Source organism: Silene latifolia, chromosome 3, assembly GCF_048544455.1.
Source record: "Silene latifolia isolate original U9 population chromosome 3, ASM4854445v1, whole genome shotgun sequence".
Lineage (NCBI taxonomy): Eukaryota > Viridiplantae > Streptophyta > Magnoliopsida > Caryophyllales > Caryophyllaceae > Silene > Silene latifolia.
In genome coordinates, this window is record NC_133528.1 from 137945667 (window position 1) to 138017755 (window position 72089).

General features: G+C 36.5%; 3 protein-coding genes across 3 annotated transcripts; 2 read left to right on the forward strand and 1 right to left on the reverse strand.

Annotated features, from left to right (window-relative positions):
• The first annotated feature begins 20133 nt into the window (after positions 1-20133).
• Positions 20134-28378, forward strand: LOC141648142 (sister chromatid cohesion protein PDS5 homolog D-like). Its single transcript, XM_074456626.1, has 12 exons — positions 20134-20639; positions 21884-22087; positions 22195-22376; positions 23257-23383; positions 23532-23723; positions 24813-25187; positions 25279-25368; positions 25633-25718; positions 26559-26610; positions 27402-27488; positions 27562-27605; positions 27883-28378. Exons 1-12 carry the CDS (start codon positions 20532-20534, stop codon positions 28088-28090), a joined length of 1755 nt encoding a protein of 584 aa, XP_074312727.1. The 5' UTR covers positions 20134-20531; the 3' UTR covers positions 28091-28378.
• A 2771-nt stretch (positions 28379-31149) lies between these two features.
• On the forward strand, positions 31150-40602 carry LOC141648143 (cinnamoyl-CoA reductase 1). Its single transcript, XM_074456627.1, has 5 exons — positions 31150-31473; positions 32243-32397; positions 34099-34284; positions 35743-36095; positions 40229-40602. Exons 1-5 carry the CDS (start codon positions 31329-31331, stop codon positions 40410-40412), a joined length of 1023 nt encoding a protein of 340 aa, XP_074312728.1. The 5' UTR covers positions 31150-31328; the 3' UTR covers positions 40413-40602.
• Positions 40603-69573: 28971 nt separating this feature from the next.
• LOC141648144 (CBL-interacting serine/threonine-protein kinase 25-like) lies at positions 69574-71470 on the reverse strand. The gene has a single exon (XM_074456628.1). It carries the CDS (start codon positions 71111-71113, stop codon positions 69761-69763), a length of 1353 nt encoding a protein of 450 aa, XP_074312729.1. The 5' UTR covers positions 71114-71470; the 3' UTR covers positions 69574-69760.
• Positions 71471-72089: the final 619 nt, after the last annotated feature.

Consider the following 72089-nt stretch of genomic DNA (forward strand, 5'->3'; position numbering starts at 1 on the left):
AAATCTGATAATCGTAAAATAATTTGACACTTGTTATTTGGGGGCTGAAATCTACTAAGCTAACTCGTGAAGAGACCTTTGTCCCGTGATAGAAAAACCGGGAGAAAAAGAAAAGTGACCTGGTACGACCTCTTGAACGGTTGAACTTGAAGTGTACAATATACGACTTTTGCAATTAAAGGGTCCCGAAAAAAAAAAGTTCGTAAATCACACATACGGTTTCTCGGATAAGACCACACAAATTAAAAGAAGCAACAGAGGACATTTGAGATTTCCGGTATGCGATATACGAGCATAAGACGAAAATCGTATAATCGTGAAAAGCAGATTGATACTTCTTATTTTGGACTGAATCTAATAAAGGTAACTTTTGAAATGACCCAGGACCCATGTTAGGAAAATTGGGATAAAAATAAAAGTGACCTGGTTAGGATTTGTGGACTTAGTCTCCCTTGGTCTCCCTTGGAAGTAGGAACTACTCTTTAAGGCTCTAACCAGGGTATCTCAGTGAAGCCTGACCTGACATCTCTCTCCTGAGTGATGCCTGCTTGGTACAAGGATTTGGCTAGCGCTGCCCCTGTTACGTATTGCTAGGTTGATCATTATCTGAACAGGCAAGATTTATCCTGGCTCAGCAGAGATGTTTTTTTTAATTTATGAAGATGTGTTCTTCATCTTTTGAATGTGTTTCAAAAGGTTACATAGGCATGTTTTTTACTTGTTTTCTTGCTATGTGCTTTGTCACATATGTTGTATATTGGATGGGATTGATGGCTAAAAGATGAATTTATTTATTTATTTATTTTGTTAAAAGATGAATAGCATGTGCCTGTTTCTCTCAACTTGTCTGATAAAAGTAGACATGTCGATTTTTTTTCTTTTAATCAGTGTCACATGTTCTTCAGTTACATTACTTTACTTTTGTACTCCATATAAGTATATATGTTTACACTACTATTTTCGTATAGAAGCGTGTGCATATTTTATACAAATTAGTTTTGTGTATCTTATCTTTTCTACGAATATGTTTCGTAAAAGATATATAAAAATGTAAATTGGTTTTACATATCATTGTTAATGTCTAAGTGACATCGTATACAATGTTAATTTTTTTAGCTTAATTTTATTTATACGAATTTGTTTCGTAATAATTTCTTGAGAAAAAAATAAGTTTATAGAATTTTATTGTTTATGTCATTTTGTGATGGCTACTAGCATAACGAAATTTTCTAACATGTGATATGGATAATAAAAAATTTGGGGTAATTTATTTTTTTCGAGCGTGCCTAATGTCCATTATGTCAATATATACTTGTAGATGGCTAAAAATATGATTGGTGACTAGTCCACGGCCAAAAATTTATATGGTACGAACTATGATATATGGCGTAGGAAGATTCAGTATCCTCTTAATGCACACGAGGTACTTGAAACCTTGACAACTACTGTGGCTAAGCCTCAGGAAACTAAAAAACTAAGAAAACTGAGGATTTGGCTAAGTATAATGAAAACTTGAAAGCCCATGATGAGTGGTTCGAAAGGGATCGTTCTGCATGCTTTACTATGCTGTTTTGCATGCACAATGATTTAATTGATGAGTTTGAAATGTGTCTTACGTCCAAGGAGATGTGGGACAAGCTTAAGATTTCGTTTGGTCAAACTTTGGCAATGAGGCTTCATGCCTTGAACCTGAAGTGGATGGATTATTCGATTGATCCTAAACACAATGTGACCGAACACTTATGTGTCCTGAGTGACGTGATACATCATCTGAAAGTTGTTGGGCGAGATGTGCCCGATGAGGAACAAGTAGTGAATGTGCTTCGCTCTCTTCCCTCTGATACTAAGGAGTGGAAAAATTTTAAGCTCCTCGTGTCTCACAATGAAAATATCAAGACATTTACTGAACTTGCTAAACATGTGGAGATGGAGGTGGAGCGTCAAAAGGCGGTCAAACCACCTACTCTTGTTGTTGCACTTGTTGTTCGTAATAAGTTTGTGAATAACAAGGGTAAGAAGGGTAAGAAAGGGAGACGCCCATATAATTCTAATACTCCTGGACCACAAGGTGGAAACCAAAAGCAAGAAAAGGCTGAAGAGCCTAAAGAGGTTAATTTAGCATGTGAAGTGCTATAATTGTGAGAAGAAAGGTCACTTTGTTCATAAGTGTCCCCGGCCAAAGAAGGTACTTTCTCCTCTAATGATCATGATTTTCTTGTATGTTCTCGTGCATTAGTTGCTAATTCTCTTACTAATTGGATTGTAGATACGGGGGCGATCAAGCACATAGTTCGTGATCGTTATGGGTTTATGGACTATCATCGATTTTCCATGGGTTCCCAAACCGTCATGCTTGGTAACGATAGTGAAGAATATGTCCTTGGAACTGGTACCTATCAAATAAAGCTTCGTGGAGGCAATATGCTACTTCTACTTGATGCCCTTTATGCGCCCGGGGTGCGATGTTGCTTAGTTTCAGTAATTAGTTTATTGAAATTAGGATTTGTATATATGGTATTCTAGTAAACCATATAAAAACTAATATTAAAATTAAAAGAAGGCGTTAATATGGTATTCAAGTAAACCAGTTTAACTTGTTATAATTTGGTATTCAGGTAAACTAATTTAACTTAACAAGTTGTTTAACATGTTTAATATAAAATAATTTAATACTCTTCCAATTCTATTAGATTCTAAACATTTGTGGATAAACGCAAGGTATATTTTAATCATCAAATGTATATAATCCAAATGGAATGAAGGGAGTATAAGTTAACTTCAACTTTTTGAACTGAACATATAGGATCTAAACTCAACTTATATATAGGTTATCGGGTTGAGTATAATTCATATCTCATTGGGTCGGGTTCGGGTTTGAGTTACCGATCATTGGGTCGTATCGGGTGATGCGTGCATTTTATATAGTCTTTGTAAGCCTTATTTGCACGCATTTCTGTGTAATTTACGTAGTATTATGCTACAAATGTCCCCCGAATAGTCTACTTTGGTTTGTTTGGCTTTTATGGCAGGAATGTACCAAAGAAGGCGGAATCATGCCTTTTATTGTCCCTTAGCTTGCATTTATGGAGATGGAATAATTAGAGCAGAATTACAACTGCCTCGGGAAGCATGAAGTGGTCTTGGAAGCTAAATCAACTAAGCAAGGAGCTGGTTCAGTAGTGATTGACTCGATCGAAAGCTTTTGTTAGCCAATCTGTTCGATCGAGTAAATATGGATGGTGAGAAGACCTCGATCTAGACCTTGTTGTTCTTGATCGAGAGGTGTTATTTTGGGGGTCGTCGATCGAGTATATTAAGTACTCGATCGAGAGGTTTTGCTGGAAGGGTGTTCGATTGAGAAGATTAAAAGTACTCGATCGAGCATTTCTCTATCTGATGCGATATTTTCTCGTGTAATCTTATTTGCTTTATATCTTAGTCTCGTTTTTAGGTTAAATAAGTATCTCGCCTATATAAGGAGAGAGGTAATTAGGTTTAAGGGGGATCATTATCTCATACTTTACTTTTAATTACTCAGTAGACATTTTCTCTTATGACGTTGCTTTGCTCTTTACATTCCGGATTCGAACTTTTGTAATTCTCTTTCTCTCTTTTATTCAAGCATTATTTCTCTTTTGCGTACTTTTATTATCGTTTTTTAATTTCTATTTTTATTAGTATTGTTATTGGGTTTATGTTTTTTTTCCTTAATCATCTTTATATCATGTTTTCTATTGCTTATTCTATCATTGTTAGTTTCATCATAAATATGCGTAGCTAAATCCTTTATTGCTAGGATTAGAGGAGCCGTGATAGTAAAGCAATTATGTTATAATTAGATTAGGAGGTTTACATGTGAGAATTGATTCATAGCAATTTAATTGTAATCGTTTAGTTGAGTGCACGCTTCTAAACTAGTTAACCCGGTTAAATTCAGACCTAGATCGGAAGATTGGAATGAACAGACCTGTTATAAACAATAGACTACTCTAATGAGGGAGGAAGCTAAGTTAGTAGTATTTTAGGGCGGATAGCGGACCGGAAGGACCTTTCCTCTATCCTTCTCACATCAGACCGACTGACCTTATCTTTAGCAGAATTGTGTGATATCATGGTGAACCGACATCCTGGCATTTCTCTCTCTATTTGATCACATCTTTGTTTTATTTTGCTATTTTTTATTGTTCTCTCTCTGCTTTACTTTCAGCTCAGTAGTTTAGAAATCAAATCAAAACACCCCAATTTGTTACCGTGACAGACTAGAATAACAAGTAGATATAATAGCCTCCCTGTGGATACGATACCCGACTTACCTCTGCTATATTAGTTAGAGCCGGTTGGTTTATTTTTGATAGGGTTGCGACAACCGTGTCATCGGGTGTCGAGTCCCAACCGAATCGGGTTGGGTCGTTTTCAGGCAGGTCGTGTCAAGTTTGCGGGCTGTATGTATCGGGTTTGAAATTTTCGTAACTGAACTTATAGGATTTGAATTTTTTGTAACTAAGCTTATAAGATCAGAACTGAACTTATAGGTGTTTAAGTTTTCTGAACTTATAGAATCTGAACTGATTTGAACTTCCAGGATCTTAAATGAATTAAACTTATAAGGTCTGAACTTTTTTCACTGAACTTAAGATTGTGTTAGAGGGTAAACGACTCTAAAGGTGATAAGACATAAGATGGAACATAAAAATGGGAGAGATATTTCATTTGATATGATCTTCTTTTGTGTTTGTATGAAAAAAATAACCGATTGATGAGTTAAATAAATCGTCAAAATGAATGTACAAGGCTACAACTCTACAAGCATACAACTCTAACTAGCGCTAATATAGTTGAAGCTATTGGATTTATTTTATGCGATAAGCTAGTAAACAATGGCCTAACATATACTCCCTCCGATCCAGACCAACGATAATACTTGCAAAAAACGAACGATCCACACCAAATGTAACATTCCTTATATGGCCCACAATATTACCAAGTTGTCCTTATTACCATTTGATATTTACACAAAATGTCATTACATACCCAACCTACAAACACACAATTAAACCCACAATTACATGGCTCACCTATTTTTTCGCTCCTTACCCTTACTTTTTCCACCTTTTCTTAAATACTCCATTTTTTCCTACGTTACCTTTAGTGTGGATCGGAGGGAGTAAAAAAATTTCATATGCTAACGACACTTTGTTTTTGCAAAAGTTGATCCGGGACGGTACTACTGGCCAGGTGATACCCGAGTTGATATTAAATGTTACTCATTTACCCAATAACATTGATTGCATCTTATCCTTTTGTGAGGGAGTTATGATACTTAAGAATGCACAAATCAAAATGATTCGTTTTTCGCCGCTAAATGAGCAAATTATCTAAACTTTCTTGGAAATATATCATCTCTAATTTGTTACGCAAATATATCAAACACAAGTTATGTATATATACGCTTATACGTTATATATGGTGTCCCTAACTCCCTCAAGTAAATCGAGGAAAAAAATGAAATATTCAATATGTTTGAAGTATTGTTTGATAGATCATCTTATCATACTTGAAAATTGTAAGTGTCATTTAGCTATATAACTTTTTAATTTCGTTTATATCTTTACGACTTTTATTTTACATGTTTATTCATTTATGTTGACATTGTTTATGTTGTTTGTGTAAATGTGATTTAATAATCCGATCCATATTCATCTCATTTCAAGTTTCTCAAAGATTATTAAACTTGGATATTTACTCTTAAATGTTGTTTAGGAGTTCATGTATTTTTTTTCATTTTGCAAAACCTAATTGTTTCATTTGCCTTAATTATACGCTCATCGATGAAAAATATATCAATTAATTTTGCAGTGGTCTTAACTGCACGCACTTAAGATCCATGGTTATAAAAATCAAATAAAACCAATCCACCTTAAATTTTAGATATTTAAAGCTAATATATAATGTTTATGTAGGACTTCGGTTACGTTGATGTCTATTATACAATCTTCCACAAACAAGACCCTATATCTTTTCAAGGAGATAAAACTTTTCAAACCTAATAACCTATAGCTTTGTAGATGACAATTAAAATCAGCCGTAATGTTATAAGAATAATCATTACTAACACGATATCAAAACCCTATGAATAACAAAAAAATCTTGAATTTCTCATATTGGTTGATAAGGGGACAATGATAAGTCGCATCAAGATAATATGCAATTATAACTCTTATATTCTTTCTCATACAGTTTGCCTCACACTTTTACTCAATTAATTTACGACATATGTTTGAAAATTATGAAAAGTTTGTTTACATTTTCCATCAATAAAAGTTAGAAATTAATGAATAAAATATAATGTATATCGGTGTATAGATTAATATAATCTATCGCAAACACTTTTATCTTTACAACTATATACTGAATTGAAATGTTTAGGTTACACATTGTCTGTATAAGATGGCTTAGTTGGTTATAGGTTTCACATTCAAATCCTCATGTTATTAATTTGACATAAAATTTTGTCTTGCTAAGTCAAAGTCTTCACTCTTTTGACATTGAGAGTTGGCCTACATGAATGCGTGGTTTTTAACCAATAATATATGTTTTAAGGATTAGCTAATGCACATTCAGGAGATATGAGTTTTGAATTTTCTGTTATTAAAAACCAAAAAAAATGTAGGCATCCTGACCTTTAATTAATTACTTATCGACACATTCCATTTTATATACAAACTTGTTTTAACAAAGGTAAAAAAAAAAAGGTGTAACTACATATGCCTCTTATATTCATTGTTATATCATGTATAGAGTAACATTACAATTCAAATAACAAAAACTAGTGCTACTAATAGGAGATAGCGTTTTCAAAAATATAACATATAAGTGGGAGAATAGTAGATCGGGCACAAGATTCCTAAATCATATCATATAAATGGTTAATAGTTCCAAGAGACCATCTAGACAACTGGACGATTAGAGGGACAAGAACAAGACGTATGTACGCCATATGGACATAGAAATGATAGGGGTAATGCAAGTCAACACAATCTTTTTTTATTGGATAAAGCTCTGCTACACCTTCATAATTGAACATGACAACCAAGCAACCAAGAAACTAAAAAGCCCAACTAATATATAAACATGAACAAAGAATAACCGTCAACTAAACTCCTAGCCATAGCGACCAAAAAAAATTGTTCTATTGTGTAACCAAGATAAATCAGGAGACAAGTCACCTTCATCATTCCAAAAGGTTCATTAATCTTATCAAGTAAGCAGACAACAACAAGTAGGGGTGAGCAAAAAAACTCATTCCGATTTAAAACACCTAAACCGAACCGAAATCCGAATTTAGGTACCCAGAAATTTGGGTTTTTCCCCAGTTCAAGGTACCAAAGTGGTTTTATGGGTGTAAAATCGGGCCGGATTCGGGTCTTAAAAATGAAAAGTGGATAACCGGTTGTAATTCAGTTTTTATAAAGTAATAGAAAAAAAAGGTAATCTGTCTTAACTTCAAATAATTAAACATTCCTATTATATCTCCAACCTTACTAGTATATCTTTCTTCATCTTCATCCTAACAAAAAAGCCTACCAGCCACTATTTTCAACCACCATCACCAAACATTACACATCACCGCCATTTTCAACCATCAACAACAGCGCACCATCACCTCCAATCACTACCAACTCGACTCCGTCACCATACCAACATATACGACCCCCAAACCCAAAATCCGAGGGTGCGATCACCTTCATCTCCAAGACCATCATTTTTTTTCTTCCATCACCTCCCACCCATGTCTGATAAAACCTCATAGTTAAATGTCTTTGACGAGGCCCTTACGGAAAGATCACATTTGGAAAGTGGTGAGAAGTATTCCATTAATTAATTGGAGATTATGTTTTACTATTTGCTAATTGGTATTTGAAGAATAGAAAATATATTTAGAAAGGTTTGGACTGAGAGGGTAGGGGAATGAAAAAGTGAAGGCAGTATTGAAGTAAGTCAAATGTTGAACATGCAATAAAATTTTAAAACCGGTTTAAATTAAACAACCGGTTCCACTTAATCGGTTTTCGATTTTGGTTTCAAAAGTGCTCAAAAATCGGGTACCCGGTTTAAATCTGGGTCCGATTTGGTTTGAAAAAATATGGTTTGTACCCGATTTTGCTCAACCCTAAAAACAAGTTGAATGCTTATTTAAGACATATATTTTATTCCAATTTTTTTGTTTGAAATTTTAACATTTGGATAAGATTATTGATGAGTCTTGACATAGTCCTAACTTTACACAACAAGAAATCACGACAAGGGCGACTAAAGAAGGCGACTGTTTTCAGTCGCCCTTATAAATTTAGCGACTAAGAACAATCGCCCGCATTTGGTAGCAAGGTTTAGTCGCATTTGGTGACGGGTCATAGTCGCCAAATTTGGCGACTGTATTTTTTAAAGCGGGCGACGGATAACAGCCGCCAAATTGGCGACTGATATTCCACTTTAGTCGCCAAATTGGCGACTGATATCAGTCGCCATTTTGGTGATCGTTTTCAGTCGTCATTTTGACGACTATTTTCAGTCACCAATCTGTCGCCATGTTGAGTTTCATATCAGAAGGTTGGCGATTGATATCTGTCTCCAATTTATCATTTTTAGTTTCCAATTTTACATGTTTTTTAGCCTAAAAATCGTTTTTGACCTAGCCAAATACGTAAAAACCTGCAAAAAAAACCAACAACACTAGCAGATAACACAAGGGAAGCCAAACACGTCCAAATTTTATACATAAAATCAAGTATCATACACACAAGTACGAGTTTTGGTGCTTAACATCATTCGACAATAATGTTTTCTCTAATAACCTAACTACATAACCGGGAAACTTGCTCCAGCTCCACTACCACCTCCATAATTAGGATCTCTAGAATCCTTTTCTTATGAGCGCCACCCACTGTTGCAATTGGCAAAATAAGAGTTCATCATTTCCATTTCCTCTTTCATCCTCCTTATTTCAACATCTCTCTCGGCGTCCCGCTTATCTTTGGTGGCTAGTTGAGATTGGAGTTGACTTATGATACCCGTGACATAAATTTGTTGTTGGTAGGAGGGTCCTCTTCTTGTTAGAGGATCGTAGTAAAGCTCTTTTGCAATCTCGGTTCCGTACACATCTCCTCTTTGGAACCCCTCAACAAGATCAAACCATAACTCGTTGCCGAAAATGTCTGGGTTGTTCTTCTTTCGGACAAGGAATCGATCCTACAAAATTGATAAAACGTTAATTATTAGAGGCTACTTGTCTAAAAATTGATAAAACATATAGTTAATAAATTAAGAAATTATTTTGACACTTACATAACGTTATTATCGGGTATAACATCCTAAACCAACGTAGCAATACTATCAACGACTTTAAATGGCATATGAAACTCACATTTTAAAGTAAATATCCTGGATGCAACTTGTAGCAATGTCATTATACTCCCCTTATATAAGGTTTTTTCGGAACCACTTAGCATGTCAAAAAAGGCTTTTTCTTTTGGGTTTGGTATTTGTTTATCAATCATTGGTACATGGACGTCATTAATGAAAGCATTAGACTCAAAGGCATCAAGTACCATATCTCTATATGGGTTCTCATTTTGTTGGATTTGAGGCTGTTCGGGATCGGGAGAATATTTTTCTCCATGGGAGATCCAATTTTAGTAGTTTGGAAAAAAGTCATTTGTAATAAGATGCTCTTCTACTTCAATGTCAAGTAAATATTTTAAGTTTTTACATTTAGTACAAGGACACCTAAGTTTATGTTGTTCCAAATCATATGAATCTTGACATCTCCACGAACTCCCTTTACAAATCTAGCGATAGGACGTTTCTTCTTATCTAATCTTTATTCGTACATCCATCTACGTCCAAATCTCTTCATTTTAATCTAGACAAAGTATAGCAAACTAATTTTAAATAATGTTTCAACAAAAAATTCAAACTTTAAAATTGTAATAACTTATCACATTATAGTACTTCAACAATAGTTATCTCATCCTCTATATTATATTAACTTTAAGATTTCAATTGGGTCCTTATCACTCCAACCTAAACCCATCAATGTACGTTTCAAGTCACTAGCAAACACACATTTGTGATTTATTAATGAGAAAAAAAAATGGCAACAATTCCCCTTAGTTCTCTAAATACACAATGTGGAATAAATTTATATTCCACATATGTATTCAGAGAACATTAAGGGAATTGCCACCAAACTCTTTTCTCATTTATAAAATCACAAGTATGTTTTTACTACCTAAGTGACTTGAAACGTACAAAGACAGTCCCAAAATGGGGACTATTCAAGAATTGCTTCTAATGAGTAATTCTTGAACGAGTACTAGGTCATTATTAAACAAGTTGTCAAAAATGTAAATAAAATTTTGAAAAATGCAATTTATATGTCATGCTAATTCTAACTTAATTTAGTCAATTATAAGGCAAATTCGTGTTATAACTAAAGTATGAAAAAAATTGACAATACTAACATTATTCTAATCAATAACTAACTAAGCTCTATTCCAAGATCATAATCAATAACATTGCTAAAACTACACTAACATTAACAATAACTTACTACATTCAACAATACTAACACTATACTACCTTCAATATTACTAAAATTAAGTTACTACCTTCAATAATACTAATATTATCAAGATAACTTTCAATTACATCCCCTAATCATATGACATTACCAATTTAACAAAAACCCCAATTACTAACCCTAACTACAATTAATTAATAAAAATGCTAATTAAATTACAACTACATACTTAGTAGGCATCACTAATGTTTAAATTACAACTACATAATTAATAGGCATTACAAATTAAACAAAAAAAATTAAGGAATGAAATAATGAAATCAATTTGAGTCAAAAACAAACCTTTAGAAAAAAAGAAGAATAGTGAAGAAAACTCCAGTGGTGGTGGTGAGTGGTGGTGGTGGTGGCATCGGGTGTGTGTGTTGCGTTTTTTTTTTTGGGAGGAATGCAAATGACGGGTGAAATGAAGGAAGGAGATGAAAAAATTCATAATAAGAGAATTGGCGACCGTCATCAGTCGCTATTTTGGCGACCGTTTTCAGTCGCCAATTTGGCGACTGTTTTCCGTCGCCAATTTGGATATTATTGCGTCGCCCTTGAATTTCATACGGATTTTGGGATAAGATTTCATAGTCGCCAAATTGGCGACTGTTTTCGGTTGCCCGCTTTTTTTTTCTATCGCCAAATTTCGCCTAGTTTAGACGCCTTTAACAAATATTCTTGTAGTGTTAGTTTTGGAAATCCAAGACTCAACTTAAAACTTTACATGAGTATTAACCCTACTTCCAAGCGAAATCATCTAATGAGTGGATCTCATGTGTTTTATTTATTGTGTTCTTTTTTCTTTTCAACCCTACATTTTCTGAAGTGAAAAAGTAGAGTATGAGGCGGGTTTGAATAATAATGTATAAAGTCTGAGTTGAGTCTGAAGACCTAGAAATAAATAAAAAGTAAAAGTTATTGAAAAGTTGATGTGGTAGAGACTTAAGACTATGAAGAGTCTTGCTAATAATCTTACCTTTACAAGTATACCTGGCCAAACTGACCCACACTCAAACAAATGATCCGATTTTGACCGGCAACCCAAATTGACTAACCAACCAGACTTGAATGTTGTCACAAAATGATCATTCTCTTTAAATAACTTGATAACAACACGCTTGAAAAATACCCTAAACTCGAAATGACCTGACATGACCCGATCTGACATAAATTTTTGCAAACCCGAAATGACTTGACCCGAATTAACTCGACCATCACCTGTCATGGCTGACGATTTTGCCAACTATGATTAGAAATGTCATCATTGAATATTATGCATACATGTGTGCCTTTTTAACTAATTTACTATGTTTAAGTTTTTACGAGATATATGTAAAATTTTGTTTGTTGAACATGTATATACATACTTTATTTATGAAATTTTGCATGTTTCTCGGATTTGAATCCTGCACCATATGCCAAGATTATCTAACCAAAATAGTTGACTTGAGACCAAATTAATAGCTCAATAATTTAACATTATTTTGTAAAGTACGTTAGAGATTATATTTTGAATAAAAACATAAATAAAGAAAATAAAACTAAAGAAACTAAATATAAAATATGTCAAACTCCTTTAGTTCAATGAGTAGAGACTCAGTAGATCATGTTACATTTTTAGAACGCCTTAAAAAAAGAATTGAAGGTGAGTTTGGATAATAAAGCCATAAGGGTTTGACTTATTGTAAACCTTTTGAGTGTAGAGGAATTAAGTATAAACACTTTTATAAAAGTGCGAAAATGAATGGAAAATACCAATAGAAACGCCAAAGATGAGTACAAGTTTGGAACAAGATATCTGCTTACTTTTACGGGTCATAATTCATAACTTGAATTCATAAAAAAAAGAGATATTATGTTCGCACCTTTAAAGCAAAAAAGAACATAACTAGTACGAGAATGCGAAATTTCTTTCTTTCTTAAAAACCCCAAATCAAACGAGACCTTACTAATTTTCTTTGTTAAATATTTCCTTCATCTAGACCAAGTTATTTATTTTTCAAATTCCTCTTCACATATATCTGGCCATAACTAGTGTGTGAATAGAGCGAATAGATTCTAAAAAAAAATTGTTTATACTAATTTTGTGGAGCGAATGGAGGGAATATATTTGTGACCCTAATTGATTTTGTATACTATCTGCATTTTTTTGCATGTGAATTAACAAACTATATTGATCTATTGTATACACTGGCTCTAATTTATGAGAATTGAAAATTTTAAGAATTAACTGATTGAGAATTTATTTATTTTAGCTTCTAAGCAGGGCCGTCCCTGACATTTTGGGGGCCCTGTGCGATTTGAAAAAATAAAACCTAAAAATATATACACTTATGTTATTATATAAATATAAATTAATAATTTTTTACAAAAATTAAAAAAAGCTAAAAAGTCCAACAAGTATATATGATAAATTAAATTTTCTGTCCTTAAATATCATTGATAGCTTCATTGCTCTCTTGGTTAAGAGTACAATTTGTCATGGCTGAGGACGGGCGGGATCGATTCTTGTGAATAAGTTTAATTTGATTTTTAAAATGAAAAATAAAACGTGAAAATGATTCAGAGGGGAGTCGAACACAGGAAGTTCAAAGTGCAAGGAAAGACTTCTACCGCCGAGGCAACGACTATCTTCTGTAACATTAGGTGGACATAGTAATTTGGGGACCCTGTGCGGCTGCACAGGTTGAACACCCCTTGGGCCAGCCCTGCATCTAAGCTGATTTGGAATAGAATTTCATATAATTGAGAATTTTCACTTTTCAAATGAGTTACAATATCTCTATCAAAACTAATTGTTTTAACTAATTCACATGAATTTGTGTGTTATATATTATCTCACATTTCACTAATTCATGGGGAGGTGAAACTTCTTACAAATTTTTATAAAAGGGGTTTTTAACGTGGTACTCTCGTATTTTTTTTAAAAAAATTTATGTGGTACTTAATTTCTAAAAACATTGTTGATATCCCTAACCTTAGTAAATAATTCTTAAAATATCAAAAAAACTAAAAATAAGGTTTTAAACAATTAAATTTTGTAATGAAATTATGTTTACTCCTGGTAAACACATATGTTAGTGTTTGACAAATTATTACCAAAAAACAATAGAAATGCATAAACTAAAATATTTAGTAAAGATAAATTAGAGAATTTAAGGTATTTGAATAAGATTTGTTAAGTTTAGAAGTATCAATGATGTTCTTGAAAAACAATAAATACCATAAAAAAAACGTCCAGAAACCCTTAAAAATTGAGATATTTGATTGACACATATTTGTAAAGATAGAAAGTGACTATTCTCATAAAATATAGAAAGCTGCTTATTACATACTTTGTATTTGTCAACTATAAACTTTTCTTATTTATGATATTTACACATTTCTTTTTAGTGATTAATGCGGTAATGCATATGTGTCATGTGAATGAATGGGACATGAGACGAGACATGAAAATGGACCGAGGAGCCAAACTCTTATTTAAGTGAGTGACCTTATTTTGTGTAAATTGTTTATTTCATATGAATATGCATTTCTTTCATCAACTTAAAGCTCGTTTTATAAGTGAAAACTATGATAGAATCTCCAAACATCAAATGAATACATCAGAAGACGAAATGGATGAGTTGTTGTGCGCCTAAATAAAACTGGGGGATGATGCATTTTAATATTAGGTGGATTGTCCATAAAAATGGCTTGAGGGTTAATATCTCTAAGATGATCATCATTTGTAGTTTCTGCAATCCAAATTGTCAGAAAATCGCAAGGATATAGTTCTTATTTAGGATGATTTCAACTCACCCCTTTTAATTTATTCCGTTTTTCCTATTAGTTATTTATGGATAAAAGTATACTAGAGCGAAAAATAGAAATTGATTTCCAAACAAAACGGGTCAAGTTTCATTTCAAACCACTACTCAAATCTAATTTTGTTACGTTTTTCTTTAAAGAATAGAAAACGTTAGCTTTTGATAGGTAGAAAAATCTTTGTTTAAAAAATTAGGGAAATGAATATGGCAAGAGGTAAAATATCGGTGTGACTCACTTTATGAGAGTATTAATTATTGATTTATCGAACTTAAAGATAAAATAAACGACACATATATTTTTTTTGAGTGATGTTGCGACCTCCCGAAAATTATCCCTCTATATTTACTATGGCCAATGGATACAAAATACGAAGTGTCCAAATTGATAAAAGTTCTCTCTTTTTCTCTAGATTTCTCTATCACCTAGCAAGTTATAAATTAGTATGAATAAATGAATAAAAATAAGGTTGACTTAAAGTTTTAAAAATGAGAAGTGAAATTTGATGTTGTTTATAAATCTGGGATGAGATTTTCTCTCATTTTTTTTCTTGTTTTCTCCATTTATTATCTACCAATATATCAGATTTTATCTTTTAGAAAAAATATATGAGACTTTATCCGGATAAAGATAGAGCACGAGTTATACAACCAAATATATCCTTTAAACCATAATTTGAAATCTAGATCTTCAATATTTTTTTCTCAAATAAAATCTTGATCACTCTACGTTTGAAGATAAAAAAATAGAGAGTGTTCCTTAAACCTTAGTCGCTTAAAATGTTAAGAATATAGAAATTATTACATACAATTTTTTATTCTCTTTTGGTTATTTTGTTTACCTATTTTTTTCATATCTATTCAGTTATTAAAGAAACTAGTGTAGATCCCCGTGCTACAGCACGGTATTTTTTAGTTTTGTTTTAGAAAGAGACATTCTCATTAAATTAATTGCATAAATTAACTGTACATTTAATGTTATAATGTACTAATATATAATCTTAGTAAGAGGTAGAAAAAGAAAGTTTATTACCATCAAAAGACACTTTAAGTTAAGTTATTTTTTGTCTTAAACCATTTTTACTTTACTATAAAATATCTCTATAATGCTATATCATTGCATGAAACTAATTTATGACATTAAATTACAATTAATTGGTGTAAAAATGTAAAATCTAATTAAAACGCATATAAACCTTATAACAAAAACATGTAAAAACAGTATAGCACGCACTTAAAAAGACGATTTACGAATAATTAGACTAATATTTTTTTTATTTTTAATTACATGTCCTTTAAAATATACACCATATTTAGAGTGTAACTGATGAGGATAATATAAGAAACATATTTACGTAATTTTAGGTTGCAAGTGATGTCAATAATTATATTAAGGATTGCATAAGAAGCAGGTTTGCGTAATTTTAAAGTGAAACTGATGAAGAATAATATCTATGGAAATGAAAATGATTGCATAATAAATTATGGATTTTAATGAAAAAGTCATAAATATGAATTTTAATTAAAAAGATTAGAGTTTAATTATAAGAATATGTTAATTGAAAAGATCATAATGTAATGAATTTTTTTTTACTTGTTACCTTATTTAGTTAGATGCCTTTTTGAGGGAAAACTAAGAGAATTTTTATTCTCTTAGTAGTAGGGGGGATTATTCTAATAATAATTTTATGTGAAAACTGACAATCATTTATACAAAAATAAAAAAAAATTGGTGCACTTGTGATTCAGAAGGAATAGCAAAAAATATGATATTCTCCATTCTCCTTGGTCCGTTTTGTGAAAAATACAAAGATATGTGGTTCTGGATTAGGGATGGATTGACATGGATTTTACCTATTCAAGTATTTGATTGACTGGTTTTGAAATTTAATTAAATATTTCATGAACGCCAAATTTTTAACTCCGATCTACTAGAATCTCATATCTTACTCGGAGCATATTTGACCTAACTTGTTGAAAATGAGTTTTTGTTTTTCAAGCTTAATTTTCTAAAAGTGTTTTTCAAAAGTAGAAGCATCAAATTGTTGTTTCTATTTTTATAGGCAAAATGATGATATTTTTGCTTTTGATTTTTTTTTTTTAGTTTTTAAATAATGATATATTTGGCCAAAAAATGTTTTTAAGGGGCTTGAGAAATTGAAAATTCTGGTGAGATTTTGACCGGAAAAATAGAAAGGGCTTGATTTCACTTATAACAAAGTTAAGGGGTTCGTTAAGTCCAACGCAAAGTTAAGGGGGTTAATCTCACATCATAGCAAACTTAAGGGGGTCGTTTACCAATTTCTCACTTTTAAAAGTCAAGCCAAACACACACTCACTCTTCTTGCTTGATAATGAAACCAAACAAGTTTAGAAAGGTATGAGTTGAAATCCATACCTATTTGGTATGACATTTCAATCCATTCCATTCCATCTTCTTGAGTCAAACGACTTGTTGTAATGTAAAGAAACAATCAAGGGAGAGACAAATAATCATTATATATGATGATAAGATGATTAAAAGGATGATAAAACAATCATCAAGGACAACAACTAAGGTGAGATTATCAGTAAGACCCTCCCAAGTCTTAAGACTCTGTCACATTAGCTTTCCACTAACTTTTATTATTTTTTTATTGTTCAGACTCGCCTCAAACTCACTTCAGACTTTATACATTATCCGTCAGACTCACCTCAGACTCTACTTTTTCACTTTACTTCTTTTTTTACAAAAAAAGAAATGACACATGAGAGCCACTCATTGGATAGTTTTCTTTCAAGGTGGGGTCAAGACTCACCCAATGTCTTAAGTTGAGTCTTAGATTTCCAAGACTCAACTTAAGACTTTGTTAAGACTTTGGTAGATTATTGGTAGTCTTGGGTGAGTCTGATCTTAAGATTTACCAAAGTCTTGTCTCAAGACTACCAATAATCTTATCCTAAATCTACAAGAGTGTTTCTACGTGATATCCTTATATTTTTTTCGTATTCTTCGAGGTACCCATCGTTTTTAAAAGTATCTTTGGTACCCAATAATCATCATATATGATGCTAAGATGATTAAAAGGATGATAAAATAATCATCAAGGAGAAAACTAAATCTATAAGGGTTTTTCTACGTGACACCCTTGTATTTTTTCGTATTCTATGAGGTACCTATCACTTTTAAAAGTATCTTTGGTACCCGTAAACTTTATAAACAGTTTCTTAAAATACCCAAATTACTAACTTGAGTTTTCGAACAACAAAATTTTGTAAAAAAAAAAATATTTATGATTGAGTATGCGGTATTTATGCTAATGTATGACAAATTATTACTAAAAAAATTTAAAAAGTGCATAATATAATTTTTTTTTAAAAAGAGAATTAGTGCATTTTGGGTATTTTGAGAGATTTAAGTTCAGGGGTGCCAGTAATGTATTTAAAAATTGAGGGATACCACGTAAAATTCGAAAAAAAATGAGGGTACCATGTAGAATACCCCAAATTAATCCCTATAAAAAAGTTCCCGGCACAATGTGTAGAGTAAGGATTATCTGCACCATTTTCGTGTCTCATCTCATGTCCCATTACTTCTTCTTGCACATAATCCTTGATCATAGAGAATATTGTGTAAATCAGAAGATAACAAGTGATGGGGCATAAGATGAAACACGAAAGTGGGATAGAGGATATGCTCTCACACAAAACACAAAAATGTGTTTGGTTGGATTGTTTTAGAAAGAAACTAGACTAGACATCTACTATTCCATAGATTCTAACTCCACCACAACCCATTGGAAAACTTTATCGACTAAAGCAAATAACTCACCCTCAATCGTGGATTCAAACTTTGATTATGTTAACTGTTCTAAGTATTTTTGCCAAAATACACAAACTGGCCAAATAAAAAATTATTCAAAGTAAAAAAAAATATTAAAAACTTAACAACCATAATATTGCTCTTACAAACAAAAGCACCAATTCGATACTTCCAAGTTCCAACGTTTGAAAAACACTTTTAAAAAAGGGTTATTTCATAACAATAATTCATCCTATTCGTGGTCTGCAATAATCACTCCAACTTAACAATAATCCCAATTAAATCCAACTTAAGCACCATACCTTCTAATAACGAACCAACTGATACGTTTTTAAGTTTATGTTGGAATATTTGATAGTTTTTGGACAACCTAGCTGATATATGTGATGTTTATGTGTAATATTTTCAAGTGACGAATCAAGTACTTGGTTTATTTGATACACATAAACATAAAAAAAATATATCAGATGGTTCGTTATTAGAAGGTATGATGCTTAGGTTGGATTTAATTGAGTATTGATAAGAATATAGGATGTAGTATTATTGCATGCCACCAATATGATGGATTATTATTATGAAATAATCCTTTTAAAAAATCATTTCTTTTAAAAAATTAAGCTAAACATGTTTATTCTACAAATTTATACCCTTAAAATATAAAGGGTTTTTCTAACCTATGCCCACTGGGCATAGGTTAAGAAAGCCAAAAATAGAAAAAATTTAATAATGTCTTTATGAGAAATTGTAATTAGAGCTGGCAAACAATGACACGACACGAAAACACGACACGAACCCCACACGAAATTAACGGGTTTGGGTTGAGGTTTAACGACCCATTTATGTAAGTGAGTTGACACGAACACGACACGATATTTAATTGGGTTGGGTTTGGGTTAAGCTCTCTAAACACGAACTCGACACGAATGACCTGTTTGCTAATTTAATCCTAATTTTTCTTAATCCTCCATCACACAAATATACTTAAACTTTCCAAATTGGGACATGACACGAAAACGGGACACGAACCTGACACGAAATTAACGGGTTAGGGTTGAGGCTTGATGACCCATTTATCTAAGTGGGTCGACACGAACACGACACGATATTTAATTGGGTCGGGTCTGGGTTGGAGGGTTTGTGACCCGTTTACATGTGACACGAACACGAACCCGACACGACTTGATCTGTTTGCCAGGTCTAATTGTAATATACAATTACTTTTACTTTTTTTCCAAGGAAAACATTTAAATCTTTCTATTTTTGCTTTCTTAACCTATGCCCACCGGACATAGGATAGAAAACCCGAAATATAAATTACCCTTAAAGTTTATTTTTAAAAAATCGTTGAACCGAAATTAATCAAGTATGAGTTTGAAACAGGGGCGTCTTAAAACAAATGGAGGCCCGGTATACCGAGAAAAAATGAGGCACCAAATATGAATGTACAAGGGTACTATACTTCGATTTTTGTATTGAATTTAATCAATAAGGCTTATAAATTTGGTGTTCAAAATCGGAGGTCCGGTTCCTCCGCCCGTAATTGCACAGGGTGTTTCACGCCCCTGGTTTGAAAATCTCATACCCTTAAAGTATTCAAAAATTCTCATTGAAGACGGACACTATCCGTCACAAGCTGAAGACGGAGAGTGTCCCTCTCACAAAAAGCAAGTGACATTATTAATGGGTGCTCCATTTCCTACTCACTTGCCCTCCTACTTGCTTTATTGTGAGAGGAGGAGTATCGGTCTTCAGCTTGTGACGGATATAGTACGTCACAAGCAAGACGCTTTGGAAAGTATTATACAACACAAATCACTCTAAATAATCTTATGCACTTGCATAAATACAAATACTTGTATGAAACGGTTTTATTTGAAGTCCGAGTCAGTCTTACTAAAACCCTCCCACATCCCAATTAATTTCCCCTGTAGCTGTAGTGCTGCTAAAAACCGCCAACAATGAAACCATTAAAACTTTGATTTAAGAAGTATATCCTTATGATTTCCTGACATTTTAGTTTGTAGAAAACTTACATTCATGGTTAAAAATCTCGATCCTTAATCCCCCCTTTTTGCAGGAAATCCGTTTCTTCCAATTTCAAAATGCACCACCACCCACCTCTTTTTTCTGTATAAAACCCACCCATTTCATCTTCTGCTGTATTAATTTCTGGGGTTTTGGGATTATTTTCATAGTTTTCTGCCCATTTTCCAGCTTATAAATTAAGGGTTTCTTCCCAATTTTCTTTTTTCAGTAGTTCAGATTGTTTTTCTAGGGATTTTTCAGTGTTTGCAGGATAAAAATGGCTGCTGCATTGTCTGACAATCAACTGGTTGAGCAACTTTCTGAGTTTGGAATCAGGCTTTCACGGCGCCCTTCCTCTGCTCCTGAACTTCTCAATTTGCTTGATGTAAGTCCCAATCTTTCAATTTTCATTTTTTTCAATTTTTTTGTGTTCTTTCTGTGTGCTTCTGTTGGATTTTCATTGTTCTGTTACTTTTGTATCTGGGTTTTTAATGTTATATATGTTAGGATTGAAAGTTGCTGTCTTTTTTAGTTGTAATTGTTACTTTGTGCACTTCAATTCTGTGGCTTTTGATGGTGTTTGTGAATAGTTAGGGAATTTTGCTAGTTGTTTTGGATTTGTTATGTAAACCTGTAACTGTTACCGAATGCTTGAATCCCTTGGGTATTTCTGTGATTCGAGATTATGATGGAATAAACCAAAATGATCTATTAAGGTGGTTTCCCTTTGTTTACTGAATTCACAGTCATTCACTGAAATCCTCGACGTAATTTTATTGTGTCATCGGAGAGATCCTTTCTGTGTTGTTAACATGGTGATAAGATTGTTGTTGAATCCCTTTTGTATTTGATAGTACTGAAAGTTGTTCTATTTATTGGTTGTAATTGTTAAGTTGTTAATTTGCACAATTCAATACTGTGCCTTTTGATGGTGGTTGTGAATAGTTCAGGCATTTTGCTAGTGTGTTTGTTACTGTTGCTGAATCCTTGGGTACTTCTCTGGTTATAGTCTTCTAGATTACGGTGGAATAAAAAAAATGGTTTATTGACGTGGCTGCCCTTCTTTATTTTACCCATGTAGCAATCATTCGTTGAATTTCAAGACAATTTTTGTTACATGTCATCAGGAAACATCCTCTCTTTGTTGTTAGCATGTTTTAAGGCTTCACACATCCGACCCCCTTACTTTCCATTTTTCGCAACAGATGTTCTTTTGAAATGAGGCCGACAACCATTGCCCCTATCTGTGGCTATAGACTATCTGTGTTACGCTTCTTATGTGAAATATTGGACTGTGGGCGCTTCACTTGGTTAGAACTAGTAGTACCAGGCGGATTCGGTCTTGTAACTGATGTTCAGTGCAAGATATTAAGAGTGAATGAAATAGGCAATTGTGAAGGATTATTAAAATTTGAAATTGATCCTTGTTAATTGTGTCTGTTATATCTGATGTCATTTTATTGCAGTGAAGGTCTTGTGATTGTTTGATCTTTGACTGACCGACTTTCCAACTTCACCGCTTTATATGTCCTTCCATGAATTTTAGTGTGACATTCATCGAGATTTCTCTCTTTTTTTAGCCTTTTGTTAGAGATAAAAACTTAAATTATATTTTAATATATCTTCTAGGAGCTAGAGTTACTCTTCTCAAAGATGAAGCAATCACCACGTCCGCTAGTGCGACAGGCACTTCTGATCCCTACGGCGGTTCTGATGGAAGAAGAGCTTTTCAAGCATTCAGACACGAATGTTAGGATTACTGTCGCCTCTTGTCTTAATGAGGCCACAAGGATTTGTGCACCTGATGCACCATTCGAAGACGACAAGATGAGGGTAGAGATAACCATTTTATCACCATGAGTTCTATTGCTATTCTATCTTTTATTAGGTGAAGTTTATCATATATGATTTTTTGACCCATTTGCGTCATTTTATTTCAGGATATTTTTGAGCTGATAGTCTCTTCGTTTGAATATTTATCATGTGAACCTGGTCGCTGCTATTCTAAGGCAGTTGTAATCCTCCAAAGTGTTGCACGGTTGCGGTCCTGTGTGATGATGCTGGACCTTGATTGCGATTCACTAGTTGTAAAAATGTTCGAACTGTTTCAGAAGAACGCCAGGTAAATGTCTTAGATTTTTGTTTTGTTTATTTGCTTGGCAAGATGATATGGTCTGTTGTTGCTTCCCGATGAGTCCTCCACTTTTCCTTTATGTGACCTATTCCTAGGCATTGCCGAAGAGCGTTATCATTTTTAGTTTGATTGAGGCTGTTAAGTAAATCAAATTTCGAGCAAGTTCAATCCAAGGGCAAGGAAGTGAGCAACTTAAATATTGATCCGATTTTCTATTTATTTTAAATAAATTACGAGAATTTAGTGTAAATAAAATATTTTTTATAGGTACCGCTTACTGAAAGAATAACATATACTATTGTATATCAAAAAATTAAAAAACCTAGAAAAAAAGTTGATTAGATTTTTTGGTTGAAATGTTAACCTGCCCATGTCTTACTTATGCCAATTTCATCGGCTTGCTTGACTATTTGCATTTTTTGTGCTTCTTGCTTCTCGAGTTCTTGGCTGGTTGAATAATTGTACTTCTTAGTTTCTGTAAACTTCTCTTTGGTGACTTTCAGTGCAAAAGTGCTCCAGTATAGGAGTCTTTTCACGATGATATTTATGCAGAACTGCAGAAGGTGCTACCATTTCCTTGGGGCATTGCGTTAGGCAGCACCCATTGAGCTAGGTTGTATTTTTAAAACTGGACATTGCCGTGGGTTACATTGTATTGGCTTTAGGTCAAATAAACATTGGCACTGATCTTGCATATCAGAAATGTTTCTGTTGTATGAATGTGTATGATTCATGCTTGTGCGATGTACATCATGTTTTAATGAAGGGATTCACGAATTTTCTGAACGTCCTTAATTTATGTTGATTGTTCAATTTGATTTTATTTAGTTATTGACGTATCTTCTTCTTTTAATTTGTCACCCTCAAGCCCCAAACACCCTCAGGCTGTTATCGCATCGATGGTAAAGATTATGAGTGTCATGATACAAGAAACTGACTCCTTGTCTCCGGGACTTCTTAAGGTTCTGCTAGACAGCATCAAAATAGAAAACCAGGTAGGTCTGTTCCACTTCATTGTCGTCATTCTTATTTACTTGCTCATTTATATTTGTTCATATACACTTATCCATCATCCTTTGGTACCATGAAGGCATAAACTAAGGGCTTTTCATATTCTAATCATCACGATTATGTGTCATTTAGGGTGTTTCACCTGTATCTTGGGAGATGGGTGTCAAAGTTCTTGAAGGGTGCGCTGACAAACTTAAACCAGATATCATGGAAACAGTTTCATCAATGGGTTATTCCCTAGACGATTATGCTCCCATTCTTTCGTCAATTTGCAAGCCTGTTGTAGACACTGTTACAGGTGTTGCTGATGATTCATCTATCCTGGTATGCTGTTTACTTGTTTTTAGAATTTGAATTCATAATTAAGCTTATGTAAGTGGAATATGATAAAGGTCTTTTATATGTGTTGTAAGGACTTGATAAGCTTACAAACCACTTTTTTAGATGGGTAATGAGCCATGGTTTTGTATAGTGTGTTCGATCTGTTGTGGCCATTTTGGACATATGTAATGCCAGTTTAACCCGAAATTTTCGTATTGCTCTATATAGTGTACTACTTATCAGTTAACATTTCAATGGTGTAAGTTGTACTTTTCTCTACGTTTTTTTCTTCACTAATGGGCTAGTAACATTTATGATTTATCACATTAACTTAACAACAAGCCACATTCTAAATTGTTCACTTAGGCTCTGTTTGGTAAAACTGACTGAAAAGGTACCTGAAACCTGAAAAGGTACCTGAAACCTGATAAGGTGACTGAAATTAAAAAGGTACCTGAAAAGCTAGTTGAAAATTGGAAACTGATAAGGTAGCTGATTAATTGTAAAGTGTTTGGTAAAACTAACTGAAAAGGTAACTGATTTTTTGTAAAATGACATAAAAGGACATTAATAATTATAATAAATTAATTTAAATAAAGGGTAAATATGTAAAGTAGAACATTTCAGCTACCTGAAACTTTAAAAAGCTAACTGGAGTAGCTTTTCATTTCAGGTACCTGAAAAGTCATTTCAGGTACCTGAAAAGTCATTTCAGGGTACCTGAAATGACTTTACCAAAACAACACTAGGTAAAACAACTACCTGAAATATTAGTCAAATCAGGTTGCTTGGTCAAATCAGGTACCTGAAATGTCTTGCCAAACATAGCCTTAGTGTTCTGTGTTGTGGTATTACTACTCTTACAGTGTAATTCTCTTGAGGGTTGATGATTCGGATGAGAATTAAATACATCGACATCACTTGAGATTTAAAATTTTAAAAATCACTCAAGCAAATCTTGCGAAAAGGGAAAAATTGTGTGCCCCTCTCCCACTCTAAAACTGGTTTAATCTTACCATTATTACTTGGCACACCTTAGATCTATAAACTGAAAATTGAAATCTAAACATACAATTATGTCCATTTCAACAGGTGAACAATGAGCCTTCTGGTGACCTGAATGACCAAGTTGAAAATGACAAGAGCTTGACGGCAACAGAAAGTTGTCGAACTACACCAGCTACTAGTTCTGGACATTCTGGTTCTAAGGCCTTAGTAACTGGAGGACCAGCCTCCGAAAGGCGTAAGAAACCAAATTCTCATACTCTTGATAAAGAGGCTGGTGGTCGTGAGCATAATCAGTTAGGTGACAGCAGCATGAAGAAGGCTAAGCCTACAAGGAAAGATAATCCTGGGGTATCTGGGAACAAAGCATTGAGAAAAAAGAATGACGTACCAGGAGCATCGGGCTCATCTGGGAAAAAGTTACCAAAACAACAGGAAATTTCTGGCGGGTCTGGGAGTAAGGTAATACAAGTTAACCAAGTGACAGACTTGTGGCTGTCTTGTTGCTCTATCTTCCTTGATCAATAACTTCTTTTAGTTTTGATAATTACAGAGTAAAACAGGTCAAACTAGGAAGGATAAGTTCCAGTCGAATGATTCCTCCAAAAAACGGAAGCGAGCCGCCTCATCAGATGATGATGATGTAAGTCCTCACTTAATGAACTGTTCATTCTTACCTTGTACCATACAGGCCTTATCTGAATACTTTACTGCTATTATTGTTGTATTTAATTGAAAAGTTGTGATTACTAGAACATAATTAATTAATTACACATTCACATTTACCTTACGTGCGTTATTGTAGTTGTAATTGCACTACTATGCCATACATATGTTTTCTAACAAGATATCAGACATAGTCTGGCATGGGATGCTAGGATTTATATTGATTGCATCCTGATCTCAGGTTGTCGAAACTCCTCATGGAAGAAAAAAATACAAAGATGATCTGGTTGGTTGTAGGATCAAAGTTTGGTGGCCTCTGGACCGCAGGTAACACCCCAATGGCGCTGTATTCTAAACAACTATTTTCATATGATAATTGACCAATGCTGTGTGCTTGAGTTTAAGAATGAGCAAATTTTCTCTGGAGGGGATGCATTAAGCTTTGTTATCCTAAAATACTAGCTTCAGATTGTTCACTTTCATACTTTCCGCCTCACTTTATATTTGAGCCACGTAGGGATTCTGTTTTTGCTTATACTTGGATAACAAATAGTACCAATGCTATCCTTCCCTTGTCAATAAATTAAGCTTCTTTAGGTTGCTATTGCAATTTGGTTTGGTCTTTCACCTCTTCGGTTTTCTAGATGTTTCCGGTAATCAGATCATGAGATAGGTAAGATTCTAGATAAGCTTGAGTTATTCCTATTAGGCTTCCTCTGCATATGGCCGCCTTTTGATCCATGTTTTGCTATACTTCCACGGGTGCGTGTTCTTTTGAGTACCTCTCTTAACTCCTGATGTTGATAGTAGAAGTACCGCAAAGACTATGTGCCGATCAGGTACTGGTATAGTATTTCAAGCCCAACTGGTAAAGTTGGGAGTAGCTTACAGGTTCGGCCGTGGAAGGAACACAATTTATTGGTGTCTCATAACACTTATGTTAAGGGGGAAATGTAGTGGTAGCTTCTTTCCTTTCAAGTGAGGTCTGTATTATTTTTCAGGTGTATGGCTAAAACTGTATATGTGAGTATGTGGCCATATTGTATTCAGTATAAGTTCTTTGTGAAAGATAAGTGTTGTTCGGTCAATGATTTGATGCCGTATCTGACTGAAAGTTCCATTTACATTTCATGACATCCTGCTTTGACATAAAGTTCTATGTTGCAGATTTTATGAAGGCACCATTACCTCATACGACGCATCTGTGAGAAAGCACAGGGTAAATTTTCTCTTGACGTTATTTCACAGACAATAATTTTTCGCAGTCAATTGTTCATTCCGTATTCACTCATTGTGTCATTGGTTTCGTGGCGTACTTGCATCATTATTTCTTATAAAGGTGCTGTGATGCCAGGTCATTTTTAAGATCTATTGTATCTGTGTTGTTTTGTTTTGTGTTTAAATTTATCTGATTGGTCTATAAGCATATACGTTTCCATTTCTTATGGAGTCAGACTCGTTATTCTTTGGCTCTAGGATTTAGCGAAATGACTCACTAAACTAGTTGTGCTTTTTTTTTTTTATAATCATGAAATGGCGGTCATTCGATGCACTTCTCATGCAATTTTCATTCCGGCTCATTCGGAAACAATTCTTTGTGTTCCTAGCACAAGGGTAATGTTGCTTACACCCGACCCCTTCTTACCTCGCAACTTACTCCTGAGGCACTAGGGTAATGTTCTTGTTGGTCTGCAATAGACCTGGTAAAACTTACACGGCCCGACTAACCCGAATTTGACCCACAACCCGACCCCAAATGTTTATTTTCACATACGGATCATTATCCCTAAATAACTTGATAAGAAATAACCCGATCCAAACTGACCCGACTTAGACTCGAACTCGCACTCAACCTGGTTGACCTGTTTGCCAAGTCTAGTATGGAACATTGTAACCATAGACGGAGTATTAAATACTCTGAACGTTATGATATCTCTGTGGATTCCTTTGATTATAATGATGTATTTTCTGTATTTCTTTTTTTCCTTACATTGTTCGGCTTTTATTTAGGTTGACTATGATGATGGAGACGAGGAGAATTTGAATCTCAGGACAGAACGCTGGGAGTTGTTAGGCGATGAAGCTCCAGTTGATATTGTATGTGTTGGTTTTATCTTCTCCTTTTATCCACTTCTTGAACTGAAAATCCTAACCATGTATTATGATTCAGGCTTCCTTACTTGGCAAGAAAACAGCTCAGTCACCTCCAATCATGTAAGTTTCGCACTCCGTGTCTCAACCATTGGCGTGACCCCATAACATTAAACATGATTGGTACATAGGAATGACTTTCTGGAAAAATTTGACAGAGCCTCATAAACAAAGTAATATAAACATTAAAAATCGTTTGTTCTATCTCGTTACAGTTTACCCTCAGGGAACTTAATAACCCAAATAAACCATCATTTTACTAACAAATACGGTGTATCACATTTTGTTTACGATTCACATTGCGTGGTAAATATTCATTAACCTTTTATCACATTCCTAGGCCCCGACATGAGGCTTCGATAGAAGAAAAGGAAATTGCTAAGATGGACGATGACGAGAAGGGGAAAACCCCAACTTCAGATGTCGAAATTGCTAAGATGGACGATGAAGCAAGAGACAACACAACTACGACAGTTATGAAATCAGAAATCCCTGAGTCTCTTCCAGAGAATAAAAAGGCAAAGCTCTCTGACGGGCAGAGCTCTTAACTCCCCCCCATCTTCTGTCTTGCAGCTAGCGGATTTTGATGGTAGGTTCTTGACTGAGATTTTTGTGATATTGATATTGTATTAGGGGCAGCCGGTGGTTGGTTAGTGTACAATGTTACCGGAGTGTTGTAGAGGTACTCCGGGGACATTTTAGAGGAAAGGGGCAAATGTAATTAATTCATCAGCCCTGCGTCCTTTTTTGCTCTGGGTAAACATTCAACATTATATACCAAACAATATGAGAAATTTCTCCTCATTTCTATAATAGATGGTTTTGTTGCCCTTCTAGGGCTTCTACTCATCTTGTTCTCGTTTTTTCGACGATGTGATTTATGTCCAACTTGTGAACTGTGAAATGTGACGGTCGACTTTGAGCCTGATCGTAATTTGTGGTCTGGTTTTTTACTACGATCAGTTATGATGGTTTTCGTGTGTACGAGAGACATAGTAACTTGGATAACTTTGCGAAATGATGGGTTAGAATTACAGAGACCGACATGAGTGGAAATTATGAAGAGCATCGTTGTAAGTTAGTCGGGTTCATACTTGAAAATGGCCTGCTTAGACCTTTAGGTGAGTGCTTTGAGTGGTCTTGAGACTCATCATTATGTGCATGCTTCTCCTTTTCGAGAACGCTCTTCCCACCTAGCCAGTTAGTACTTGGTGCGTTCTCCTGAAAATTGGGGCAACAAAAGTAGTTTAAATTATTATAAAAATTGTATGGGAAAGAGATTTATTGTGTATGTGAAAAAGTACAGCTCCAAAAAAAATATGGCTCTTATGCTCTTAGTGATCAACGATCATTAACATAATTTCAACTATATTACACTCCCTTCGTTCAGATCATTTGTTTAGGTTTGGTTTTGGCAGAAAGATCAAGGAGAGAGGAGCGGACCATTTAGGGGTGTTGATGTGTTGTTATTGAATTACCTTTAGAAAATGAGGTATCTGGATGATCAAATTAGTTTTAGAAAATATTTCGAACTTATAAATGGTAAACAAATAACTGAGACACGTATAAATAAAATAGGTAAACAAATAATTGGAATATCATATTATATCACTAAGAAAGTAATCGATTGCTTAAATAAAATAAAGTTCTTTTACAAACCGTGGTTCACGACATTGTGACAGTGGCCTTAGAACATGCCTTAATCTATTATGCTATGATCTTGATTCGGACTAACCCGTATTTGTGTTATGATCTTGATTCGGACTAACCCGTATTTAAATGATCAATAGGTCTTGGTATAGACGGGTGGGGCGAACAGACGGGTAAAAACCTCTAATAAAATGGGTAGTGGGGATAAGGTGGGGCACCCCCATGTGCTTCCCACTTTATGGCAAATGGGTATTTTATGAGGGGAAATGGTATCCGTCTATACGTATAGACGGATAGTGTCCGTCTATAATGAGAATTTGTGTTAAATGATAGGCATTGCATAAAATGAGAAAATTGCAAGTCTTGGAAATGTGCATGTATGCATGTTTTTGTGGATGGCCTTATTTTCTCTGACTTAACTCGGCCTTATATCAAAATTAATGTCTATTTTTCAAATTACCGAGTAATTATTATTCTTAACATTTTCAATATTTTTTCTTAATTTTCGTATAACATTCTAAAACAAGTTAGTATAAAACAAAACGGATGGATTTTTGCAATATAAATCATGTCCCTTACCAACCGCAGCACACACCAAACATGAAGAAAAATCTAGAAAATTATGAATCTTCATTTAAAAAGCACAAATTCTCAACATTTCTTGAAGACGAATACTATCTGTCACAAGCTGAAGACGGATAGTGAAGACGGATAGTGTCTCTCTTATAATATGCAAGTGGCAAATCAAATGAGAATTAAACGGAGCATCTCACTTGCCCTCTCACTTGTGATATAATGAGAGATGCACTATTTATCTTTAGCTTGTGACAGATAATACCGTCTTAAATAAGACAAGCTATTTAAAAAGATACTGCATGAAGCATGTTGTTTGAAAAGGAAATGCATAGAATCCCTATAATTCACCTAACATGATTTATTTGACTCGGTTTTATGCAACATGAATGATTGAAAGTCCAAGTATGACATCCATCCATCCATGCTCAAAATTTGACTCCTACGTCTAAATCAACCACTAACTCCTTCACTTCACCACCACACAAAATATTTTATCTTATTTTTACTAACCCTCAAAATTATTAACCCCCTTCCTTTTCACTAACCAAACACTCACCAAAATTGTCTCCCTATTTTTTTACTTCTATGTCAATACTTACTTCCTTTGTCTAAATCATTAATTATCGACATCTGAAATATGTAGGAGAGATTTCAAATAACGATAACTATTTACCCAGGAGGGAGTAATATATTTCAGTTTGATATGTATGTTTTAGTTAGAGGTTTTAAGTCGTCTAAGCCTCTATTAAGAGTTGATGAAACATCTTAAAATTACTCACTACAACAAAAAAGCACGGAGTACAATACAAAGAAAAAAAGAAAATTCGAATTTGTGACCTATATTCAGTTATCTGTATCTTTTTTAAACGGCGTTTTTATATCTCATATGCTCAATTTCAAAATTGAGTTAGATTTCACTTTTTGTCAAAGTTATGAAGCCTAATTACTACATGGATTTTTCTAACCTATACCCTTAGGACACATGTTAATAAGCTAATTAAAGAAACTTTGTTGAGAATAAATTATGAAAAATAGATGTACAAACTCGCATTTATCATAATTAGTGAAATATTCTCAACATATTTTCTATAATTAACTTATTAACATGTGCCCTAAGGACATATGTTAGAAAATCCGTTACTATATTTGTAAATTATGGGGTATAATCTCACAATTGGTAATGTTATGGGGACTAGTTACCACTTTCGTTTTTATAACTCATATATGCTCTATTTCGAAATTAACCAGTTCAATTATATTCACTAAATAAGTTAATATTTGTTTTCTATTTTGAGAGAATTTGTGCAAATTAAATAAAGTTGGTAGGTGGGAATAGGTGATCTCACTTTTCTATATAAATCAAACACACTTGACAAGTGACAATCATATTCCTTATCTTTCAAAGTTCTAAATTCTTTTCTTATCTACGTACCTTAAAACCAAAGAAAACATAGACCATACGAAAACAAACAAACAAACACGCGCACACACACACACACATTCACTCGTAAAAACATCATCAACCTTCAAAGAAAACACTCAAGTTAATAAAAACCAAACATGCCTTCCCACAACGCTGCCGAGGCCGCCATCGGAAACGGATTGACTGCTTGCGTGACCGGGGCTGGTGGGTTTATTGCGTCATGGATCGTTAAGCTCCTCCTTGAAAAAGGCTATACGGTTAAAGGGACCGTTAGAAACCCAGGCAAGATTAATTAGTACATGCATGGTCGATAATATTTAAGAACTAAATTATTTCCCAAAATGGAATCAAATTAGGAATTTATGATACAATTACGCGTTTTCATTTAATTAACAAATCATATGCAAATTCTCAGTCACTCACGATATCAAAGATTAGCATCCTCATTTAATTCTTATTTAGGCCAAGTGTCAATATTTACTCAAAAAATAGTCACATTTTGTAAAAAGAATAAATACGGGAAAAACAGTCCTATAAGATATGTAAAGTTAAATTTCTACTCTATTAGTGTGTTTTTAATACAAATAATTTAGATGAGGTTATTTGTTTATTACCAAGTTCAATTTAAGTACTCCTTCCCATCCAGACCAAAGGTTACAGTTGATTTATCACACTTGTTGAGGCACGTTTTGTAACGTGCATATCTTTAGTAACACATTATTAAAAATTATAAAAATTTGATATTCTTATAGCATTCATGACGATAAATCAAACAAGATCTCACATGACTATATTTTGTCTTATAGATTAAGAATAATATCAAAGATTTCCTACGACCATGAATAGTGCCAAAAAGCAACTGTAACCTTTGGTCTGGATGGGAGGGAGTATCTTAGTTAAAAATAAATTAGTGTCAAACTTTATTTCTAAAATGTCTATCATTATGTGCGTATCAGGAACATGTTAAAAAAACCGTTATTTATTTTAAAAATATGTCTACAATTTATTGGATAACATAATAATTATTTTTATATGGTGAATAATAATGTAGATGACCCAAAAAATGGACATTTGAGGGAAATGGAAGGAGCAAAAGAAAGGCTGATATTGTGCAAAGCTGATCTTCAGGATTTTGAGAGCTTAAAAGCTGCTATTAATGGTTGTGATGCTGTTTTTCACACTGCTTCTCCTGTTACCGATGATCCTGTATGTTCATTCCTAACAATCTTTTACGTTTCAATTTATATTACATTTTTGTGATTATTCTATATATTACCTCCATTTAACTCCACTCTACCTATTTCATTTTTGAACACTATTCACGAGTGAGTATTCAATTTCAATTTTCTCTCGATACGTAAGTGAAAATATATTCATGTGGGATCTTGTTTGTTTCGTCTTTACGAGTACATTAAAAATATCTAACTTTTATAGTTTTTGCAAATACGTAGCTAACGATATTTAGCGCGTAAAAACGCGCGTTGGCAGACGCGTGAAAAAAGAAAGTGGTAGAGTGGAGTTGAATGGAGGAAGTACTTAATAACCACTTCGAGTTGAGAGATACTCGTAATATTTTATCGAGAGCGTATTTATTTTACTTTCGTGTTTCATCTTAATAAGCACTCAAGAATAAACTTGGTACTTTTATCATCAGACACATCATTATAAGGTAGTTTACACAATTCTTTCTATAATTAAGGATTATGTGTCGACTGTCGAATATGATACAAAATGAGAAATAGTATCAAGTAACCTCACTACATTTTATCTTAAAGGAGACGTGTGGATGACTATTGACTAATGTGTTAGTGCAATCTGTCGAATTTGATATGTGGGAATCTAAAAAATTGGACGTGTCTCATGATAATATTATTAGTTCCGTAGAATTAAAATAAATATAGATTCAACAACTCTCCTATAGGACCGTCCTATAGCGACTGGTCCAATAGGAGAAAAGCCCAAGCAAAAACATTGATATATTAAGTTTTTGATTTTATTTTGATAACTTTATACTTTATAATAAAAACTAACATATTTAAATAGGTAAGTTATTAATTTAAAATATTAGGTTATAAAAATAAAAGTATTATTTTATATTTTTATTAAGTAATTTTTTTTGGGCCTTATGCTATTGGGTTAGTCCTACCTAAATATTAGTCTTATAGAACAATTTGTGATATAGATTATATTCTCTTTTTTCTTAAAGCTGTTCATAGGCCGTCCCGTCCATTAAACCCGACCCATCCCGCCCACTAAATAAGCGGGTACGAACAAGGCATTTTAAGAAAAATACAAAGGCTCAGCCCACTAACCCATCCTGAACCCACTAACCCGCTTGTCCGTGGGCCAAAAATTGAACACGAGCCCGGCCCATGTCCGGCCCAAGCCCGCATTTAATCACCTCTACTTTCTCTAAATATCTATTGAATGTAAAATACTTTACAAAGAACCAGATTCTTTGTTGGTATATTTAAAAATCAGTAAATTAAATTAGCATAAACCTAATTTTAGGCCATCAAAATTATCAAATGATTGATAATATATCTATAAGGAGTTAGGTCTACAAATCATTGTCATCACGTGTCGAATATAAGGAATACGGAGTATAATATTACTCAAATAATAGGAAATCACAATATGAATATATTGCGGTAGTTAACTATGAAAATATAATCTTCTGAACATTACTAGCTAGCGTAACTAAGTTGTTTACGAATTTGACAATTTACTTTTGTTTAAATTAAATTAAGATTATACGCTAGTACGTGGAAGTTTTTAGGTACGAGTATTATTATAAAAGAACTACGTAGACGTGTGATATCTATACGTAATCCTTGAAATGATTATGGGATGTTGATGAACATGATTTATGTTATTTAATTTACTCATATATTATAAATATTAAAGGAACAAATGGTGGAGCCAGCGGTAAATGGTACAAAGAATGTGATAATAGCAGCGGCAGAAGCGAAAGTGAGACGTGTGGTGTTCACTTCATCAATTGGGGCGGTTTACATGGACCCTAATCGAAGCCCCGACAAGGTTGTGGATGAGAGTTGTTGGAGTGATCTTGACTTTTGCAAAAACACCAAGGTTTGCATGTTTTTTTTATCTTACTTATTATTTTGGATAATATGTTTTTACCTACCAAAATAAATTAAAGTAATTTCTTGTACCTATGTTTGTTGTCTTTGATAATATGTTAATCCAAGTAGTACATACTCAACTTGCCTAAAACATGGTGTGACTTACCCTTGAAGATAGGATTTTGGATATAAAAGTCTTCAAATAAATTAAACTGAATAACTATGTGTTGAATTGTTTTTGTTCACTAAAATAATAAAGTAATTATCAAAAAAAAAAAAAAAATTGTTCACTAAACATAATGTATCATATTTTCTGTCTGAATTATTTGTTTATCTTTTACCATTTCTTGTGTGTAATATTTTAATTAAAAATAAATAAATAATTGAGGTAGAGAAAGTATCCGATTTCATTATTTTTATCATGCTCAAATTCATATAAAGTGTAGTTTTATACTCCGTATAAGATTTTGGGATATATTCAGTGGTATATTATCTTCATATATTTTTTAATTTAATGTTAAATGTGATACTCGACTCTTATTTGTTTGCCTATCTTATTTTGAGTGTCTCGGTCAATTATTTACCTTTTTATTTTGAGAATGTATTTAATGGATAGTTAAAGGTAAATAAATGATCGGGATGAATTGAGTATATATACTTGAGCAATAGGGTCTTGGTATAGACGGGTGGGGTGAACTGACGGGTAAAGACCTCTAATAAAATGGGTAGGGGGGATAAGGTGGGGCACCCCCCATGTGCTTTCCACTTTATGGCAAATGGATATTTTGTGAGGAGAAATGGTATCCGTCTATACGTATAGACGGATAGTGTCCGTCTATAATGAAAATTTGTGATACTTGAGTCTCTATTGGACTATTGGTCCATCAAATAGGAACACATTCCCACTACTCAACTCTTATTTGTCGTGAACATTCCATGTTTTTTATGCCAAAAGTTGCAATACGACTTAGTCGTACATTTTAGTGCTAAAGTGACCCTGACTTAACATGCATGGTCCATGTTTTAGTAAGTTTTGCCGTTTCATTAACAAATTGTAATATGGGTCGATATTTCAATGGTTGTTATCATAGCTTTTTGACTATTTGCGTAAAAATTTAAGTTTCACTACGTTAGGGGAAGTTGCCTCTAATTATAGTTTGTGTCCAATACAAAGATAAAATTAATGTGTACTAGGTAAGAAATGTATTGTCCAACATAACGGACTATTCCGTCACAAGTAAGATGGCCTGATTTTCCAAGTTTGTACAATGACACCATATTGATGGTAATAATAAGAGTTTTACATGTCGCGTTCCATAAAACGGTCGATCATACACAAAACAAAACTGTCTTTTCGTAAAGTATAAAGTTCATCATTGATAAAAATTATGGTTTCAATATTGTTCGAACGTACATCTGTCAATTTATCACTTAATTAACATTGATTACATTTGAATTGATACAGAACTGGTATTGTTACGGAAAGACAGTGGCAGAGCAAGTGGCTTGGGAGACGGCGAAAGAGCTAGAGGTGGACCTAGTAGTGGTTAACCCGGTGTTAGTCTTGGGCCCGCTCTTACAACCGAGTCTGAATGCAAGCATAATTCATATCCTCAAATACTTGACCGGGTCAACTAAGACATATGCAAATTCAATTCAAGCATATGTGCATGTTAGAGATGTGGCCATGGCCCATATTCTAGTGTTTGAGAATCCCTCCGCCAATGGACGGTTTCTTTGTGCCGAAAGTGTGCTTCATCGTGGTGAAGTTTGCGAGATTTTGGCCAAGTTCTTCCCTGAGTACCCTGTTCCTACCAAGTATGTTCCTATATTTTTACATTTTATTGAATTCATTTTTAAAATAATGCTAAAAAATAAAGTGTGTGTCGTTTTGGGTCGGTTTTGAAAATATTTGTCAAAATGGTGTTTACATAGGCTCGAGTTTTCAAAACCTGAAACACGAAACATACACGCCATTACTAATGACGTGTTTATAGTAAGTAGGAAAAAAACTTCTATAAAATGAACTACAGGAAACACGCCATTGAGAATGGCGGGTTTCGGGGAGGAAACACGCCACTCCCAATGGCGTGTATGTATTATTTTTTTTTAAGTTCATTGGAGTCTGTTAGTTGGGAAAAAACTGTAAAGACACGCCAATGCTAATGGCGTATTTCCTTCATAAAACACGCCATTGGTAATGACGTGTTTGTTCTGTATTTTAGGTTTTGAAAGCCCGAGCCCACGTGGACACCATTTTGACAAATATTTTCAAAACCGGCCCAAAACGACAAATATTTTATTTTTGAGCATAATTTTAAAAATGGATATGCTCATTTTTTACCGTAATTATCTTTAAGAAAACGTCTTACATATGGTGAGATATGTTTACATGTTTGGCATTATTTCTGTGATTTTTCTATCTGATAACTAACCATGTTTTAAATTAGTAACGGTTTTAGGCACTTTGGTATTTGTTATAGTACAAAATCAATCTTGGGACTTCAATCATCAAGCTTAACCTTTTGGTTGAGATGTTTTCTTGAAAGCATTATAACGAGTAAAACTAAAATTTCCGTGATTTTTCTATCTAATGACTAGATAACATACATGTTTTAATTAGCAGTAATTTTAGGCACTTTGAGATAATATATACTCCGTATAAATTAGTAGCGATGTTATTGAGCACACTAAAGCACGAATTAACAATAAACATTTTTGAGTTAGTAGTAAAACTTTAGAGTAGATATATTATTATAGGTGCATGAATTATGGATTGCGTTTGCATAGTGTCATAGTGACTCAATTTTTTTTAAAAGAAAAGGGTAGGTAAAGAGGTGTATGTCCTACAACAATCCTTTATGTTTGGACAATAAAAGATGAGAAAAGATATGAATGTTGGTGGAAGGATGAGATATTGAGATGATGAGAAAAAAGTGAGAATCAACAAGTATAGTAGTGTACCTCTTTAGTCTTTACCTACTACAACTTTTGTTTTTATCAGGCTATTTGCTTACACAAATTCTCATTACACATGGACACTATATATAGACGGATACCATTTTCCCTCACAAAATACCCATTTGCCATAAAGTGGGAAGCACATGGGGGTGCCCCACCTTATCCCACATACCCATTTTATTAGAGGTCTTTATCCGTCTGTTCGCCCCACCCGTCTATACCAAGACCTATTGATTTGCTTATTTATTGTCTTCCATTCACTGTTATTCTACCTACCATCTTCCATAACTCCATACTTCCTCCGTTCCATATGATAGTTTACGTTTGCTTTATGCACGTATGTCAATGCTTGTTTTATTTTGTTCATATCTTTAGTTACGTATCATTAAAAATTATAAAAATTTGATATTCATAATACACTCGGTAAGACAATTAAGATCCCACATGACTATCTTTTATGTTATGCATTAGAAGTTGTATTGAAGATTCTTCTCACTTATGAATAGAGCCCAAAAAGCAAACGTAAACAATTCAATGGAATGGAGGAAGTATCAACTTACTTGAAAATGGATCCTCTTCATTTCTTTCTCTCCATTTTCTCTCCATTTCATCTCTTAAACTCATTTAATAATATTTTTCCCACCAAAACCTCATTATCCCTTTATTTTTACCCATAAATTTTAAACAGTTCGATGATGCCAGAATACGATCTGAACCCCCGAAAAGAAATGGTCTCTCCATTTCTTTTTAGGAAATGGAGAGAAACTCTCCTCTACTTACTTCCCTTGCACTATAATGTTTTGGAGAATGACATAGTGTCATTCGATGGTACTCGATTTCAGTACCACTCTCTCACTTGTAAAATGTGAACCCTACGGATTTCTCTTTCTATAATTTTCAGTTTTTCATTGTGTATGTTTTTTTTTTTGGTTCAATTTTTCATTGTATATGTAAAAGGTAATATTGATATTAAAGTTCAATACCACCTAGTAGGCCAGTAATACCCCTATCATTATCTGTTTGTTTTAGATTGTGATAGTACATCTTACTTATAGACATTGCAAATAAGACTATCTAAGATACATCCATGATTGCATTCTCAAATCCAAATAGTAACAAAAAAAATCCATTTTGAAATCCGGTGTGGGATGAAACTTATTTCATTAATTATGGTAAATATGAGTTTGTCTATTAATTAATCATGATATATTCTCAACATTCTTTCTTTAGTTCATTTATTAACGTATGGCCAAACGTGTGTCCTTATCGTTTAGCGTGAGTGGTTAGCTGGCTATTATTTTAATCAAACTAAATGACTTGTTTAAATTTGATTGCTCTTCTTTACACAAACCTTTAAAGATGAGGATAAGTTGCCCAATTATCTTCCAACCATTGTAGTATAAGATGACTAGAGGAATCCTACTACTATAATAGTGACAATTAAAAGCGAGAACTACCAAAGGAACACGCACCCGTTATATCTTGTTTTCGTTGGTGGGCCCATGTCAGCCCATAAAATACTATTGGTTGTTGCACAAAAGGCCCATATTGGGTCTCATTTCAGGATTAGAGTAATGGGTCACTTCAGTCCATGGATCTTATCTTTTGTCCCTTTTTGTCTTTTTTATGAAGGCTATTGCTCTTATCTTGTTGATTCCCTTAATCTTTTAACTAATGGAATTAATCAACAAAGCAAAAGGATATCCATCCATTTTGGTCATGCCCTTGTGGCTTTGTTACTGAGTTGGTTTTGTGTTAAATGATTTTATATTAAATTATAATTTATTAAAGATAAATATACACCTTTCTGAAACCTGAGTAGTTAATAAGAGAAGTTATAAGAGGATGTTTAGGTAAAATTGTTAGGTGGTTTTACACTAATTTAGCTTAAAACCACATTACACAAGGATTATTGCTTGTTACTAGTTAATCACTTTGATTTTTGTTTTTTATCCAAAAAATGAATAAATTTATAAACAGTTGGAAAATCAGTAATGATTGTATAAGTAGTCTTACAGCATTAGGCAGATATTTATTTATGTATAAAAATACTCATTTATTTTATAACAATAAATAAGGGTTTAACTAATAAAAGAACGGCTCACGTCGTAGGCACTATCCGTCACAAGCTGAAAACGGATAGTATCCCTCTCATAATAAGGCAAGTGAGGAAGTGAGAGGGCAAGTGGGGGGAAATGGAGCACGAGCACCCCATGAATAATGCCACTTGCATATTGTGAGATACTAGGCACTATCGGTCTTCAACTTGTGACGAATAGTGTCCGTCTTCAATGAGAATTTGCGCTTCTATAATTCCTTTGAAGATGTATCATTTATTATCAGTCCACCTCAATAAAAAGTGAGGATAATGATGAACCACCTTGATAAAGTCACTAAATTATTTTAAGGCTTCACTACAAAATTATATTCTATGGTATGTTATCATTAGTACTAATTGATTTTTAGTAAATTGTTCTAATTGTTTTACTATACACTATCAAGTAATACGTGTAAGGGTAATAATATCAATAATCAGTGGTGGAGCTAGGGGGGGACTAGCAGGGGCGGTCGCCCCCCCTGGCGGATAAAATTTTTGAAGTTTTTAGTTAAATTTTTCGAAATTTTTTCGGGATGCTTTATGAAATTAGTCGTTCACCCCCCCTAAGTTCAAATCCTGGCTCCGCCACTGTCAATAATTTGTTATCAACATTTCTAACATTATGATGCCTTTAGAGGATACATTCCATGTTAATTATCCAAACTTCAAATGACTAATAAGCGACTTTGGCCCTGTTTTTTCGGTTGATATAAGCTGGGCTGACTTAATAGAGCTGGATAGAGCTGAACTGAACTGAACTGAAATTAGCTGAAATTAAGCCTAAAAAAACAAAACCTTAATAATTTTTCAAAGGAGTTTTCATTATAAGTCATCTAAAAAGTGCGTTAGCAACTTACCATATTTTTAACGATATGAATTGCGATAATTGTAGGTGCTCCGATGAAGTAAATCCAAGGGCAAAACCATACAAGTTCTCAAATCAAAAACTCCAGGACTTGGGATTAGAGTTTACACCAGTGAAGCAATGTCTTTATGACACAGTGAAATGCCTTCAAGATAAGGGACATCTTCCTATTCCCCCACAACATGAGGATGCTATCCGTATTCAATCCTAGTACTCCGTATTATTTTTCTTGTATTATGAAATTCTAATGCTTGTTAATTAATTAAAGGGTAATTGCGTACATCTAATTGTACTTTTAATGAGCAACTACCTGAATTTTCATGTGTTTTTAGTATTATATCTCACGATATTTTGTAATGAGATTTAAGAATTATGTTTTATCCGAGCATATTTTGTAATCAGATTCAAGCCATACTCGAGTGAATGACCTTAATTCACAATAAAGTGATCTGTCTAAAAGCACAAATAAGTAATTTTGAATTTTAAATAATATCTAATTTTAACACATATAGTCGAGTATTCATTCAAAGTTTTTAGGTTCTGTCACCCTAGTTCTTGTTCTTGATATGGACAAAGTTACTCTCCATAACCTTACTCTCTCCATTACCTTCCATTACCTCTCAACAGGGGCGAAGCCAGAATTTAATGTCTGGGGTAGCAAAGGCTCTCAACAGATGAGATTTTACTCCAACACAATCCAACGGTTAAGTATTAAAAATAATGGAAAGTAATGGAGAGAAAAAGTAATGGAGGTAATCCTTACTCGATATTGATATACATCAAATTTGTGTCAAAGTTTTATGTTTTTTTTTTCCCTAACGTAGAGGAGATAGGGAATTCAAACCTAAAACCTATTATCCATAATACTTCCGTTTTAACCATTAGACTAAAACATTTTCGGTAAAGTTTTTATGTTTCTCTCACCCTAGTAACATTTCCTTTTTAGTCGCTTTTCGATTCTCCCTTCTCAATGTAAGTTTTAGAGTTGTAAATGACAGAGCAGGTTCCTAAAGCCCTTTGAATTCATTTGGTAAAAGCCTAGCTTAGATCGGCCAACCGAGTAAAGGGTACTTAAAAATCACTCGTGTTTGTTTCTCTATAATTTGCTTTATTTCTATTTATCATCGTGCACGTTTTCGCGAATACAAAGACTTAACCTCTTGTATTTATCCATCAAGAATTCACGATGACTTTCATAAGACTATAAAGATGTTCATTTTACTTTCATTATAACATTCCTTATAATTGCGCAAAAATATTTAGGGGTCGTTTGGTTTGAAGTATTGGAATTATATGGAATGGATTCTGATACCATAGTGGTATAGAGTTAGAACCCATACTTGCTCATAAGTGTTTGGTTCGACCCTAAAATGGATGTAGAAGTAGTAATAAAGATGGATTGGAGTTAAAAACTCGAGTGAACACATATGTATGAGATTCCAAGGGGTTGGAATGGAGTTAGAATCAGTGGCGGAGCCAGGATTTGAACTTAGGGGGGGCGAAAAATTGTAGGAGGGGCGAACGACTAATTTCTTAAGGCACCCCAAAAAAATTTCGAAAAATTTAACTAAAAACTTCGAAAATTTCATCCGCTAGGGGGGGCGACCGCCCCTGCTAGCCCCCCTAGCTCCACCACTGGTTAGAATCCATTGGATATCTAAGTCTATCCCAAAAACCTTCAACCAAACACTAGAATGGATTGAATCCATTTCAAAAGCTCTAACAAAACACCTCCAAAATTCTTTACAAACAAGTAATTGGAACAGTGACAGATGGCTTCATTTACGACCAGTACTGATAATTTGATTTTAAGTTTAATTAGCAACTATTTTTTTATTTTATTTTTTTAAGTACGCCCCTGCCCTCATTGAGTATCGGATCCACAAACTCAACAAATAAACAATTATAAAAGTACATAGTTTATGGTTCAACTAGTATTGGTGCCCGGCTTCGCCCGGGCTACCTCTACTTACCATTAATTTTTTTTCATTAAATAATATTACTTAAAGTTCCATAACTCATAAATTTATCATTAATATATTTTTCTATGACATATCCTAAAATTACGATGAAATAAATTTTGAGACATATTCACTACTCCTGCTATTAATATTTTACTCTTATTAATGAAACAATAGTTATAACATTTCACTACTTGCCCGTAATCATTATTACTTTCACTACTCCCGCCGTAATTATTGTTATTGTCACTACTGCCGCATTAATATTGATAATTTTACTACTCCTGCCGTAATTATTGTTACTTTCACTATTGCCGCATTAATATTGATTATTTCACTACTCCCGTTGTTGTTTCTACCACTTTCACTAATCTCCCTGATAATATTGTTACTTTTACTATTCAAATGAGTGTTTATTATTGTAGACACCTCGTTTCTGCACCCCTCGCAAACCACCCGGTGATGATTGGGCCGCATGTTTGATTCGCGGAACGATTTGTGACAGTTCGTAAGATTATCGTCAAGTGATTGCTCAAATATTAAATGTCAACCTCTTAGTTGTCATCTACGTGCCGATACGGTCGTTTTGGCAGTAATTAGAGTACATTTGAGTCCGGTCAAAAACCGTCTCCATTTTCTCGATATTTGTTAAATCCCGAGTCGAATGTTTCGGAATGTTCCGGATATTTCTATTCCATATTTATCAAATTTTATCTTTTGGCAAACAATATCCCGTAATATTCAAAAGATAATCGAATTAAATCCGTCCTACCATAACTTAAACACGGAAATCTTTCTTAAACGGGAGGAAACCTCCTGGGAATAGACGCAGCAGGTGCTGCGCCTCTTCCAAGAGATGCAGTGGCTGCTGCGCCTCTTCCCAGGCCCTTCTTTGCATGATTTACGTATCTTTTTTATATCTTTCCGAGATTCACTTCCAAAGAGTCTCCGAAACCCTATTCCTTCACGTGATTAGTATAAATAGGAGCTTTCGTTCCTCATATTTCTCACGCGAGTGTCCGCCCTTCTCTTCTCCCTTTGCATTCTAGACTTCGTTCTTACTAATTGGCGCCTACGTGCTTGGACTTCCGACCACGTAAGCTCGGATCTTTCCGGGTACCAGCCTCTCCGTTGCATGACCGACCAATTTGACCACTACACTCAATCAATCTAATTAATCAATCTTGTTAAATCGTTTTCCTCTTACGAGGGCACTCTTTCCTTGCATTCGCGTCGAGCATTCACTAATCGATCTTCTTAGTCCTTCTCGTTTCGTCAACATGTAAGTCTGAGGGTGTATAATTCTCTTTATTTATTGTATTTTATTATTGTATAACAATTGTAAGATTTATGTCGGAAACACCATTAAAATCGATTTCTAAAAACCGTCTTTAAAACCTGTTTTTGCGGATTTCAGAGAGACAGACGTCGAGAAAAGACGCAAAGAATCGCCGCGCCTCTTCGAAGGAGCGCAGCGCTCGCCGCGCCTCTTCGTGAGGCCGCGCAGCCTCGCTTCTTTTCTTCTTCTTCCGTCCTCTCGCAATTCGTATCAAAATTGTTCCTTTCGTTTTGTTCTTTAATTCTTCATCACGGTAATTTATAAATCATATGTGTATTGTATATAATTCATCATTCATGCTTAATTAGTCATCAAGTCCGACTTAAATCCCTTATAATTCATATTTGCGGGTTTTCGTCATTAAATTCAAGTTTCGGGTTTTAGAGGTTCAATTCGTTCATATTGAGTTTCTGGAATTCGTTGTTGATATATTTTCACCTGTTTGTTCACTAATTCGTCCTCAATTCATCATGTTTAGTTTAATCAGTTAATCGTTTGTTAGTTTGTTCATTAATTAACATCGACCCTTCACATAATTAATCCGTTTAATTCCGTCTCATCCATGTTCTACTGTTTTATGACATATTCATATGTAAAATAATCCATTAAATCACTTTCATCCGAGTCAAAAATCATAATCAATCCATTAATTTACCAATTAATATTAACGATTTTATGTTCGCTTCACTGACGAGAACTCACCCTTGGAATGACGCAAAGAATCGCTGCGCCTCTTCCAAAGGGCGCGATGTCTCGCGCTTTGTTCAGGGTGATTTGTCCCCCGAATTCCGTTTCGCCTTGACCTAGTTTAATTAGCTTACGTAATTAACTAACTATTATCCGTAATATCGCTAATTTCTGTTCGTCTATTTCATTAATTTTATCCTTTTATTCTTTTATTTCTTTTTCTCAAATTATCCGTTTTAAAGGTATTTTCGACATAAATCATTGACTCAATGTAATTATTGTAATTTTCATTATTGTAATTTTCATTATTGTAATTCATAGTTATTGTATCCCTTTCATTTCTTGTATGCTTTCACATGTAATTCAACATTAAATCCTACTTCGACCAAATTGTATGTCTAACCAATTGTCAACCGACTTAGTTAATTCTCACATGCTAGGATTAATCTAATGGATGTTGCATTGCATGCATATAGCCGACGATATATCAAGTATGAATAACTTCCCTAATCATTAGTAGAGGCCGCTATCGAGGCGGGCGGGATTAGGTGTTCGATCAAAAGAGCTTCCTAATACGTACCCTCACCCCTTACTCCAGATCTCCGTGAGCACCCGTGTTCATTGGCATCCACGAGAGTCATTCTAGACATAGAATGCTAAGGGTAACGATTGCTTAGTGTTCATGTCACTACTTTATGTCTTGACATGACATGAGGTATTCGAACGGTTCCAATTTCCCATAAAAATTGGTGGCGACTCCATACAAAATGCAAACGCTTGTTTTCGAGCCCCTTCGCCAAGCGCCCCGTGGCGGCCCGCTGTCCACGTTTGGCGACTCACTGGGATAATACACTTACGTGTAGCCAAAAGGGTGAAACTCGAACAAGGTTAGGGAATACGTTTGTACAAGACAATTGTCGGTTTTCATAACTCGGTCTTCCTAGACCGTTTAATTCGGCCTTCCTAGGCCCAACCCAACCCATTCGACCAATCGTCCCGTCTAAACGGTCCTAATTCTTATTTGGGCCTAAGGATGGATAGCGATTGACGTCATCCATACCATGATGCTTACTCTTGTTTGTATCAAGGGCCTTCACTACTTGAGGAAATGGACTAGGAATCGGCCTTACTCTTGTTTGGCACGAGCCTCTCCACAGACTTCGGGTTTGATGGTTCGGTATGGCAACCTACCCTTTAAACCAAATGCACTCAGCATCCCGTTATAATGCCTGTATAAATGTGTAAACCCTACGTGATCACCACTTCTAAACAAAACCATGACGAATTTTCAAAAAATCAAAACCCAAATTTCAATCAAAAATTTCAAAAAAGTAGGCCTTTAATTAGCGCAAAATCCGGTCAAAACTCTGTCCGTTTGTCAAGTCAAAATTCGGGCCACAAGCCCATTTCAAAATCTCACTTCGAGACCACTCCTACAACTACACTACAGTTGACTAGGACACACATTTTCAAAGACCTTGTCTTTCTTCAAAACTCACTCAACACAAGTGGCACACACCCACTTCATGAGTCAAATCTTTTAGCAAGTGTGATAGAATGGTCGATCGTGTTTTGATTCGTCGCCGATCTCTTGTCCAGTTTCCAAGATGCCTGGGTCAAGTGATGATACGAACCTCCAGCAAATTCAAGAAAGTATTGATCGAATACTAGCCGCGATAGCCCAAATGCAAATTACCCAAGAACAAACCTATGACCGCCTTGAGCTTATCGAAGGCCGTATCTTTGATGTAGAGGGAAAGTTGCCTCCCATTAAAGGTGAAGTACTACAATTTTCCGATGACGAGTCTAAAGATGAGAATCCTGTCCTAGGAACAACCGCAGCTGAGAAAAGACTCCAATACCTAGAGGAGCAATTGATGTACCTTAAGGGGGATGACATTTACAGAGAGAACAATCGTAAGTATGAAGCTGTCAATTCCAAGTTGCCAACTAACTTTAGCATGACGGATATCCCTAAGTTCAAGGGGCACGAGAACCCTTTGAACCACATCCGAGCTTTCAAGGACTACATGTCTATCAAAGGCATCAAACCCGAGATGTTCTTAAGGATCTTTCCTTCATCTCTTGACACCATCCCAAAGCAATGGTTCTACACTTTAGACCACAAAAAGGTCGCTACTTGGGAGGACGCCGCGATCGAATTCTCAAAACAATACGCGGATAATGCCGAGATCCAAGTTAATATGCGCACTCTAGAGGTTCTTACCCAGAATGACAAGGAAGGATTCACCGACTTCCTAAGTAGGTGGAGGAAGACTAGTACTCAATTAGTTGAACGCCCGGATGAGGCTACTCTTGTAGAGAAGTTCGTGGACAATCTCAAGCCCATATATGCCAACCATTTGAGATATCAAAATATCAAGACTTTCAAGGACTTAACCGTATTAGGGACACGAATTGAAGATGACATCCGCAAAGGACTCTTGTCCAAAACGGTAGGTCGAGGATACCAAGGGTCCACAAGTCGTTCATACGGCTCTACTAGCAAGACCGACGAAGTTAACCTTCTCGAGCCATCCAAGAAAACTAGCCCGCCAAGGAAGTTCACAAACCTTGGGGACACATACTCCAATGCTCCAAAAAGGCTAATGAAGCAAGGCAAACTCCAACCCATCGGACCTACTCCCGAACCCGAAAGGAAGTCCAAGTTTTGGGATGAAAATTCCTCTTGTGAATACCATAGGGGCAAGGGGCACGACACGTAAAAATGCTACAAGTTGAAACACGTGCTTCAGGATATGATTGAAGACGGTCGACTTCCAATTCCACCAGGAGGTAAGCCCAACAACACTCAGAATCCTCTTGGAGTTTTAGTGATTACAAGTGATGAATCTACCTTAGATTGCTCACATCTCATTTCTCCCACCGAAAATGAAATTCATGCAATTGAGAAAGAAAGACTCTACTCTACCATCTCCCCTACCATTTCCGACTTCATCGCATGGGCAAGGAGTGTAGATAGGCAAGTGTGGGAACTAGAAAACATGGTAACAACCTTGCGCAATCCCAATGCAACGCCTAAAGAACGTGTACCATTGATCTTCTCTCAAAATGCTACTATGCAAGAAGTAGTCATCGTGGTCGACAAGCTAGTCGATCAAATCATACAACTAGAAAGTGACATCATAAGAATGAGAGAACTAGCCGCAATCAACGGGGTTTGGGCCGATGATGATGAGGACGAGTATCTCATTGAAAACTCCGTAGTCAGAGAGATAGTCCAAAATGGCAAAGACCAAGATGTGGATCACCTAACTCGTTCGGGTCGTCCATACCAAAACACCACTCAAAACGGTCCAACCAATGTCATCACACCAAATGACAACGAAGATGACCCCACTGATCATTTGCTCAAGCAATTACAAAGAACCAAGGCTGATCTTTCAGTCTGGCAACTAGTGGCAAGCTCATTTCCGCACCGCCAAGCTTTTTATGCAAGCTTTAGCCAAATTGAATGTAGCACATAACTCTACTCCCGAAGATGTAGTCAACTTGGTCTTCCAAGAATCACCGAAGCTAAGTAATCCTATTACTTTCTCAGATGAAGACCTGCCACCTTTTGGCGTTAGTCACAACCTTGCTCTATACATCACCGTCATCTGTCTAAAGAAGAATGTGCCAATGACCTTGGTAGATGATGGCTCCGCGGTCAACGTCATACCCCTCAAAACGGCATACAAACTAGGCATGAAAGAGTCGGACTGGACTCCTACAAATCAAGGTGTACGCGCATATGACGGTACACGACGAAAAGTGGTAGGACTTGCTAACCTAACCATAGCAACGAGACCAATCGAACGAAAGGTCAACTTCCAAATAGTGGACATCGAAGCTTCATTCAACATACTTCTGGGAAGGCCTTGGATTCATGCTTCCAAAGCAGTAACATCCACCCTTCATCAAAAGATCAAGATCCCACTAAATGGCAAGGTTGTGACGATCACTTCGTCACCCATCAAGGCCATAATCGAGAAGCAATCAAATAATCAAGTCCTTGCGGATCCCATATACGAACTTGGGGGCTTCCAAAGTGTAAATGTCATAGAAAGTGAGTTGGCACCCTTATACTATAATCCCTACTCTAACTTGGTGGTCAACCACATACTCAAAACCTAGGGATACTTCCCTGGAATGCCTTTGAACCCGGTTCGGAAGAACACCTTCGCGCCATACAAGAAAGGCAACTCATCAAGAATACCACTTGGACTAGGGTACAAACCCACAACTGAAGAAGTTCTCGAAATGCTCGCTCAAGTCCAAAACCGCAAGTATGTAGGAGTCCAAATGAGGCCATATCTCCCTACCTTGAATGGATACTTCGTTCAAGAAGGAAGTTCGGAACTCTTTCATGGATTTCCCGAACCTTGGCATTACCTCGAGAAGAAGTTAGCCGGAATCGAGATCTTTCACGATTGCTACTTCATCCCTCCAGAAACGGTTCCTACCGTCAAAACCCGTCAAGCACCTTGCTTAGACGAACAAGCTGTTAGCCTCCTATTTGGAGAGGACCGATTTGTTAGGGCCGCGCAGGATAAGATCATTACTACGATACTTCAAGACGATCGCTTCAACCCCACCGCCTTGATCACGGAAATCGACACAAAGCAGCAGAAAGGGTGGAGGAAATCAATCAAATGGACCAATAATCAAGGAAGACTCTTCAAGCTCACCACTGGAGAAGGAGAGATGTTCAAAGAAGAACCAGAAGACGACGAGTTCGAATCGGAGTCGGAGTCGGAGTCAGAGTCAGAGTCTAGAGAAGTCATTAGAGAGTCTACTCCCCGTCGTCATCCCCACTCCCTTCGTTTCTCCTAGCTTATTTTCAAGTAGCCACAGTAGTTCGGGAAATGCCCCATTATGTCCCTTTGCCGCCACTATCCATCGATCGGTTGGCTCATTTGTTTCAAATCTTAATATGAATAAATCAGGTTCGCTTTACTCTTTGCGTTATCTTGAGTGCAATTCTGTTTATGATGATACCGAGGATGACCAAAACCCAGACTCGACCGAAATACCTCCCTACGTAGCCAAAGAAATACTACGGGAAGGGGAAGGGGGACCTGTAATTGAGGACACCGAACCCATCAATGTAGGAACCGAACTAGAACCCAAAGAACTTAGGATAGGGACTACCTTGAGCTCTACCGAACGGGCCGACTTCATAGACCTCCTAAATGAATTCAAAGACGTTTTCGCTTGGTCCTACAAAGACATGCCAGGATCGACGGGGATATCGCCGAACATAGGATTCCGATTAAGCCAGGTTTCAAACCTGTGAAACAAAAGCTTCGACGAATGAGAACAGAATGGGCTCTAAAGATTAAGGAAGAAGTTGACAAGCAATTCAAAGCCGGGTTCATCAAAGTTTCCGAGTATTACATTTGGGTAGCTAACATAGTACCCGTACCCAAAAAGGATGGGAGAATCCGAGTTTGTGTTGACTTTAGGGATTTGAACAAAGCAAGCCCAAAAGACGACTTCCCTCTACCTCACATTGACATATTGGTAGACAATCCTGCAGACCACGCATTACTATCCTTCATGGATGGATATGCGGGTTACAACCAAATCAAAATGGCCATGGAAGACATGCATAAGACCGCGTTCGTCACCCAATGGGGAACCTATTGCTATACAAAGAATGCCGTTCGGATTGATCAACGCCGGAGCTACATACCAACGCACCGCAACTACACTCCTACATGACATGATGCATAAAGAAGTCGAGGTATATGTGGATGACATGATCGTCAAATCCAAGGAAAGAGAGGGACATATCGCGAACCTTCGCAAGTTCTTCGCAAGGCTACTAAGTACAACATGAGACTCAATCCTCGTAAATGCGCATTTGGGGTAACGTCGGCAAACTCCTAGGATACGTCGTTAGCCAACGAGGCATAGAAATAGATCCTTCCAAAATCAAAGCTCTGATCGAAATGCCACAACCTCAAACAGAAAAAAGAAGTCGAGGATTCCGGGAAAAGTGCAATACATAAGTCGATTCATATCGAAACTTACGATGATTTGCGAGCCTATCTTCAAGAAACTCAAGAAAACAGACCACACCATGTGGGACGACGACTGTCAAAAGGCGTTTGACAGAATCAAGGAGATATTGGCTAAACCACCAGTGCTCATGCCACCACAACGAGATCAACCTCTTGGTTTATATCTCACAGTAACTGAAACTGCCATGGGTGCTATGCTAGCTCAAACCGTAGGAAGTGAAGAAAGAGCTATTTACTATCTAAGTAAGAAGTTCTTGGAATACGAGTGCAAATACTCACAACTCGAAAAGACATGCCTCGCTCTTGTGTGGGCAACAAAGAAGCTACGTCACTACATGCTTAGCTACTCTGTCAAGATATTCTCCAAAATGGATCCAGTCAAATACCTCTTCGAGAAACCCGTTCTCAACGGACGTCTGGCAAGATGGACCATGATGCTCTCAGAATTTGACCTCAAATATGTGCCACTGAAAGTAATAAAGGGTCGCGCCGTCGCCGAATTCTTCGCAGAAAATCCCATCAACGACGCACAAACCATAGATACTTGGTCATTTCCCGACGAGGATATACTTCAAACCGATGTAGACTCTTGGGATCTATACTTTGATGGAGCATCAAACCTAAGAGGATTTGGGATAGGAGTGTTGCTCATTTCTCCTGAAGGTGAGCATACACCGATCGCTGTCAAACTCGACTTCGAGGTGACAAACAACGCTGCAGAGTATGAAGCTTGTCTCATTGGACTACAAGCGGCAGTAAGCTTAGGCATCAAAAACCTCCGAGTGCATGGAGATTCGTCACTAATCATCAACCAAGTTACAGGATCCTGGAAAATCCGAAGTGAAAGCCTAGCACCCTATCAGGCTAGGATAGACCAAGTGGCTCAATTCTTTGATCACGTAACCTACTTACACCTACCTCGAGAAGAAAATCAATTTGCGGACGCTCTTGCGAAGCTTGCATCTTTGATAAACATGCCCGATTACATGATGGAAATGCCTTTGTGTATCGAACGACGGTCGGAGCCAGCGTATGTCCATCAAATTACCAATGAAGAAGAAATCGCACAAGAACCCTGGTTCCAAGCAATCCTGAATTTCAAGCTTAATGGTACCTATCCACCAGATATGGACAAAAGGGGACAACGAGCTATACGCCTACTAGCTTCCCAATACATCTTAATGCAAGGAGAATTGTACAAAAGAACACCTCTTGGTGTAGTCCTACGTTGCCTTGATCATTCACAGGCACGAAAGGTGATAGAAGAAGTCCACGATGGAGAATGCGGTCCTCACATGAGCGGACCCATGATGGCAAAGAAAATCACACGTCTAGGGTACTATTGGACCACATTGGAATCCGATTGCATCAAATATGTGAGGCATTGCCACAACTGTCAAATCTTCGGGAACGTACAACATGTCCCTCCTTCGTTGCTCTATACGATGACATCTCCTTGGCCATTCTCCGCATGGGGAATTGACATAATTGGGAAAATAACCCCAGCCGGAACAGGAGGTCACTGTTTCATCCTAGTAGCAATTGACTACTTCACCAAGTGGGTAGAAGCGGCTTCCTACACCGCTCTTACGGCTAAAAATGTGGCAAAGTTCATACAGAACAACATCATCTGTCGATATGGTTGCCCACATGAGATCATCAGCGATAATGGGTCACACTTCCAAGCCGAAACCGAACAATTGCTAGCCAAGTACAAGATCAAGCATCATCACTCATCGCCCTATAGACCACAGACTAACGGTGCGGTAGAGGCGGCTAACAAGAATGTCGTCACAATTCTCAAGAAAATGACTGACAATTATAGAGATTGGCCAAGCAAAATACCCTTCGCTTTGTGGGGGTATCGAACATCCGTCAGGACACCCACTGGGGCTACTCCTTTCTATTTGACCTACGGCATGGAAGCCGTACAACCATTCGAGCTAGAAATACCATCCCTGCGTATTCTACTAGAAAGTCAAATCCGGAGGCCGATTGGAAGAAAGATAGATACGAAGAACTCATCCTCCTGGATGAGCGTAGGCTACGTGCCTTACATAATGTCCAAACATATCAAGCACGTATCAAACGAGCTTTCAACAAAAGAGTTAGGCCAAGAAACATCAAAGAAGGAGACTTAGTACTCAAATCGGTTAGAGCTCTTTTACCTGTCGACCCGAGGGGAAAATTCAAGCCTAATTGGGCCGGACCATATCTAGTCAAATCCATACTCCCAGGGGGTGCGGTTAGGATCACAGACCTAGATGGGAACGAGTTCTCAAACCCCACAAATCTCGACCAACTGAAACGATACTATGCCTAGGATAGAACAAAAACGCGCCTCGCGTAAACCCACGTGTCGCTCTTGTGGCACTAAATAAACGGCCCCTGGCCTATTTGAATGTCACTATGCTCTTGCATCTTGGCAAACTTGTCATCCTCATATCATCAAACAAACTAAATTCGCACCTCCAGAGTAAGCAAAAGCTCATGCTTATTTTCTATGTTCATTACAAGCTCTTGCTTCGAACAATTATTCTTTTACATTTACTCGAACTACGCGCAAGGGTTTGATTTCGCTTTTTTAAGTGAATACGTAGGCAATCCTTCACGGATTCAACCCACCGATATATTTAAAATGTAAATAGAAGGACATTTGCATTGCATTTGAAATTCGACAAGGATAATAATAGAAAATACCAACGGTTTCATAACCATTTAACCTTTTTATTTCATTCATCCATTTTCTAATAAAAATAGTACGACAAATAATAAAAATAGATAGGCTAGGATTCTAAAAATCCCTCCTTTTTATTACAACAATAATAATAATAATCAAATAATAATAATAAGACTTGGGCTATTCCTCCATCTTTCCCTTGCCCTTGTCGTTCTTGTCATATTTCTTGTCACGACCTCGAGCCGGACGCTCTTGCACCACTTCGGACCTAATCACCAACGGTCTTTCTCGAGGCCTGACTCTTCCGTTCTTGCCAACCACCATCTCTGCGACAGAAGTAGTCTTCGATTTCTTCGAAGGATGAATGACTTGAAAGCCGGCTTCTTCTTCTCCTTCATCGGATGCTTCTCTCTCTCTTTCTCTCCTCGCGCACTTTGTAGTCAACGGGCTCACGCTTCCTCGTCTTTCGCGCTCTTCCGAAGTTGCGGCCTTTCTCCACCTCAGATAGGAATCCGACACCCACAAAGCATTGGCGGAGAAACTCGGGAACCACATGTTTCTTTGGGCCCATTTCATAGCCCACTCTCTTCGGCTCTCGGTAGTCAACGCCATAGCATAGCGATCTGCGGGACGGTGTCAAGCCTAGGGATCATCCGCTTCAACCCGACTTGCCTCATCAACCTCTCGGGAAAGATGCATACCATAAACTCCAATCCAGGAATGCGCACGGACCTAGTAGGATCCAAAGAAGACACTCCGGTGACTTGACTTGAGGTGCCACCACGGACAACCCACCCGATCAAAGGGCCATCATCGGTCTTGACTTGTTCTTCCAATAGTCACGGACCGAATGAAATCCACCATGTCAACCTCGTCCTCATCGAAATCATACGGGCATGATAAGAAAGTGCATGAACAGGGGGCTCGAGCAATCGGAGCCGTTCCATAAGCCAAACCTACCAAAACAGGTATTAGACAACCAAAAAAAAAAAAAAAAAAAAAAAAAAAAAAAAAAAAAAAAAAAAAAAAAACGTGTCTTTTACCTGTAGGATGACGGGACTCCCCAAAAATGGAAGATCGTGGTTGGATTTCCTATTGTCCAAGCCCAAGATAATCTCCCCTAAGCATAGACAAGTGGGCTCTGCGTGACTCCATTTGCTCAATAAGACTCAATAGACGGGGATCACTCGCAGTTCTTCGTCAACATGTCCCCGAAAGACATATACATGAAGCAAACAGAAGCCAAATGCTCTCCTTCTAGCAACATAAGAGACAGTAGGGTCGGCCCTGTTGATGAATCGATCTATAAAATCCAACATCCGCACGCCTTTCGAAGTAACAAGACGATCCACCTCGAGTCTGGTCAGTCCAAGCAAATCTCTAAATTTGCTCTTATATCCTTGAACAAGAGAAGGGATGGCGGGTAAATGTTCAGGGTCCCACCCGCCAATAAAGCAATTTCCTCAGGAAAAGGACAAATATCACCTCCGGGAACGCAAAAACATGATAATTTGAATCCCAATAATCAAGGCAAGCATCCAAGAACGGTCTTACAACCTTAATGAGTTTCAAGCTCAACAAAGACCCGAGGTTATAAGCACCCATATCATGCTTCTCCGTGTTCGAAAATTCATTGGTCCATTCCTTCAAGCGGATCTCCAAAGTATTCATGATGATAATTTTCTCTTGAGAATTTGTTTTGAGAATTTTATGTGAGGCGACGAAGAAGAGACGGAAGAATTATATGATTTAAAGTTTCGTCGACGCTTCTATTTATACCAATTCTTTGTTTCCAAAAATCCGTCGAACCGACTGCTTGGGAACAAAGCGCGGCACTGCGCCTCTTCAAAGGGACGCAGCTCATGCCGCGCCTCTTCCCAGCACTCACTTCGTGATTTCCGTGTTTGGATCTTTCCTAATTCTATAACGAATAATTTCCTATTCCTACGGGATTTTATTTTGGTAAATCCGAGAAATTTACCATGCTTCAGGTTTCCTAAATTCGCGGGCACGCATTTCGAGGCGACATCGACACTTCCGCCATTTCAGCACACTTTAAATCATTTCTTTTTGACATTTTTCTTTTCTCTTTATTTTCATTTTAATAAAATTTCAATATTTATATTTCTCCATTTTCTAACTTATAGATTTCTCTTTTTCTCTTTTTTTAGGGGGTAGCCCTCCCTACCGTCCGGTCATTTCCGACAAATTTTTTGCATTTTAGTCCTTTTGAGTCTCATTTTGCACTAATTAAAGGCCTTACGTGTATATAAAATGTATGTGTTGCGTGATTTTTCTATTCCGGCAGCATGACGGCGTAAACCGTTGTCTACCAAACCTGTTCAAGAACTAACCTGCAGGTACAAACAACACAACCCAGCAGCAAATGCACTCAGGCCGTCGTATATGCAACAAAAGCAAATGTACAAGCAAACTGGGGGCTTGCGCCCCGAACAAGGTACAAATGTACAAGCAAACTGGGGGCTTCGCCCCAAACAAAGTCAAAAAGACCAAGTAAACTGGGGGCTCGCGCCCCAAACCAAGTCCAAAAATGTTTCAAAATCAGATGTACAAAACTACACAAGCTACTGCTGGGCGCCCTCAAGCTCGGCAACCCTCGCCATAAGGGCAGCGATCTCGGCATCCCGAAACTCGAGCTCCCTAGACAGGCGAGCCGTCTCCTCCCGAGCCTGGGCCAACTCTCGTCCCGACTCGCGGTCACCCTGCAAACAGCAACGAATTGGCTCCTGTCAATCAACTCAATCAAAATTGGAAATCAAAAATCAAAAGAAATCAAACGAGGTTCATACCTGACGACCTCGACCGCCGACGAGTGCCTCAATGGCCGTAGCTCGTAGCCGGTTGGCCACCCTCCATAGTGCCACGAACCGAGATGGCGCGACCTGCATTTCAAAAGAATTCTCAGTAAATTAAACAAATTCAATCAAATGTGTTCTTACACGAAAACTATGCAAAATGAAGGCTCACCCTCCGAATCGGATCGCCGGTCATCTAGGCCAGCATCCCTCACAGCTACGTCAAAGTCACGCAACTCGGAGATCGTCGTCCTCCCGGTCGCGTCAGTGTACTCAAGGGTCTCGGGATACACTGGGGGCTCGATGCCCGCCGCCTCAACCTCCTGAAAAGACAAATAACTCTCATTAATCGACGACCTTTCGTCATAATTCCCGAAGTCAATCAAAGAAAAGTAAAGGATACTCACCACTACTGGCCAGTACGCCAACCTCCCGTAAAGGAACGCCGAGTAATCCTCGCCAGGCAGAAGAAGGTCGTCGCCATCGGCACCGGCCAGTCCGCCTCCCTCTCGGCCTCGTGGGCTCCCGAACATCGTCCTAGGAGGATCGACGGGAACCGTCAACGCGCCCGAAAGCACCGACGAGCCAAACGCTCGCCCGAGATACCACACAGACCCATCGACGTCCACAACAAAGCTCGACTCGAGCCCCTAGGTCGAAGGACCTCAAAGAACAAAAGGAGGCGCTCCAAAGATACTCCGCCCAAGGTCCGGGCACCCACTGCGACAATATGAAGGCAAAGGTCATTCCTATGATCAATTTAAAGCAAAGGACAAAAATATGAATGGATACGAATGGGATACTCACGCCGCTCGGTGAAGGGCGTTCACATCCCGCCGGTAGACGTTGTGAGAAGAACGCTTGCTCTTCGTCCGGCACATCACCCAATCCTCACCACGGATAGGCCTTCTCCAACGGCTCCGTCCTCTTGGGCGCGAGGCCGGAAAGTAGGAGTACACCCACGCCTATAAAACAGAATAGTCAATGACGATCTTTCAATCTTTGATGAAGGAAAGGAATTACGTTAATCTAAAGGAAGGTTCATACCTCCAACAAGTAGCCTGTGTCCACAGCGCCGGGGAGAAGTCCCCTTCTCCATCAAATCCCGGACGAACCATGGCCCTCATGAAGCGGATGAGGACCGCAAAACCAGCTGATGACCCGGTCCCAGCGCCCTAGGGAACTCAGTCGAAAGAAAGGGAAGAAGCTTCGTCGTGACCTCTCACCCTTGTCTCCGAGGTAGATCGAAGACAAGAACCACCAAAGCCACAGACGAGCCCTCTCGCTTCACTGCACAAGGAGGAGGAGCCGTCTCCCTCCCATCAATCACCACCGATGCCGGGGTCTTCCCCGCAAAGTAATCTCGAACATAGGTACTGGGTACCAAACCCAGCACCGCAACAGCCCTTCGGCGATGTGTTCCAACCGATCAACCTCCTCGCCTCGGCCGAATCCGCCCTCATGCCAGTCTCCGGCCACGTCATCTCCTCAGTCCCACACGGCAGACTAGAAATCATGCCGTAGTCCTCCAAGGTGACCCCCACCTCACCAAAAGACAGGTGAAACGTGGAAGTCGTGTCCCAGAATCGATCCAAGAAAGCGCGGACCAGGCTAAGGTTGGCCCGCAACTTCCTCTTCACGATATCCCTCCAGACCTGAACAAGAGGACCAAACGCTCCGCGCTCAATGATGGCCCTCTCCTCCACCGACAGCCGCTCGTAATACTCCATCGCTGTCGTATACCCCGAGAACGACCGGATGTTCCCGGCCTCCTATTATGATTTGAAACAAAGCTATCTTTAGTTTTGAAATAAAAGAGAGATTTGAACAAAAGAATGAAAGGAATAGGTAATGAGTTAGGGAATTCCTATTTACCAAGCTCTTCACCGTCCTGTAGGACAAGTGACCCTCTGCAGCCCACACAAGGTGCCTACTCTCCCTGTGTCTCGGCCCACGCGGAGCTCCTCTCGGTGACGACCCTCGTCCGAGGTGGGCCCGTCTCGGAATCTCCTCCTCATCAGCGGCCTCCTCCTCGGGAACCTCCTCTGCAGCAGCCATCACCGCAGCGGTGAAGGCCTGCTCCAAAGCCTCCTCAACAACAGCGGCATCTACATCCATGGGATCTCTCCCGGAAGTAGAAGCATCGTCACCTGCAGCATTAAAGTAAATTTAGGCCGCATCACATGATGACAAGCCTTTGTTAAGTAGTATTTCGAGCCTTCAAGGCCCGGAAATCGCCCCTTTCTGGCCATCCTTGGCCATATTCCCACCAAATCAATCACTCATGTAATGAATTGGGTCAAGTCAAGTCCGAGTCAAGGCCTAGTTCCGGGTTCGAGTCGAAAATTCGGCAGCATTTCGCTATAACGGCGATTATGCCCTAAAAGGTGTCCTGCAAAAGTTGTCACAAACCAAGATTCCGAGATGGTAGAAAGTTTACCCCTCATCCAAGGGTCCCAAATATCAAATTTCATCACCAATGGGCAATCCTAAGGCCATTTTCGAAGCAATTTATGATCTAGCTGTGAAACCGTCTCAAAATTCGCTCAAGGGCTCGAAACTTGATGAAATTTCGAAGTAAACACGTGGTTATGTTCCTAACATTGCCTACTACTCATTTCTAGTATCAATTTGGCATGACGAATCCATTTGGGGGAAAAGCCCCAAATTTTCGATCAAAAGGGTCGAAAACCCTAATGTTCGCGGCTCAAAATTCGACAAATGTGGAAGATTAACGCAAGATTAAAGCACATACCTCGATTAGTCATATTCCAAGCAAGCTTTTGAATCCAACCTCGACGAAAATGGTGAAGATTTGAGAGAGAATTGAGTGATTTATGTTTCGAATAAAATGAACATAAACCTTCTGACTTTCGCGTTTTTACGCAGAATTGCCAAATTCAGAACAGACGCAGCAGTCTGCGCCTCTTCCAAGAGACGCAGCTCTTCTTTGCGCCTCTTCCTTTGTTTCCCTCCATATGGATTTTCAAAAATCCGTTATGAGTTCGTTATTCGTGGGCCCATCTTTGGTGCGCCTCTTCCTCGATGTCATTTTGTCACTTTGGTCCGTTTCGACGATTTCCTTTCGTTCCGGCCCGCATTTTATCGGTGCGACAAGATTTCGCAAAGATTGTCCAAATTCATTTTATCCCGCGCAGCAGTATTTCGCAGTATTGCTCAAACCATTTTATCCGGCGCAGTAGTATTTTGCAGTACTGCTCACTCAAGGTTCCCCTACGACGATCAAGATGTCCCTAGTCGTCGATATGTTCCCCAACAAGAGTTTGCTTGAGACCGACGCAAGCAGATTCAACTTCCAAATTTCGCCAGAGTTCGCTTGAGACCAACGCAAGCAGATTCCCCCAGCAGTTTCTACTGACGTCCTGCTGTTTTTCAATATCTCTTATTCCCCGCGAAGTTCGATTAAGACTCAGGTATGATCTCTTCTTATGGCTGGCGAGCTTCCTTACGTAGTCTAATGGACTTTAAACGACCCTCCCCGATAGTCGACAGACTCTAAAATGTTCCCGACGACGGGTCCTGGCTCGGACCCCTTCGAGCCGCCTCGCGTCGCCATAGTCGTCAGGTTGTAATCTTCGATTGACCTGATGGCTATACTTTGACTTTCGCCTTGTCCAAGCCTCAGTCAAAGTGGGGGCTCTGTAGACACCTCGTTTCTGCACCCCTCGCAAGCCACCCGGTGATGATTGGGCCGCATGTTTGATTCGCGGAACGATTTGTGACAGTTCGTAAGATTATCGTCAAGTGATTGCTCAAATATTAAATGTCAACCTCTTAGTTGTCATCTACGTGCCGATACGGTCGTTTTGGCAATAATTAGAGTACATTGAGTCGGGTCAAAAACCGTCTCCATTTTTCGATATTTGTTAAATCCCGAGTCGAATGTTGGAATGTTCCGGATATTTCTATTCCATATTTATCAAATTTTATCTTTTGGCAAACAATATCCCGTAATATTCAAAAGATAATCGAATTAAATCCGTCCTACCATAACTTAAACACGGAAATCTTTCTTAAACGGGAGGAAACCTCCACGGGAATAGACGCAAGCAGTTTGCGCCTCTTCCAAGAGACGCAGACGCATGGCTGCGCGCCTCTTCCCGTGCCCTTCTTTGCATGATTTACGTATCTTTTTTATATCTTTCCGAGATTCACTTCCAAAGAGTCTCCGAAACCCTATTCCTTCACGTGATTAGTATAAATAGGAGCTTTCGTTCCTCATATTTCTCACGCGAGTGTCCGCCCTTCTCTTCTCCCTTTGCATTCTAGACTTCGTTCTTACTAATTGGCGCCTACGTGCTTGGACTTCCGACCACGTAAGCTCGGATCTTTCCGGGTACCAGCCTCTCCGTTGCATGACCGACCAATTTGACCACTACACTCAATCAATCTAATTAATCAATCTTGTTAAATCGTTTTCCTCTTACGAGGGCACTCTTTCCTTGCATTCGCGTCGAGCATTCACTAATCGATCTTCTTAGTCCTTCTCGTTTCGTCAACATGTAAGTCTGAGGGTGTATAATTCTCTTTATTTATTGTATTTTATTATTGTATAACAATTGTAAGATTTATGTCGGAAACACCATTAAAATCGATTTCTAAAAACCGTCTTTAAAACCTGTTTTTGCGGATTTCCAGTAGACAGACGTCGAGAAAAGACGCAGCAACTGCTGCGCCTCTTCGAAGGAGCGCAGCGCCTGCTGCGCCTCTTCGTGAGGCTGCCGCAGTTCCTGCTTCTTTTCTTCTTCTTCCGTCCTCTGCAATTCGTATCAAAATTGTTCCTTTCGTTTTGTTCTTTAATTCTTCATCACGGTAATTTATAAATCATATGTGTATTGTATATAATTCATCATTCATGCTTAATTAGTCATCAAGTCCGACTTAAATCCCTTATAATTCATATTTGCGGGTTTTCGTCATTAAATTCAAGTTTCGGGTTTTAGAGGTTCAATTCGTTCATATTGAGTTTCTGGAATTCGTTGTTGATATATTTTCACCTGTTTGTTCACTAATTCGTCCTCAATTCATCATGTTTAGTTTAATCAGTTAATCGTTTGTTAGTTTGTTCATTAATTAACATCGACCCTTCACATAATTAATCCGTTTAATTCCGTCTCATCCATGTTCTCTTTGTTTTATGACATATTCATATGTAAAATAATCCATTAAATCACTTTCATCCGAGTCAAAAATCATAATCAATCCATTAATTTACCAATTAATATTAACGATTTGCGGTTCGCTTCACGACCGAGAACTCACCCTTGGAAAGACGCAAAGAATCGCCGCGCCTCTTCCAAAGGGCGCAGTGATGTCGCGCGCTGTTCAGGGTGATTTCTGTCCCTGAATTCCGTTTCTGCCTTGACCTAGTTTAATTAGCTTACGTAATTAACTAACTATTATCCGTAATATCGCTAATTTCTGTTCGTCTATTTCATTAATTTTATCCTTTTATTCTTTTATTTCTTTTTCTCAAATTATCCGTTTTAAAGGTATTTTCGACATAAATCACCTGTCTCAATGTAATTATTGTAATTTTCATTATTGTAATTTTCATTATTGTAATTCATAGTTATTGTATCCCTTTCATTTCTTGTATGCTTTCACATGTAATTCAACATTAAATCCTACTTCGACCAAATTGTATGTCTAACCAATTGTCAACCGACTTAGTTAATTCTCACATGCTAGGATTAATCTAATGGATGTTGCATTGCATGCATATAGCCGACGATATATCAAGTATGAATAACTTCCCTAATCATTAGTAGAGGCCGCTATCGAGGCGGGCGGGATTAGGTGTTCGATCAAAAGAGCTTCCTAATACGTACCCTCACCCCTTACTCCAGATCTCCGTGAGCACCCGTGTTCATTGGCATCCACGAGAGTCATTCTAGACATAGAATGCTAAGGGTAACGATTGCTTAGTGTTCATGTCACTACTTTATGTCTTGACATGACATGAGGTATTCGAACGGTTCCAATTTCCCATAAAAATTGGTGGCGACTCCATACAAAATGCAAACGCTTGTTTTCGAGCCCCTTCGCCAAGCGCCCCCGTGGGCGGCCCGCTGTCCACAATTATCATATTACTATATCCAATGTTACTACAATTCTTTTCTTTACTGACGAAATTACTTTTACTACTTAGGCATGCAATTTTAAGAAATTACTTTTATAACCTACTTATTATATTTTTGTATGTTAAATAATTAACACTAGTATTGGTGCCCGGCTTCGCCCGGGCTACCTCTACTTACCATTAATTTTTTTTTTCATTAAATAAAATTACTTAAGTTGCATAACCCATAAATTTATCATTAATATATTTTTCTATGACATATCCTAAAATTACGATGAAATAAATTTTGAGACAAATTCACTGCTCCCGCTATTAATATTTTACTCTTATTAATGAAACAATAGTAATAACATTTCACTACTTGTCCGTAATCATTGTTACTTTCACTACTCCCGCCATAATTATTGTTACTGTCACTACTGCCGCATTAATATTGATAATTTCACTACTCCCGTCGTAATTATTGTTACTTTCACTATTGCCGCATTAATATTGATTATTTCACTACTCTCGTTTGTTGTTTCTATCACTTTTACTATTCAAATGAGGGATTACTATCATTAACTATATCCAATGTTACTACAATACTACAATTCTTTTCTTTACTGACGAAATTACTTTTACTACTTAGGCATGCAATTTTAAGAGGATTATATATTTATATATAAATATATTACATATATGCATTAAATCAAATCGAAAGAATTATGTAATATTATATATTATGGAATCTAACTTGAATTATTTATAACCTACTTATATTATATTTTTGTATGTTTAATAATTAACATCTCTATACATTTAATAAACTATAAAGTTTAATAAAATTGCATAGATTTTAAATTTAATATATAATTTTATGATGATAATAATTAATATCATAAGTGTGCATGTTTATAGTAATTAATTATTTTATTTTAAAGAAATTTACCGTATTCTAGTCTTCTATAAATATTTAGGAAAATTACCAAGCATCTTATTTGTTTTAGTCTCCTTGAAATTGACCATCTTAATTAATTATTTATTTTAAGGAAACTGCCCATCTCAATTAATTATTTTATTTTAAGAAAATTGGCCATGTTTTAGTCTCTTACAAATGTTTAGGAAAATTACCAAGTTTCTATATAATTTAATTTTAACCCAAACTATATAGTATTTGCATTTAGATCCCTTAATTGGGTCAATCACACGGTGCTAGTGATTTAAAACTATATAGTATAATTAATTTGTATAACTTTCTTTAATTACATTGAAGTCCCTTGGTTTCTGGATTTAATATATAGTATTGATATCTATACATCTAATAAACTATAAAGTTTAATAAAATTGCATAGATTTTAAATTTAATATATAATTTTATGATGATAATAATTAATAGCATAAGTGTGCATGTTTATACTAATTAATTATTTTATTTTAAAGAAATTGACCATCTTCTAGTCTTCTATAAATATTTAGGAAAATTGCCAAGTATCTTCTTTCTTTTAGTCTCCTTGAAATTGACCATCTTAATTAATTATTTTATTTTAAGGAAATTGACCATCTTAATTAATTATTGTATTTTAAGGAAATTGACCTTGTTTTAGTCTTTTACAAATGTTTAGGAAAATTACCAAACTTCTATATAATTTAATTTTAACCCAAACTATATAATATTTGCATTTAGATCCCTTAATCGGGTCCATCACACGGTCCTAGTGATTTAAAACTATATAGTATAATTAATTTGTATAACTTTCTTTAATTACATTGAAGTCCCTTGGTTTCTGGATTTAATATATAGTATTGATTTGATCTCCTTGAATCACTGATATATATTCCGTCGGGTTGTAGAAATACTGGGCCGGTCATTTGGAGCTGATCACCTGGGCTTTGGAGTAGTCTCTCACCCGTTTTGGGCCTTGGACAAAACTAATTAAAATAGATGTAGGCTTTAGCGTATTGGACATAGCTCCTGGAACTTTTTGTTGTGGGCATAGGCCCAGAAATTTGACGACAGCACACAACTAGTCCTCCTTGCTTCCAATATACTCCATTTCGCAAAAATAAATAGAGGTTCATTACTTCTTAACGGTCCGGATTAAATCTGTGCTCGATCGAATGGTTATAGTCTTTGTAGATTTATTTGGAAATAAAAAGCTAAATGAATGGATTGGAACATATAATATAATAATGTTTTGTGAGAGGAAATGAAGAGGAGAAATGGAGAGGGTCTATTTTGTCTACACTGGGTTCACATCTAGTGCTTCAGCGCGCCTCCCCGACCGTCTTTGGACTTACAATGAATGCTTTTTGTTGCCTCCATTAAGGATAGGCCCTTCACACCGGATCGTTGACAGTGTTCTTTTGGACGACCTGTCTCATCGTTGTGAGACCCATGTTGCCTTTCGCGAACATATTAGTTTTCCTTCGAGCTTTTATTAGGAGTTCCACGCCTGCCAATGTACGTCACCTTCAAGTTTTGACTCGATGCTTTTTCTTGGACTAGCCCAAGTCGGACCTTTGGCTCTAATACCACTTTTTGTGCGAAAGCATTGCTACTTTTTGTTGGGTCTTGTTGTACTGGTGATGTCCGACTTGGGCTCTGATACCACTTGTTGTTAGAGCTGTTCACTCAGTGGTCCGGACCAAAGACCAGACCGAATCGGACCATTTGGTCCGGACCAGACCGGACCGAATTTTGTTTGGTCCGGTCCACGGTCCACCTATTTACTCTACTTTGGTCTTCGGTCCGGTCCTGGACCAAACCGAATAGACCGCGGGCCGGACAATGGACCGAAGTTATGTAATAAAAGAATTTTTAAATTTGTAATATTATTGATTTTATTTTCTACTTTGTTTACACGTATTATAAGATGTGTAATTATGTAGTTAAATCTAGTAAGAAAATAATGTTGTTTAGTTTGATCGTTACGAACTTCTCGAGTTCTAGTTTTATATGCTAAAACATGTCAATGACAATAATATTTGGTCCATTTGGTCCGGTCCGATCCGGTCCACGTGTTTTTATAGTCCAGACCGGACCAATATTAATATGGTCCGGTCCTCGGTCCACCTCTTAACCCTTCTTTGGTCTTCGGTCCAGAGAGTTTGGTCCGGTCCGATCCGGTCCGGTCCCGGACCAATGAACACCCCTACTTGTTGTGCGGAAGCATTGATACTTTTTGAAGGGTCATGTTGTACTGGTGATGTCCATAATAGTATGATATTTATCCGCCTTAGGCAATGCCCTCACGGATTTACTCTTGAGCTGCTTTTCCAAAGGACTCGTACTATTATATTTTATGGACACTTATAAAGATGATCTTTCATCGTTACTGAAAGAGTCACGTTAATAAACATTTTATAATAAAAAAAGAGTTTTTCTATGATTTACCCCCGTGTTTTTACAGATTCTACGATATACCCTCGTTTTTTTTAATATCACACAAGATACCCCTAAACTCAATAAATTATCCTACAAATACCCTAAATACTGTAAAATTTAACAATTTTAAATACTGTATTTAGGCGATTTTGGTTGATTACACATACAAAATACGTAAACCCATCAATACAAAGCTTATTTATTCATGAATGTACAAGTTTTTGTGACAATATGTTACCTTTAACAAACTCAAATTTGAATACTTTGAGTATGGAAGATTAGGGGTATATATGAGATGTTTCTTAAAAATTCAGGGTACATGTTAGAATTTGAGAAAGTACAAGGATACTCATGAAAAATTACAAATATTATGTAAAACACAAAATCTCACTTGAGACGGACACTATCCGTCTAAAGTTGTAAACAGGTCAAATATGTCACCACTTTTATAATAAGACAAACAACAAGTGGGATGATGAGGGTTGTCTTATTATGAAAGTGGTGATATATTTCACCCGTCTACATCTTTAGATGGATATAACCGTCTACAATGAGACTAATTATAGTATATAAAAGGGTACCGAGGAAGTATTTGTAAACTACGTACATACTGAGTGTTGAGTCTCATAGTCTCATCATCTAACTTAATAAAGAGTGAAGACTATGGAGGTCGGCCGTACTCTCATCACCAAACTTAGTAAAGACTCCCAAGACTATGAAGGTCGGCCAAAAACATTTTCACGCGTACTTTATTTCCATCAATTTTGTTTAATGCTTGATATCTTTCTTTTCAAGTTTCTCAAATCTCAGCCCATTGTTTACGTTTCTGTTTCCGAGTAAGTCTTTGTGATGTGATCATGTAAAATAATGTGGAACGCCTCAATTTTTTTTTGTTTATCGTATACCTTTTTTTAACAAAAATAAGTGTAAATCAATCAACAAAATGTAAGTAACAAATTTCAAAGAAAAGATTCTACCTTTTGTAGTGATAATCCCTAAATAACATGAAAATCCACTACCGTACTCCATTAAAAATCATGTCTAAATTAGTAGTGAATCTAGGGGTTTAGCAGGGGTGTTCGCGGTTCGCACTCGCTGGCTGTTAGAAATTTCAAAGTTTTTAGTAGGAAATTTTCCAAAATTTTCGAGTTTCTCTTAAACCTATTTGACCCTGCGAAATTTTTTCGCTCCCACTGGGATGAATTTCTAGCTCTGCTACTGGTCTAAACAAAAATATAATTGAGAAATTAATCCCCATATAACCATCAATGGCGGAGTCGGGTTAAAGTTTGAAAACGCGTCAAACAATAACAAGGGTGAACCGAACGCGTCAATTCAAGAACAATCGAACGTTAAACTAACGTAGCAATTGAAACAATTTGATTTCTTTTCTTTTTTACTTATGTGTCTCCAAAATACAAATAATCCATGGCTATAAATAGCCTAGCAACACAGTCGTTTAGGCCTCTTCACATCTCCCTAATTATGATAATAAACTAGCTAATTAAGGCTTCTAATTATAGCAATTAAATCCTACATAAAATACCATAAAGCTAGTGAACTAAATAGAATAATCAATCCCTTTACACAAATTCTCATTGAAGACATGACATATCCGTCACAAGCTTGTGACGGATACCATTTTACCTCACAATGTACTCACTTTTTCTCTCTCTGCAACACTATTCATGTGGTCCTCTTTCTCCACTAACCCATTTTGTTACCATTTTATCTCACAAAATATCCGCCACAAATGGTAACCCGTCACAAGGGAGACCAATTGATCCCTTTATTATCATCCAATGAAGCTCACTCGTTTAACGAAAGTTCGAAATACATTTAATCATTCTCGAGAATAATTAAATTGATTTCCGACTTTCAACGAACTCGTTCCTTCATTGACCCGTAGCCAACTTGTATCAGAGTCAGAAATTAAACCCAACGAGGATGAAGCGAACAAGTTATAGCTTAAAGGAAACTCAAAAAAAGTTAAAAAGTTGTAACTAAAAGCTCAAAATTTTTTATCTATCAACGAAAATAAGCGCTCTTACTCGGCTTTCCCTAGCTGTGGTAACCATGTTGGTCCAAAATAATAGGAAGAGACCTAGACCTCCTTGCAATATTCCAAAATTAACATACAGAAATTACGTGGCTCCAATGAAATTGAAACAACTTGAACGTCTCCAACCTCAATTAGTCAATTTCCACTGTCTTTGGCATTCCATCTCAATCACACGATGCTATAACTTGCCCCATAAGAATATCTAGTAAGGTGAGGTCCATTTTTAACAAATGGCATCATTTCATTGATTAAGCTCACATGGATGTCCATTATTTTGTTCCTGTCAATTTGGATGGCTATTAATCTATTACTCCCTCCTATTCTAAATAACAGTCTCATTGTCCATTTTCGTCTATTCACAATAATGTCTCATTGTTCATTTTTGGTAAGTGTTGTGTGGTCCAAATTCAGTTTCATTTCCGTCTATTCACATAACTGTCCCATTGTCCGTTTTGTGTGGTCTAAACTCACTTTCTTAATTCTTGTGCCATATTCACAATGGGACGGTTATCTGGAATAGGAGGGAGTATTTCTTTATTAAAGACAACCATTTCTGTTATAACCGCAGCTCTATTTTTTTCGGTTGATAAAAGGTAAACTGAATTGAGCTGAACTGAATAAAGTTAAAGTAGGAGTTAATTTGTGAACAGCTGAGCTGAACTGAACTGAACTGAACTGAATTGAATGAAACTGAATTTAACTGAACTAAATTGAATAGAGCTGAGTTGAATTGAAATGAGTTGAAATTAAGTCAGAAATAACATGACGCAAGAAGTCGCTTTCTTTCTAATGGTATTATCGTCTAGCATCTCTAATGGATTGGGATGTATATGTTTGTATACAAGCGGAACTTGCTCCATAATTTTGATAGAGAATCAAAGTCAATTCGGGATGATTCTGAGTACATGGACATTGTCTAGAACTCTAGATGAGTGTGACATAATAATTCAAGTCGAGTTGGAGCTTTGTACATCTCAGATTGAAAAATGTTTGTCTGGATGCAACTGCAAATTTTAATATATTTTCTGATATTTATGATGGTATATTCTTGATTTTAGATCTTTCTTATTTTATTTATTATGATTGAAAAATAAAAGTCTAAAAGAAATTAACGAATCGAACAATTCTTAACTTTGAGTTTCTATTTTATACTGAAGATAAAACGAATAGAAACAACATTTTGATCTTTTAGACCGAGTAAGTGTGTGGAAATTAATTTTTTAAATCAACTTCATACTTATTGAGACTTGAACTTGACCCGATCCTTTCTCCCTCTATTTGGTAAAGAAATGCATGTACGGAGTACTATACCTCACCATTTTCGTTACTCCTTACGTAAGAGTATATAGAACTATAGAAGTGTTACATATGGCAATTGACAAGTTAAAGAAGTTAATATACCTTACGACTTACGTATATTCAAACCCGCAACATGTAATGATGCATAATTTTCTCTAAAATAATAGACGAACAACAAATGGTTAATGAATTACTCTGTTTAATAATATGGCGCAATAATTTTTAATGGTAAGTTGGGTGACCTACAAATTTAAAAAACAATAGGTCTTGGTATAGACGGGTGGGGCGAACAGACGGGTAAAGACCTCTAATAAAATGGGTAGGGGGGACAAGGTGGGGCACCCCCCATGTGCTTCCCACTTTATGGCAAATGGGTATTTTGTAAGGGAAAATGGTATCCGTCTATACGTATAGACGGATAGTGTCCGTCTATAATGAGAATTTGTGTTTAAAAAATTATTTGTGAGCTCTCACTCGTACACCACCACAGCTGGCCATAACAATTATTCCGTACAAAATTGTTGATTATTTAAGTTTTATTTTAATTTCAAATGATGGCAAGTTCGCAACAACCTTAACTTTTTTTTTTGTTGTTAATTAGTGAAGGGCCCAAAGCATCAAAATACATGCATTTTAGACATATAAGAACCCTACCACTAATAAGTTGTTTAGAAAAGACTTAAAAGATATGGTCTATACATAAAAGCCATATTATATATTATAATTATGTAAACTATTCAATGATTAACCATGACATATTCAACAAATTATGCTAATTGTTTAAGAATCATCTTAATTAAAAATTTTGGGTTCTGATACTGTATATAACCGGTGAAATAATTTAAACTTTTTTTACTAAGTTGTACTGTGATCAAGCTCTAAAAGAGCTCAATTCCGTTATTAACTTTGTAAAAGAGCACAACTTCTTACACCAGTTATTTATACAATCTACGATATAATTTTATTTTTCTTATATTCGAGTAACTTCTCTAACAGATATTAAGAAAAAGAATTTGAATAACCGATATATTGAAATTCAAAAGCTATTTTTTCATTCATGAAAGAGGTTACACATAACATAACTTTTATCTCAACGGTCCATCAATTTTACACAAATAAGAAACGGACACGTCTAAGACAAAGGCGAAAATTGTGAAAATATTTACATACTCCCTTGGTCCCGAATCCCGATAATACTATACTACACGTCTATTTCCTAGCGATTACGGTCGATATTAGAATTAAGTCGGCAATCGTTCTCCCCTTGCCAACTCCAAACAATATCCTTAAGGGCTGGCCTTACATCTTCCTCACAAAACTTGACGTACTCAAGTGTATCCCCTGAACTCTTGGAGAACTCCACCACGGCCACCTCGGCCGCCACCTCGGATACGTCAGCTGTCACTGACAACTTCCCTTTCCGCCCTTCGCTCCGTCCTTGTATCTTCAACTTAAAGTCCTTACTACTAACTTGAAAATTCAATTTCTTGGCCACTTCTTCTAGCTTAGACAATATAGTTGAGGCAGAGCATTTTGATGTGAACATTGACCCTGATTTCTCTTTGTTTTCGAATAAACTCGATAAATCAAACCCGGATGACATTGATGATATGAGCTCGAATGCATTGTAAAATCTAGGTGATGATAGTTTAGGTTTTTCTTGTTGATCAAGGAATTCATTTGATAGTTTTGTGAATGATAAACACGGTTTTAACTCCTTTCGAAACCATGATTGTCTCATGATTCCTTGAATGGATAATCTTTTGTTAGGATCAACAACTAAAAGCTTAGAAACAAGTTTCTTAGCTTCAATTGGAAACCATGGTGGAAAACTATACTCTTCTTTGAAAACCTTACTATACATCTTCATAATATTATCTTCTTGGAAAGGTAAATACCCTGCCAATAAAGCATATAGTATTACCCCACACGACCAAATATCGACTTTTGAACCATCATAACCTTTTTTCCTAAGCACTTCTGGCGCGACATATGCTGGTGTCCCACATTGAGTATGTAACATACCATCTTTCCTTAGATGCTCTGGTAAGGCCGAGAGGCCAAAATCCGAGACCTTCAGGTTTTCATTTTCGTCTAGGAGAAGGTTTTCAGGCTTAAGGTCACGATGTGACACACCTCGACTATGGCAATAGTCTATGGCACTAATAAGTTGTTGGAAATACTTACGTGAAAAATGTTCCTTAAGATTGCCACTCGATATCTTAGTGAATAATTCACCTCCCTTGACATATTCCATGACGAAGTATATCCATCCCTTAGAAGCCATAACTTCTTTGAGCTCCACCACGTTGGGATGACGAACCAATCTCATAATAGAGATTTCTCGTTCAATTTGTTCCATCATCCCAGCTTTTTTCACCTGTTCTTTGCTGATGATTTTAATTGCAACGCTTTCGCTTGTGACTATGTTTTTGCCATAGTACACCTTAGCAAATTTACCTTGGCCTAGTAGCCTCCCAATCTCATACTTGCCAAATATTATGTTCCTAGCCCTAGGAGTTTGGCTTTCACATTCAAAAATATTATTTTTATCCATAATATATGACATATAATATCAAAAATATAAGAAATTTTAGGTTTTCTCTAGGGAGCTAGTGCAATTGAGTAGTAGTTACTTTTGAATAAGTGGGTGATTATAAAGGGAAGTAAGTGATAATTGTAAATTATGATTGGATTGATTATTGAAGACAAGATGTGATTAAGGATGTTAATAAAAAATTAAAGTGGAGTGTTGGAGGAAAACCATTGGCGAACAAAGACCATTGGCGAACAAAGGGAAGGACCCTAAATATCTTGGGGCTACAATTGTATGTAAGAATGACTTGAGAAGATTAAAATGACCAATTAGTTTGGTACACTTATAATTTAGAGGCTCCAATTATTATAGGGTTCGTGATGGGCATTATATTGTCGCTTGTGATGGTGGCTTCTTGTTGAAATGTTTGGTTGATGTGTATGCATGGTCCAATATTTAGCAATAATAGCTAGTATTTTACCAAGGAGGAGCAATATTTAAAACAAAAATGCGCCCGTTGTATTTGAGGTTTGTCATTTTACGCGAAATAATCAAATTTTTGTTCCGAAAAACTTTAAAAAGCCATAACTCGTGCTTACAAGATTGAAATGTGACAAATTTTTTTTTTTTCATATAAATCGTCTTTTCGAGAACTACGATTTGAAAATAAAAATTCCGAGCTTGAAACTCGTGACCAAGACATATGGCCACTCAAAGTTTGTTCGGTCAAAAAAAGTTTGACATACACAAACTCCTAGCCACAAGATCCAAATATGACAATTTTTTTTCCCAAATCTTAGTTCTCGAAAAGATGGTCGATTTGGGAAAAAAATCGTCACATTCAGATCTCATAAACACGAGTTATGGCCTCTTAAAGTTTTCCGAATACAACATTTGGCTATTTCGTGCAAAATGGCAAACCTCGAGAGCACCATGTGCATTTTCACTATTTAAAATAGTTAGAGCATGTTTGGCCTCGCTTTAGGAAAACCGTTTTTGCTTTTAAAAA

What these genes read in the sequence shown, in the direction of transcription:
- LOC141648142 (XM_074456626.1), top strand. Translation starts at nt 20,532, where the DNA reads ATGGCTGCTGCATTGTCTGACAATCAACTGGTTGAGCAACTTTCTGAG. An exon ending in AACTTCTCAATTTGCTTGAT is followed by an intron (nt 20,640 to 21,883) that starts GTAAGTCCCAAT and finishes TATATCTTCTAG; the next exon opens with GAGCTAGAGTTACTCTTCTC. An exon ending in GCATCAAAATAGAAAACCAG is followed by an intron (nt 23,384 to 23,531) that starts GTAGGTCTGTTC and finishes TGTGTCATTTAG; the next exon opens with GGTGTTTCACCTGTATCTTG.
- LOC141648143 (XM_074456627.1), top strand. Translation starts at nt 31,329, where the DNA reads ATGCCTTCCCACAACGCTGCCGAGGCCGCCATCGGAAACGGATTGACT. An exon ending in CTCCTGTTACCGATGATCCT is followed by an intron (nt 32,398 to 34,098) that starts GTATGTTCATTC and finishes TAAATATTAAAG; the next exon opens with GAACAAATGGTGGAGCCAGC. An exon ending in GAGTACCCTGTTCCTACCAA is followed by an intron (nt 36,096 to 40,228) that starts GTATGTTCCTAT and finishes CGATAATTGTAG; the next exon opens with GTGCTCCGATGAAGTAAATC.
- LOC141648144 (XM_074456628.1), bottom strand. Translation starts at nt 71,113, where the DNA reads ATGTCATATATTATGGATAAAAATAATATTTTTGAATGTGAAAGCCAA.